At 47.3% G+C, this 61,971-nt stretch overlaps 1 long non-coding RNA gene across 1 annotated transcript; it reads left to right on the plus strand.

The window, feature by feature from the left end:
• The first annotated feature begins 2,095 nt into the window (after nt 1–2,095).
• Nucleotides 2,096–23,452, plus strand: LOC141264305 (uncharacterized). Its single transcript, XR_012319882.1, has 2 exons — nt 2,096–2,400; nt 23,107–23,452. It is a non-coding gene; the product is annotated as an uncharacterized lncRNA (long non-coding RNA).
• Nucleotides 23,453–61,971: the final 38,519 nt, after the last annotated feature.

Consider the following 61,971-nt stretch of genomic DNA (forward strand, 5'->3'; position numbering starts at 1 on the left):
TGGGGGAGATGTTCTATACACAGCACATGGTCAGCTGCTCCAGCAAAAATCCTTGGGTTTGGCCTACCTTCCTGTAATATGTATGGGGGTGTGAGGACACAGCTTCTAATCTTAATTAGCCAGACATCTACATTTGTTAGGCCAGGAGAAATACACTATTATGTTTATGTTGACTTTTGAATTTATGTGTTTTTCTTTCTTTGGGTGGAACAAGAAACATGGACTTTTATCATAAGTCTGAATGTTGACCTCTCTTAAATATGCTGATTAACCATTGTGGAGACCCTGTGGCTTCTTGACTCGCAGAGCAGAAGAGTATAAGTTATGCAAATTGATTAAATGCTCAAACAATGAGACATGAGCCCTGCACCTTCCTCCCTGACCTGTGAATGATGACCTGAGCCACAGATGTACATATAAACAGGGGTTACTATCGTGCTAAAGAGAGAATCAGAGAGACTCTTCAGGACAGCAGCTTGGTAGCATGGCACCATCCAGAAGGACACAGATTTGGATTCTGCATGAAGTCAGCCTATGGTAACATGGCCCTGGCTGGAAGGATGCAGATCTGCTCCATTGACCATCACTGACCCTAGGTAGACATTTGGGGAAACCAGGATTGTGACCCTCAGGTCACCTGGTCCCATGGATATGTTCTGAGACGCCAGGCTGGGACCATCTGGTCGCCTGTTCCGATGGAAACGTTTGTGAAAAAACAGGATTGTGACCCTCTGGTCACCTGGTCCCATGGATATGTTTGGGGTAGGTAGGTTAGGACCATCCATTCACATGGAACCGATATACAGTCGAAGAAATCCAGATTGGGACCCATAAGTCTTCTGGCTACGTACCTCAATGGACTGTCAGCTTCCTAAGCTTGCTGCTACCTCCTCTATGTGGTTGCCCACCCAAAGAGGGGTGTCACTGGCTGAGGTAATTGGCCCTGGAAGTCCCAAAGTCACACTTGCTCCATTCCCAGCGGGCCAGCGAAAGAGTGAGACTGTGTAATTTTGCACCATCTTGGGTATTTGCTGGGACTGTTCTATATGTTACTGTCTGTTTGGTGGTTCAATAAATATTGCCACACTGTTTAACCCTCATCCTGTGTTGTCTGAGTAGTATTATGCCCACGGAAGACCCCGTGTCTTCACAGGGGGTCATCAGTTAGATGTTTGCAGGACCCTTGTTTGGCCGACAGCTCCATCTCCCGACGTCCCCGTGCACATGTTCGCTTGTGTCGGCTGAGCAATCTTGTGTTTTAAACGGAGAAGGGACTAATTCAAGAAACCTCAGCCACCTCAGCACATTTGAGAACAAAAGAATTGTGATTTTTATTACAATTTCCTGTCCTTCTCCAAACCAGCATAACTTGTAGGTGGACAGTTGTTTGCACCTCATACACATTAGATATTCTTGCAGTCCTGACATTTTTGGATCTACAGACTTTAAAGATATTTTCATCATTTTATAAATAACCACTATCACCTTATCTATTGCCATTGTTGCTGAAGGCTTTTGTAAAGCTGAAACGCGTTGTATATTCTCTCCCATTAAGAGCGTCCCGCGTGTTTTACACAAAAGAAGCCAATAGATGGGTCTTTTCTGGGAATTGTACACTTGATCCTTTGCGCCATATATCTGAGCTCTTCATTCTAAGGGTTAAATAAGTTTTGGCTGTGCTCTGGTAGCAGCAAAGACCACATAGTGCGCTCCGGGGGAACACAAGTGCTAGACTGTGCTCTGGTGGCGAGAAAAAATCATGGCTTGTGTTTCAATGGCAGAAAATGCAAATCTGCCAATCTGTGTGCTCTGGTGGCACAAAAAACTTGACCTGCAGCTTCTGTGGGCCATAAACGCTGGACTTTGCTTGGCTTTTGTGGCCATTTCACATTTGCAGAGCCCCCTGCAATACTAGTACAGTAAAAAAAACTAATAAGTGACCTGATTTTAAAAACTGCACCCCTCAAGGACTAGGATATGACCCAACAGATGATTAAGAGAATATTAACAAGAAAAAATGAAAAGATCCAGGTTTATTTTTCTTTAAGATAAGCCCCCCTTAGCTCTAAGTGCAGTCACCTGACAGCAAGAGCCAATCAGCGCTCACTGAATGCTGCCTCCGATTCTGCAGGTTTCTGAGTATCCGCAGGTCGCAGATGAGCAGGAGGCGGCAGAAAGCCGCTGCTCCCCGGACATGATGCTGACGGAGCAGTAGAGTGGCATCTTCTCCTGTCAGCTCTCACTGGTAGAATGAAGCTCAGCCAAGTACAGGATTCCTGGGACGACCCCGGACCAACAGTGACGTCCTCCAGCAGTAAAGTATGAACCATCCTCAGCTCCTGTCCTTCCTGTAGCTCTGCTGGGATAACATCTTCTCTGTTGCCCTTCTTGCCTCCTCCTGTGAGTGTGAGCATGTTAACCCTTACCTCCCCTCCTGCATTCAGTACTTGTGTTGTGTTTCCTGTGTAGAAGGGTTAAGCCCTCAGACCTGCTCCCTTCATGCAGTACAGTATGTCTCATAAGGATTGCACTAGTGTATACCGAGCAGGCTCAGCTGCTGAGTCTGCTCCATACACCTGCACCCCCTCCATAATGAATATATATGTCATGGGGGTGTGAAGAGGTCAATTTCCCCAATTTATATTATTTGTTATCCTCTGCTGCCTTCTTGTGGAGAAATATAATATTGTACAGGTTCAAATAAGAGGAAAAATCTAGTCCTTTTTTTCTGCACCAGAATTTCATTTCTAGTAATAACATAAGTACCACAGAGAAGGCCCATGGGAGGTCGGCCTTGGAGGGTGAGAGAGGGAGATATGGACGACTCAAACTCGTTCCTCCACAGATCTATCTGCTCATCTTTACTTTGAATAAGATTTTGCATCAACTAATTTGGTCTTAAAAGTTAAGTTAAAAGTTTGGAATCGTGTTCAGTGAGACATTGATTAAAATCTTACTTTTCAAAGTAGGAGTACTCACTTATACTGAGGACCGTACATATACAGTAAACTGTGAAACGCTAAATAGCAACTCTTGAGTAGTGTTGAGCCACCCCCGTAGTGTTCGAGTTCGGTTCGGTTCGTCGAACACCCGTGTGTTCGCCGAACTGTTCGTCGAACTGTTCGTTGAACACCTTCGAACACCGTTAAAACCAATGGCAGGCAAACAAAAACACATAGAAACACATTGTGATGAAAGCCGGCCGGTGGGTGCAGCTCTCTGGCGCCCCCTTACCTCTCAGGTCAGTCAAGGTACTGCACCTAGAGAAAGTAGTGCCAGGAAGCTGCAACCAGCGCAGGGAACACGGTAGTGTGTTATCCCTTCAACGTCACTAAACCGTAACGTCACTACACAGCACAACTCGCTAGCGCCCTCTTAGCCTCAGGTCAGTCAAGGAACTGCACCTAGGATAAGCGGTCGCCAGGGAGACTGTCCTGTAACCTACTGGGTATCGGGGCCCTCTGTAGTGAGGGCGGTATATATATCTTCCTTGGCCGCGCCAGGAATATATATATCTGAACCTCCGACCGTCACTACCAGCCTTCCCCAATCCCCAGTTGGTATGCTGCCACCAGTCCCTATTTTAGATATACGCCCAGTCCGTGAATGGGCCTATATCGGGTCAGGAACCAACCCTGGGTAGCGTTTTTGGCTTGAGCCGAGCTCACACGGACGTGCGTTCGTTATGCAGAATAAAAGGCAGGCCCACAATTACTTGAGGTAATTGATTATAATAATACACTAGATACACGATATACAACTAAATATACACAGGTATAAGGTCAGGCTAAACTATACAACAATGGAATACAACACACAGAATCGCCACAGCATATCAGTTACCGGTTTCTTGATTTTCTTGTGACGCAGGGAGAGGATTCTGCGATCGCAGGCACGGTTCTTTGTTACAGGCTGAGGCCTACCACCGCATGGTCAAACTGCTCCTCCCCTTGGTGGCCTCAGCTGGTGCTCAGATGTTCAGCACACCACTCTTGGGTCAAGACTGACTTGTCTCTTGTCTGTCCTGCTATCTTACCTGCCCCGTCCCGCCCACTGCTGGTGAGGTCAGCTGGCTCAGTCTCCACCCTCAGGTCTAACTTCGATCAGAAGCCCAAATTCTATGGAACCCAATAACTTCTTCTGGGATGGTCTCATGATACCCCCAGGGGTTCCCATGGATTCGGGCCGCCGTAACCGACCTTTTGATATCAATTATGATACCATACGGTCCTCAGGAATGGCTCCGCGCTATATCTTGGCTTCCAGAGCACGTACAAACGTCTACCGCGGAGGCTTGTGTGCGCAATGGCTCCGGGACGCCGTGATATTTTTTTATTGGCCCATCCCACGCAACATGCGTGTACTATTCATGTTTCTATATCTTATGCCTCCATGCTTGTGACAGACAAAGAAACTAGTCCTATGGGACAAATGGTCAGGTACAGATAGACGAAGCACCCCCCCCTGCTGGCTGTGTTTCCTCTCGAAGTCTTTGAAGCTCCTAGCATTCAAGTGTTAAGTAGGCTTCTTATCTTACAGGAGCCTGGATGGGGGGAAACTATCTAGTTGACGTTTTAACAGAAGGTCCCAAGGGTGGGGGCTGCTGAAGTGTGGCCATCCCTGGATATGATTTATCATTACCAAGATGGCGGCTACAGGTTCATCACACCTCCCCCTATACGAGGGCGCGAGGGGGTAGCACATTCCTGTGTTCCCCCGTGCGTCCTTCTGCACCCTCCCCTTGCCGGGATAACCCGTCAGCGTTACCGTGGTCACGGCCTCTTCTGTGGCGAATGGAGAAGTGGTACTGCTGGAGAGCGAGGCTCCAGCGTAGCAACCTGCCATTCGACCCAGAGACCGTGTGTAACCAGCTGAGGGGGTTGTGGTCCGTCTCCACGGTGAAATGGCTCCCGTACAAGTAGGGCTGCAGACGCTGCAGGGCCCATACAATTGCCAGGCATTCTTTTTCCACCGTGGAGTAAGCCACCTCCCGGGGCAGTAGCTTCCTGCTCAGGTACAAGACAGGATGTTCCTGGCCTGTCGTGTTGACCTGACTTAGCACAGCACCGAGGCCAAAGTCACTGGCGTCGGTCTGTACCACAAACGGCCGGTCGAAGTCGGCAGCTTGCAGTACAGGGGAGCTACTTAGGGCGGCCTTGAGTGCCCCGAAAGCTGTCTCGCAGGCGACTGTCCAGTCGACTGCGACGGGCAGCTTCTTCTTGGTGAGGTCCGTCAGGGGCTTGGCCAGGGTGCTATAGTGTGGGACGAACCTCCTATAGTACCCGGCGGTCCCCAAGAAGGACATCACCTGCTTTTTGGTCCTAGGAGTGGGCCAGGATGCGATGGCATCCACTTTCCCCGGTTCTGGCTTCAGAACCCCCCCGCCTACCCGGTGACCCAGGTAGAGGACCTCACTCATGCCCAGCTGGCACTTTTCCGGCTTGATGGTCAAGCCTGCCCGGTGGATCCGACCGAGCACCTGCCGCAGGTGCTCTAGGTGATCCTCCCAAGTGGGACTGAAGACTGCAATATCGTCCAAGTACGCAGCCGCGTACCCTTCAAGTCCCTCAAGCAGCGTATTGACCATCCGCTGAAAAGTGGCAGGGGCATTCTTCATGCCGAATGGCATCACTGTGGACTCGTACAGTCCAAAAGGGGTGATAAAGGCAGAGCGTTCCCTTGCCGCGGGGGTCAGAGGAATCTGCCAGTACCCCCGGCTCAGATCCATGATGGTCAGGTACTTAGCCCCGGCCATCCGATCGAGCAGGTCATCGATGCGTGGTATGGGGAACGCATCGGTGGCCGTTACAGCGTTGAGCCCCCGGTAGTCCACGCAGAACCGTGTAGTTCGGTCCTTCTTTGGTACGAGGACTACAGGCGAGGCCCACGCGCTGCTGGATGCCTGGATCACCCCCAGCTTCAGCACCTCGTCTATCTCTTGGCGCATGTTTCCCTGCACCTCGAAAGAGACCCGATATGCTGAACGCCGGATCGGCGGGTGATCGCCAGTGTCCACGTCGTGGACAGCCATCTCAGTCCTTCCGGGCAGGCTGCTGAACAGCCCCCGGAAGGGGTGCAGGGTGGTCCCCAGCTGGGACCGTTGGTCCTCCGTGAGCTGGTGGCCAACCCCCACATCCTCGATGGACCCACCCGCCTTGGCTTGGGTGAGCAGATCCAGGAGGGTTTCTACCTCTCCTTCCTCGGGAAGGTTGCACACTGGGTGGGCAGTCGCTTCCCGCTCATGATGAGCCTTCATCATGTTCACGTGGAAGGCCTTCCTCCTTCCACGGGCGTGATCCAGGGTGACCAGATAGGTGACGGCATTGAGTTTCTGGTGCACGAAGTAGGGACCTTCCCAGGCTGCCTGAAGCTTGTTCTGTGGTACGGGGACCAGTACCCACACCTTTTGACCCACCTGGTAGGTCCTCTCACAAGCATTCTGGTCGTACCACCGCTTCTGGTCGGCCTGGGCCTGGGCCATATTGTCCTGCACCAGCTTTGCCAAGGCCATCATCCTGTCCCGGTGGCGCACGACATACTCGATGACCGACACCTCGGGGGTGGCCAAATCCCCTTCCCATGCTTCCTTCACCAGAGCCAGGGGGCCCCGTACCCGTCGCCCGTACAGGAGCTCAAAGGGGGAGAACCCCGTTGAGGCCTGCGGAACCTCCCGGTAAGCAAATAGGAGGTGTGGGAGGAAACGCTCCCAGTCTCTCCCGTGGGAGTCGACCAACATCTTAAGCATCTGCTTTAAGGTGCCATTGAACCGCTCACACAGGCCATTAGTCTGTGGGTGATACGGGCTGGCCACCAGATGTTGCACCTGCATTTGCTTACAGAGGGACTCCATCAGCCGCGACATGAACTGGGTCCCTCGGTCGGTGAGCATTTCTTGGGGGAAACCCACTCTGGAGAAGATCTCCAGTAAGGCGGTAGCCACCTTGTCGGCCCGAATGGACGACAAAGCTACCGCTTCCGGGTACCGGGTGGCATAGTCCACTACCGTGAGTATGAAGCATTTCCCGGAGTGGCTGGGAGTGGACAGAGGTCCAATAAGATCCACAGCGACCCTCGAGAAAGGCTCTTCGATGATTGGCAGAGTTACCAGTGGGGCTTTGGGGCGCGGCCCCGCCTTCCCCACCCTCTGACAGGTGTCACACGAACGGCAGTAGGCACCCACCGCGGCTCCCATCCCAGGCCAGTAGAAATGCTGAGCTATCCTGGCCTTGGTTTTAGCGATCCCTAGGTGTCCGGCCATCGGAATCTCGTGTGCGATCCGCAACAATTCCGCCCTGAACGGATAGGGTACCACTAACTGTCGGTCCCTGGGCCACGCCTCCGGTGAACCCTGCTGGACCGTTACCCGGTACAGCCGTCCCTGGTCCCAGACCACACGCTCGCAGTCTGACTCCATGGGAGGCTGTGCCGCCTGTTCCTTGAGAGCTTTCAGGCTGTCGTCTGCTTCCAACGCAGCCTGAAATTCCTGACTTGATGTGGCCAGAATCGACGAAACTGCCACATCCTCTGTCAGCCCCTCCGGGCATGTCACCTGGCCGCTGTCTGACCCGGCAGACACTTGGTCAGAAGTGGGGAAGCCGTCGGACCTCTGCAAGGCTCCTTGGGCTCCGGCGCTCCCACTCCTGGTGACAGCGGCTATGACCGCTGTGACCGTGGGTAGTGCCTGCTTCCCCTCTGTTTCTGACCAAGCCGCCCGATCAGGCAGGCTTCCTAGGCCTTTGGACATCTCGGATGTGGGGAACTCCTGCCCTGGGGTCTTACCTGGCGGCTCCTCTCTTGGGACACCCCCACCTCCCATGGCCTGTTCCTCCCCCTGCAGTGGGCCTATACTCAGCAGCCTGGATACCCCTGGGAGCCCTACACTGCCGGTAGCTGCCCCCCTCTCCATCCCTGAGCTTCCCTCTACAGAATCCTGCCCGCCCCCTCCCTCACCGGAGGACAAGAGGTCACGGCACGCCGGCTGAGCACCTCTGCGGGCATCCCCACACTCCCCACCTGCTTTCACTAACCCTGTTTGTGTTGTGTCTGTGCAGGTGTTACCCTCAGGTTTCACTCCCTCCTCCTCAGCAGGACACACACTACATACAACATGGTTGGCATTAGCAGCAGACAAATCAATACACTCTTGGGGGGCCGAACTTGGGGGTTCAGAGGGTACATACTGCGATACTAGACGCCCCAAGACGGTCCCTAATAAAACATTTGCGGGAATATTTGGCGTTACTCCCACCTCCCGCATCCCCCTTCCGGCACCCCAGTCCAAATACACCATGGCAACGGGAAGTGCCGGCTCCACGCCTCCAACCCCGGAGACGGAAAGAGTCTTTCCTGGTACCAAGTCCTGGGGGGACACCACCTCAGGCCGTACCAGTGTTCGTTCAGCGCCCGTGTCCCGCAGTCCCATGACCGCAGAACGGCCTATGGTGACGGGTTGGATGTTGTCCAGGGACCTACCACCACCCCCTCCCACACACAAAACATTGGGCGCTCTCTGGGACTGGGATGGGGTCTTTTGGCGCTGGGGACACTCAGCCCTAAAGTGTCCTGGTTTGTTGCATAGATGACAACGTCTTACGTCTGGTCCTTGCCTGGAGAGGGCAACAGGGGGATACACCCCTTGTGTTCTAGGGGCCGGGGAAACAGGGGCATGACTGGGCTTACCCCCTCTCCAGGTGCTGCTGGCAGACTTCTTCAGCTCAGGCGCCCTGTTATTGGCATACTCGTCTGCCAGGGCGGCTGTAGCAGAAGCCCCTGTTGGTTTTCGGTCACGGAGGAACTGTCGGAGGTCCTCTGGGCAGTTCCACAAGAACTGCTCCGTGACGAACAGTTCCTGGACCTCCTGGCGGGTAGTAAGCGCTAGACCCGAGGTCCAGTGCTCTGCGGCTCTCAACAGCGCCCGCATATGATCGGTCCAGGTGTCCTTGGGGCCACGCAGCAGGCTCCGGAACTTCTGGCGGTACGACTCGAGAGTGAGGTTGTACTGCCGGATCAGGGCCCGCTTGATGCAGTCGTAGTTCTGTACCTCCCCGGCAGGTAAGTCCCCCAAGGCATCCAGGGACTTACCCCTCAAACGGGGGGTCAGGTATCTGGCCCACTGATCCCGGGCCAGATGGTGCTGAAGACAGGTCCGTTCAAATGCCACCAGAAAGGAGTCCAGGTCCCCATCCTTCTCCAGTAGAGGGAAGTCCTCAGCTCGGACTTTGGACGACTTGGTCTCCTGATGGGTTGGTTGCTCTAGCGGAAGCCCCCGCTGGGCCAGGTCCAGTTGGTGCTGGCGCTCCGCAGCTCGCTCTGCACGCTCCGCAACCTCCCGGCGCTCTGCAGCTTCACGCTCCGCAGCCTCCCGGCGCTCTGCAGCTTCACGCTCCGCAGCCCGCTCCGCAGCCCGCTCCGCAGCCCGCTCTGCACGCTCCTCCTCCGCTGCCTTCTCTGATGCTGCCAGGAGGGTTTTGTAGACGGCATCGCCATGAGACTGGAGACTTGCCATAGCCGCTTGTAAAAGGGCTTGTGATCTGGACAGGCTGGGCTGGGTAGGTGGTGGGAAGCCCACTGCGGGACCGTATACTGGGGACTGGCTCCCTGAGGTGCCCGGGCTGGACTCCTCCTCGCCATGAGTAACAATGTCCTCCCCTCCTGCCACACGGACCGTAGCATTAGCCTCTTGCAGGGTCTTGCTCCTGGTGCCGTCTGCCATCTTGGTAACCGACACCGCTGCAACCCTGAGTTTGCACACACCTTGCTATACTTTTAGCCTGACCGTCTAACGTTGGGCTGACCTTAAGACTCCAGCAGTGGAAGTTACCACTGGCAGTCTTTAGTGCCTGGGAGTAGGGGTCCCACAACACTATTATTCTGCAATCCCACCGCTCTGCCACCAATGTGATGAAAGCCGGCCGGTGGGTGCAGCTCTCTGGCGCCCCCTTACCTCTCAGGTCAGTCAAGGTACTGCACCTAGAGAAAGTAGTGCCAGGAAGCTGCAACCAGCGCAGGGAACACGGTAGTGTGTTATCCCTTCAACGTCACTAAACCGTAACGTCACTACACAGCACAACTCGCTAGCGCCCTCTTAGCCTCAGGTCAGTCAAGGAACTGCACCTAGGATAAGCGGTCGCCAGGGAGACTGTCCTGTAACCTACTGGGTATCGGGGCCCTCTGTAGTGAGGGCGGTATATATATCTTCCTTGGCCGCGCCAGGAATATATATATCTGAACCTCCGACCGTCACTACCAGCCTTCCCCAATCCCCAGTTGGTATGCTGCCACCAGTCCCTATTTTAGATATACGCCCAGTCCGTGAATGGGCCTATATCGGGTCAGGAACCAACCCTGGGTAGCGTTTTTGGCTTGAGCCGAGCTCACACGGACGTGCGTTCGTTATGCAGAATAAAAGGCAGGCCCACAATTACTTGAGGTAATTGATTATAATAATACACTAGATACACGATATACAACTAAATATACACAGGTATAAGGTCAGGCTAAACTATACAACAATGGAATACAACACACAGAATCGCCACAGCATATCAGTTACCGGTTTCTTGATTTTCTTGTGACGCAGGGAGAGGATTCTGCGATCGCAGGCACGGTTCTTTGTTACAGGCTGAGGCCTACCACCGCATGGTCAAACTGCTCCTCCCCTTGGTGGCCTCAGCTGGTGCTCAGATGTTCAGCACACCACTCTTGGGTCAAGACTGACTTGTCTCTTGTCTGTCCTGCTATCTTACCTGCCCCGTCCCGCCCACTGCTGGTGAGGTCAGCTGGCTCAGTCTCCACCCTCAGGTCTAACTTCGATCAGAAGCCCAAATTCTATGGAACCCAATAACTTCTTCTGGGATGGTCTCATGATACCCCCAGGGGTTCCCATGGATTCGGGCCGCCGTAACCGACCTTTTGATATCAATTATGATACCATACGGTCCTCAGGAATGGCTCCGCGCTATATCTTGGCTTCCAGAGCACGTACAAACGTCTACCGCGGAGGCTTGTGTGCGCAATGGCTCCGGGACGCCGTGATATTTTTTTATTGGCCCATCCCACGCAACATGCGTGTACTATTCATGTTTCTATATCTTATGCCTCCATGCTTGTGACAGACAAAGAAACTAGTCCTATGGGACAAATGGTCAGGTACAGATAGACGAAGCACCCCCCCCTGCTGGCTGTGTTTCCTCTCGAAGTCTTTGAAGCTCCTAGCATTCAAGTGTTAAGTAGGCTTCTTATCTTACAGGAGCCTGGATGGGGGGAAACTATCTAGTTGACGTTTTAACAGAAGGTCCCAAGGGTGGGGGCTGCTGAAGTGTGGCCATCCCTGGATATGATTTATCATTACCAAGATGGCGGCTACAGGTTCATCACACACATAGAAAACACTTTCAAAGGTGTCCAAAAGCTGACAAACTGCTCAGAAGACACAACTAACACATGGAAAAGTGACAAGTACATATAGTCATGCGAAAAGAAAAGAGGTGGAGGAGTAAAAGGAGGGGGAGACACAGATATAGGCATGTCATGCCCTTCTAAAATCCAAAAAGTGAGAAGCCGACACGTTCAGTCCGCTCCTGCCCGTGCCACCTCCGTGTCGCCGGGTTTGTGCCAGAGCCTCGGTGAACCCTGATGGCCAGCCCCCCTCTCCCAATACTGGTGCCTGTCTGCTGGTGGGTCGAGCGAGCCCCCCTGTGGTGGAGGCAGCTCTAAGCTTTTTAATTTAAATTGTCTCTCTAATTTGAAAAAATGCACTTTAAATACATTTACAAGGATCTATTGGAGGGCAAGTCTCATGCCAGCAGCCGCGTAATTCCAGCTCCAGTAGCGTCCACTAAAGCTGCTGCAGTTAAAAAGCTTTTATAAGGATCGAGCTCGGCTGTCCACCGCAAGGCATCCTACTGCCAGTCCGAGCCCCTATGCCTTGGGGTGCCTCCTGATGCTCTTCACTGAGTATCCCGTGGTCCCGAAGCATTTCCTTTGAAAAAATGAAGTGTCCAAACTACAGGTGGTGTAGCTTGCTTAACAGCTGGGATAATCCGCTGACTAGCAGACCCTGCTACTAGGCACAAAGTATTTCCTGGGCTAGATGCAGTTAAAAATTTGTAATTAGATACTCTCGTTGGATGCTGAGAAAGCATTCCATAGAGTCTCCTGGCACGCCATATATGATTCTCTTAGAAAGCTTGGGGTAGGGGTCTAGGGGACCCTTTTATAGCCAAAATCACGGCCCTGTATCGCAATACGTCACCTAGGCTGAAGATAAATGGAACTGTAGCACCCTGAGGGCTCGGTTGCTACAGAGGTATTGCACCTCACCCAGAGGTGTGATATCTCACTCTCAGGTAAGGATGTAGTGTGGATCAGGACCCGACACCTGCATGCATTACACCACATTGCCGTGGGGCAGGGCGACCAATATGCCCCTGAGATGGGCATGACAGTCCCTGTCCCTGGCTGGAGTGGGGGGAGGGAACACTGAGGAAGGGGAACCCTGTAGTGCAGGAGCAGGGAGGAAGCAGTTCCTGGGTGCATTGAGAAGGGAGTATAAAAGGTGGGCACCATCTTAGTTCAGTGCAGAGAAGTCTGAGCAGAAGTGGCAGGGAGCAGGGGCTCTGCATGAGCTCTGCTCCGGAGGCGGGCCTAGTAACAGAGGCCCAGGCCTGGAAGAGGGAGAAGGAAGGAAGAGGAGCGGAGAAGGCTCCAGGAACGAGGAACGAAGGGATCTCAGGGGTGCGGACGGGCGAGTCGCCACCGCACGCCCGAATCCACCTGCGTGGAGGGGTCAGGCGAAAGGGGGAGACCGGTCCCCGAAACTAGTGGAGGCAGGAAACGACCCTCAGCTAGAAACAGGAGGCTGTGACATTTTATGTGGCGCAGCCCCTCGCTACACCCGCTAGGAAGGCACCACATAGGGTCAGGGAAACTGGCGCCAAGTTTACCAAGAGGAGGCCCGAGGCAGCCGGACAGAAAGGTTGGTAAGAAAGGCCAGACAAAGGACACACAAAGGGGGTCCTGTGAAGCACTCCAAAGTTATCTGGGAGTTGTCTGAGCCCCTCACCTGGTGAGCACAGTACGACGTGGGCAGCCGTTACCTGCAGACGTGGTCTGGATAATAAGAACTGTGAGTAAAGGCCCTGGACTGCATCACTGACTCTGTGTCGTTACTGCTGCTGCCCTGCACCATCACCCCCATCCTCCGCATACACTGCCCTGAGGCTATACTCCTCCCGTGGGGAGTTATGCTGCGCTCTGCTGCACCCACAACACCAGCCTCAGCGGTCTGCCCTGGAGCGGCGGTTCACTCTGACCGCAATCCACGGGTGGCGTAGTCGGACATTTAAACATCAAAACCACATAAATAGTTCCGCCACTGGTTTGACCGCCCTGAGCCACGGAACCGGGTTGCCGCCACGGAGACTACAACCACCAGCATCCACCAAAAAGGGTCCGGCTCCGGGTGTCCCAAGGCCCAGGGGGCGCGTCAGAACATTTTCATCACCTTTCACAATCACCAATGGGACAAGGCAGGGATGTTCTCTGTCCCCTCTCTTATACATCCTAGTGACGGAGCACCTGCTCTCATCAATTCGCCATAACCCCAATATTAGGTGGATTGAGATGTGAGGCACCGAGTACAAGTGCTCTCTATTTGCTGATGATGTCCTAGTATATATCACTCAATCACATATATCCATCCATGCTGTTATGGCTGAAATAGATCACTTTGTTACATGGTCAAATTTTAAAATCAATGCAGCGAAGTCTGAGGCCCTCGATGTCTCCCTCCCCAAATCCATATAGGATTCCATCCAGTCCAACTTTCCCTTTGCCTGGCCCTCACAGGGTATCAAATACTTAGGAATTCCTATTCATAGAGACCTCTCCCATCTATGTTATCTTAATTTTGGGCCCTTTATTGAACAACTCCATACAGACCACGGTTGGCAAGTTAGAACTGTAAGATTCACTACGTGAACCACTGGTGTTTTGTGGAAAAGCACATGTACACTGTGTTCCAAATTATTATGCAAAAAGTGTTTAGGAGTGATAAGGGAAGAATTTGTTTGTTTGTCAGTTAAACTCATTGATGGTGATGTGTGTCAGGGCTCTTTATATCACTGTAAGCAATTGCAGACACCTGTGCTAATTAGTTTGGCAGGTGTGTCCAATGAAAGGCAAGACTACTTAAGAAGGCTGTCTCACATTATTAAGCAGCCTACATTTTCTGCCAAAATGGGAAAGAAAAAGGATGTGTCGGCTGCTGAGAAGCAACAAATTGTGGAGTGTTTAGGTCAAGGCATGACTACAATCAACATTGTGCGATGATCAGGATGAAGTGTCTTGGCAATCAAGAAGTATGTAGCTGATTCACAGTACACACGTGTGCGTGCTGATAAGGGCAAATTGAGGACTCTTTCCTACAGGCAATTACGTCAGGTTGAAAGAGCAGCGGCAAAAAAGCCTTGTCATAGCAGCAGACAAGTTTTTGAAGCTGCTTGTGCCTCCAACGTCCCCCGAACAACAAGATGCAGGGTCCTTCAGAGGTTTGCAGCTGTGCATACGCCATCCTGTCGACCTCCTCTATCCACTTCACACAAGCAGAAATGGCTCCAGTGGGCCAAACATTACATGAAGACTGATTTCAAAACAGTTTTGTTCACGGATGAGTGCCGTGCAGCGCTCGATGGTCCAGATGGATGGAGTGGAGGATGGCTGGTTGATGGACACCCCACGCAAACACGGCTACAGCGCCAACAAGGAGGAGGTGGAGTAATGTTTTGGGCTGGAATCATGGGGAGAGAGATTGTCGGCCCCTTTAGGATCCCTGAAGGCGCTAAAGATGAACTCCATAATGTATGTGGATTTTCTCAAACAGCACTTCCTGCCATGGTTCAAGAAGAAGAACCGTGTATTTCACAGCAAGATCATTTTTCTGCATGATAATGCACCATCTCATGCTGCACATAAAACATCTGCATCTCTGGCTGATATGGGCATAAAAGGGGACAAACTTATGGTGTGACCCCCATGCTCCCCTGACCTCTACCCCATTCAGAACCTTTGGAGCATCATTAAAAGGAGTGTCTATGATGGCGGGAGGCAGTTCACATCTAAGCAACAGCTCTGGGAGGGTATTCTGTCCTCATGCAAAACAATTGAAGCAGAAACCATCCAAAACCTGACAAATTCAATGGACGAGAGAGTTCAGAAGCTCCTTTCGAACAAGGGGTCCTATGTAAAAATGTAACATCACCTAGAATAAAGTTTTGAGTTGAAAACTGTTTGATTTCAGTTTCTAACAACCTGCTAATGCTTATAATTTCAAAAATGACCATTTTTTTGGTCTTTATTAAAATGAAAAGGTTGATCGAAAAGTTTGGGGGATCTAAGAGTGTGGCAACCCAGTAGTCATGATTACTTCGAATTCTGACAATATGAGGGTCATGCTGCAGGTAGTGCAGCAAGAAGGCACTTATGTGTCTTGCGCATCTCGGAGCCCCAAAATTATTTTCCGGGCTAGATGCAGCTAAAAATTATTATTAATTTTAAATCTGGTGAAGCTTTAGTATAGATGGCCTAATAGGATCAGTGCTGCACACTGCTACAAAGCCCAAATTATTTTCCAGTCAAGATACAGATAAACATGATTAGTAATTTTAAATCTGGTGGAGCTTATTATAGATGGCCTAATAGAATCAGTGCTGCACACTGCTACAAAGCCCAAATTATTTTCCAGCCAAGATACAGATAAACATGATTAGTAATTTGAAAGCTTAAAATGGTTGGTAGGGTGATTTTAACCAATCATCAAGCTTTTACTCTCCCCAGGATGACACAGGGGTAGAAAAGTCGTTTCGGATCCATGATTTGTTCATCTTTATGAACGTGAGTCTGTCTACATTATCAGTGGAGAGCCGCGTGCGCTTATCTGTCAGCACACCGCCAGCAGCGCTGAACACACGTTCAGACAGAACGCTGGCTGCGGGGCATGACAAGATCTCCAAGGCGTAAGTGGCTAGCTCCGGCCATTTATCCAGATTGGAAGCCCAAAAAGAGCAAGGGTCCAGTGACACAGTCGTGGCTTCAATGTTTACTTGGAGATACTCCTGTACCATCGTCTCTAGGCGTTGACTATGTGTCAGACTTCTTGTCTCCTGTGGCCTTGCAAAGGATGGGCTAAAAAAGTGGTGAAATGATTCCGCAAAATTGATGTTACCAGCAGATACTGTGGTTCTGTTACGGTTTGAGTGCTGAACACTTGACGGTCCCACGGTTGGCAAGTTGGAACTGTGAGATTCACTACGTGCACCACTGGTATTTTGTGGAAAAGCACATGTAAGATTCTGCAACAGTCTCTGCTGATACTCCTGCATGCGTGCATCCCTTTCTATGGCAGGAATAATTTCTGCAAATTTACTTTTGTACCGGGGATCTAACAGTGTGGCAACCCAGTAGTCAGGATTATTTCTAATTCTCACAATTCGAGGGTCATGTTGCAGGTAGTGCAACAAGAAGGCACTCATGTGTGTTGTGCATCCAGGAGCACCAAGTCCCTGTTGTGTTGGTGGCGAGGTAACAATCATGCTTCCTTCCTCTGTCCTCTCCCCCCAACCTCGCACAACAGAAATGTGATCAAGGTCTCCCTCATCTGATGAGTCTTCCATCAGTTCATCCTCCACTTCTTCCTGGGCTCCTGCACCTTCATCACTAGTTTGGCTGCTACCATGCGCCCTGGTAAAACCATCTCCCCCACCCTCACATGCCTGCCGCCTTGGTGCTGCCGACCGTCTGGACCTTGCAGATGTTAGCCCTTCCGCATACAACTCCTCCTCCTCTACTTCCTCCACCTCCTCTTGTGCCACCACCTGACTCCGAATTCTGTTTAACATGTGATCCAGCATGTAAATCACCGGAATAGTCATGCTGATAATGGCATCGTCAGCACTAAACATCTTCGTCACCATTTCAAAACTGTGCAGAAGGGTGCATAGGTCCCTGATCTGAGACCACTCCTCCAGCGTGATTTGCCCCACCTCTGGATCTCGTTGGCCCAGGCTATACGTCAGAACGTATTGCACCAGGGCTTGTCGGTGCTGCCACAGTCACTGCAACATGTGCAGAGTTGAATTCCACCGGGTAGGCACATCGCATTTTAGCCGGTGAAGTGGCAGGCCCAACGACTTCTGTAGAGATGTAAGTCGCTGAGCTGCGGGATGCGAACGGCGAAAGTGAGCACACAGCGACCGTGCCCTCTGCAGAAGGCCATCTAGTCTGGGATAGTGGGCTAAAAATTGCTGGACAACCAGGTTCAACACGTGAGCCATACAAGGCACGTGTGTGACATTGCCCCGGCGAAGGGCCGCACCCAGGTTTGCAGCATTGTCGCACGCGGCCTTCCCTGGTTTCAGGTCCAGTGGAGACAACCATTCATGAAATTGGTTCTCCAGAGCTGACCACAACTCCTCAGCTGTGTGACTCACATTTCCCAGACATTTCAATGTAAAAACCGCCTGATGACGTTGAGCCCTACTGCCAGCATAGTAAGGAGGTGTGCAGGATCCCTTCTGCGCAGTTAGAAAGCTTGTGGCATGACCAGACAGGCTTTGGGTGCAGGTGGAAGACCGAGAGGAGGTTGAGGAGGCAGAAGCAGTGGAGGAACTTTGACATAAAGAGGATTGACGCACAACTCGTGGGGACGGCAAGACTTGGACAGCAGCCCCTTGTCCTGCTGTCACCATAGTTACCCAGTGCCCAGTCAGCGACATGTAACGCCCCTGTCCATGCCTACTCGTCCAAGTGTCTGTGGTGAAATGCACCCTGTCACACACAGAGTTTCTCAAAGAAGCGGTGATGTTGTGTGCGACATGCTGGTGGAGCGCAGGCACACCTTTCTTTGAGAAGTAGTGCCGACTGGGCATCTGGTACTGGGGCACTGCGACGGACATAAGGTCTCGAAAATCCTCTGTGTCCACCAGGCGGAAAGGCAGCATTTCTGTAGACAAGAACTTGCAGATGGTGAAATTCAACCTCTTAGCTTTCTCATGGCTAGGAGGAAATGGTCTTTTACTTGTCCACATCTGAGGGACCGAGGGCTGGCTATTGTGCTTAGACGGGGTTGATAAGGGTGTCCCCGGCAAACTGCCGGTCTGTGAGGAAGATGCAGGCGGACATGTTAGGTTGCCTTGATCCAAAGGTGGTGCTATCGATGTCGGACAGCGCTCAACACCAGCTGGTGTTACCACCTCCAAAGAAAATGATGACCTGCCAATCACGCTGGCTGTTGCGGGTAAAGAGGTGGCAGGTCTGCGCCCCAAAACAGGTGTGACTGCTGTCCCCCCAGTCACAGAGGATGAAGAGGCCGTGGATGCACAAGATATGGCAGACGGTGGTTGGACCGGCCGGCTAGGCCGCATTGTAGCACACTGAGCTTCCCACTGCAACTTATGCTTCATGTCCATGTGCCGGTTCATGCATGAAGTACTCAAACTATGTATTTTTTGGCCTCTACTTAGCTTTTGCTGACAAATGTTACAGATAACACGAGTTGGGTCATCTTTATTGATCTGAAAAAATGCCCAGGCTATGCAAGGCTTAGCACCCATGCGACCTGAAGAGCCACCACGACTTGTGGTGAGAGGCAGAGTTGTGTTTGAGGATGCAGTTGTTGACGTGCTTCCAGTACTACGTCTCTGTCCAGGAAGGCGCAACCTGACCTCGTCATCACTAGCATCTTCCTCCACCTCCTCTGCTGACCTCATCTCTTGGCTGACTGTGGGTTGACAGTAAGTGGGATCTCCAACCTCATCATCATCACCCTGTGCGTTATCACACCCGTCGTCCTCAGAGCCAACCTGTTCCTGCCCTGACAAAAAACTAAGGTTGTCGCTCCAATCAGGTATTTGAGTCTTATTATCGTCTTCCTCATTGTCTCCACCAACAGGAGTTACAGTTTGGGAATGAGGGTCTACATTATGGTCAGAACCTTCTGCGTTTGGTCCTGGATCCGACTCATAAAGATTCTGGGCATCAGTGCAGATCATTTCCTCGTCTGGATTCACAGAAGCGCTGGAGTCGACCTCTGATTCCCAGGCTATAGTATGAGTAAACAGCTCTGCAGACTCAACCATCTGTTCTACCTCATACTCAGACGGGCAGCTGGAGATTTGGGAGCTGTGAGGAAGCAAGTGCGATTGGGGTGACACCTTTGAGGACTGGAGTATTTGTGATGTTGAAGTTGATGTGGAGGAGAGCCCACTTAAAGGAGCACTTGATATCCGTTGAAGCACCTGCTGTTTTTGTGCCTCATCTGGAATTTGTAGCGATTGGCGTGGCCGTAAGAAAGGGATCTTATCACATTGTCCGCTAAAAGAAGTAGACATTTTAGTTTGGCTGGAAGATGGTCTTTCTTCTGCAGATGTTACTGTTGCTTTAACACCTACCCCACGGACACAACCTTTTTTCCCCTTCCCAACACGCCTATTCCCCTTTCCACCAGCAGCAGGCCTTTTTCCACTCATTTTGGTGGTTAACTAATTAACAACTCTGGAGTTGTTTGCACAAAAAAACAATGGATGGGAACCGAGCAGAGCTGAGTGGCCAAACTGTGGTATTAGGCCAAAACTATTGGCTGGGTTAGATGCAGAAAAAAATTGTATTCAATTTGCAACCTGATGGAGGTCAGTATAGATGGACTAATAGAGAAAGTCCCACACACTGCTAGAAGGCCAAATATTTTTTCAGAGCTAGATGCAGAAAAAAATATATTCAGTTTGCAACCTGATGGAGGTCTGTATAGATGGATTAATAGAACAAGTCCCACACACAGCTAGAAGCCCAATATTTTTTCAGAGGTAGATGCAGAAAAAAATATATTCAGTTTGCAACCTGATGGAGGTCAGTATAGATGGACTAATACAACAAGTCCCACACACAGCTAGAAGCCCAATATTTTTTCAGAGGTAGATGCAGAAAAAAATATATTCAGTTTGCAACCTGATGGAGGTCTGTATAGATGGATTAATAGAGCAAGTCCCACACACAGCTAGAAGCCCAATATTTTTTCAGAGGTAGATGCAGAAAAAAATATATTCAGTTTGCAACCTGATGGAGGTCAGTATAGATGGACTAATACAACAAGTCCCACACACAGCTAGAAGCCCAATATTTTTTCAGAGGTAGATGCAGAAAAAAATATATTCAGTTTGCAACCTGATGGAGGTCTGTATAGATGGATTAATAGAACAAGTCCCACACACAGCTAGAAGCCCAATATTTTTTCAGAGGTAGATGCAGAAAAAAATATATTCAGTTTGCAACCTGATGGAGGTCTGTATAGATGGATTAATAGAACAAGTCCCACACACAGCTAGAAGCCCAATATTTTTTCAGAGGTAGATGCAGAAAAAAATATATTCAGTTTGCAACCTGATGGAAGTCAGTATAGATGGACTAATACAACAAGTCCCACACACAGCTAGAAGCCCAATATTTTTTCAGAGGTAGATGCAGAAAAAAATATATTCAGTTTGCAACCTGATGGAGGTCTGTATAGATGGACTAATACAACAAGTCCCACACACAGCTAGAAGCCCAATATTTTTTCAGAGGTAGATGCAGAAAAAAATATATTCAGTTTGCAACCTGATGGAGGTCAGTATAGATGGACTAATACAACAAGTCCCACACACAGCTAGAAGCCCAATATTTTTTCAGAGGTAGATGCAGAAAAAAATATATTCAGTTTGCAACCTGATGGAGGTCTGTATAGATGGACTAATAGAATGATGCTATGCCCAAAAGATTTTACTTCACTAGGTGCAGTAAAAAAATTGGTATTCTATACACAGGTGGTATATCTTGCAACACAGATAGGCTACTCCACTGACTAACACACTCTGCAATAGGCCAAAAAGGATTAGCTTTGCTAGATTCAGCCAAATGCTGTGAAAAAAACTTGCACAGCACTGGCACAGACCTGCCTGGCAAAAACTGATAGGAACTGATGTAACCTAGTCCTGAAAAGGACTCCAATTACAATTAGTCTTTACTCCCACAATCTATCTATTTAAGAGCACAGACCTGCCTGATAAAAGTCGTAGGAAATGCTGTAACCTAGTCCTTAAAAGGACTGCAATCACAACTATTCCCTACTCCAAAGCTATCTGTAGATTTGTGCGAAAATTGGCTTGAAATTAACAAGGTATAGCGCACACAGCAACAGCGGTGCCGTCTAACACGCAGCTGCAGCAGTGAGAAAATGGTGGCGACGGGGAAAATGGCTTGGTCTTATAGGGCAAGGACATGTGACATACACTGCCAATGACACATGCCCTTGCTTGTGTGAAAAAAAGCACTTCGCTCCTTGTGTGCGCTGCTGATAGGCTGACAGATTGCACCTCCCCACTGTAAATGCGGGAAAGAGAAAAAAAAAATGGAGATCTTCATTGTTCCTGCAGAGATCCATCCCCTGCCCCTCCCCCCGCCCCGCTGTACACTCAAACTGCGTATTAACATTAATTTTCATCATTACTGAGAAAGAATCCAGTTATGATTTTGGTGCACGAACAGTTATCGAACATAACCTCGAACAGCCGAATTTTTCTCAAATTGTTCGTGTTCGCCAAACGGCTCGAACACCGCCCAAAACAGCTCGAATTTGAGATTGGCGAACAGTTCGATTAGAACAACGCTCATCTCTACTCTTGAGAAAGACCAAGGCTGTGGGTCAAACCGTTGAAAAATTCGCTAAGAAAATCGCTAAAACGTCTAATATACAGTATCTTATATCTTATTACATGGGCAAACTCCGAAATATATAATGAAGGATGTGCTGCAGGATATGTAGCTGGTGAACGCGAAGGTCTGTGTCTCATCCATCGATGTAAATGAATTTGATCTTACAATGTTATTCTTGGTACAGGCAAGGCAATCCCCGCAGGGATAACATCCCCACCTCTGCTTACTATTACCAAAAAAAACAAAAAAATTCCTTGTTTTGGCCACATAATGGTCCTTGCTAAATGGTCTCTTAAATTTTAACCACGTTTGTCCGTCATTAATGGAAATTCCGAGATCTCCTTTTGCAGAACAGGATCCCTCAGTAATACCGGCCAGTGTCTTTTTCAAATGTTTTTCAGTTTTTCATAGAGTACCATTCACAATTAAATTTTTACCATGTCTGGCTGTCATTAATGGAAATTCCGAGATCTCCTTTTTCAGAACAGGGTCCGTCAGTAATACCGGCCAGTGTTTTTTTAAATGTTTTTTATAGAGTACCATTCACAATTGAAGGTGGAGATGAACCTAGTCTTGGTATCAAATTAATTTACATCGGCGTTTGGACTCGGACCTTCGCGGTCACCAGCTACATATCCTGCAGCAAATCCTTTGAAAAACATTTTAAGAAAACACTGGCCGGTATTACGGCAAATCCTGTTCTGAAAAAGGAGATCTCCGAATTTCCATTCATGACGGTCAGACGTGATAAAAATTTAAGAGACCATTTAGTAAGCAGCCATTATGTGGCCAAAACGAGGAATTTTTTTGGTAATAGTAAGCAGAGGTGGGGATGTTATCCCTGCGGGGATTGTCTTGCCTGTACCAAGGATAACATTGTAAGATCAAATTCATTTACGGCGGATGGGACTCGGACCTTCGAGGTCACCAGCTAGATATCCTGCACTACATCCTTCATTATATATTACAGAGTTTAGCCATGTAATAAGATATATGTTGGGCTTATTTCCAGGGAGCTACGTGTACGTGTTCGGGAGCATGTTAGGGAGATTGCGATGACAGGGGAGGTGGAGGATCCTATGACTTTAAAAACCATACTGAAGCATTTCAGACTCTATCACAACTCTGACCCATGGGGATTCAAAATTAAAGGTATTGATAGAGTCCACTGTGGGATCACAGATGGGGATATAAAAAAGACACTTCCCCAGCTTGAGTTGAGATGGATTGTGGACTTGGGAACAATGTCCCCAAATGGGTTGAATGAGAAACTTAGTTTCTCACCTTTCCTGTGATCTCTACTTTTTAATCATTTTTATGGTGTGGTGTTAATATTTCTTCCTTTCCTTTTTTCTTTGATCATAGCAAAGAACCTGATTTATTGCCTTATATGCTGACCATGGAACCCAGGAACCATCTATCTGGAGAAAAAGATCTGAATATGTCTGCTCCCATTTCTATGAGGAACGCTGCGATTTTTCTACTGGAGAAAAATTTTTTCCTCTGTCCGAAACGATGAAAATCAATATCCGGATCGCGGTGCCACTAATTCCAACTGGACATGTTGCTATCTTCTCTGGCATAATTCTGATATGGACACTTTTTTATGATGATGCAGGAGATGTTTCTGACAAATGTTGGATGTCGATTTCCTTAGACCTCTGGAGGATGGCTCACTAAATAAAATAAATTTCCCCTTTCCCTTCCGCTTTCCCTTTCTCCTGTCTTTTGTAGAAATATTTAAATAGATGGAGATATGTTTTACCAGTATATGGAATGGGATAGGGGGATGGGGATATTTTTATAATGCTGTAATAGTATATTAGTTTTCTGTAATTGCTATACATTCTTTTTAGTTCCCACATTATCAAGGTTGTTTGGTGACCCTTTGGTGGAACGGATGCTCACAGGTATATATGGTGTCTGTGACATTGTACTTAGTGTATATGGGCTATTTATATGCATCAGTTAGATTTTCTTTCTTGCAGAATATATGTGACTAGCTATTGAACCCGTTCTATGCCAGGGTGGCGAGCATTTTTATTGGTATATTCTCCCCCACCCTGTTACGTGCCGCCCCCATCCTGTTACATGCCACCCCCATCCTGTTATATGCCGCCCCCATCCTGTTACGTGTAGCCCCCATCCAGTTACGTGCTGCCCCCATCCTGTTACGTGCAGCCCCCATCCTGTTAAGTGCAGCCTCCATCCTGCTATGTGCAGCCCACATCCTGTGGCCCCATCCCGCTATGTGCAGCCCACATCCTTATGGCGCCAGAACTCACAGTATGCATTCAGTGTCTACGCATACTGCAATGTCCAGAGCCATATACTTCTCTTACCTGTAATGGCTGGATGCGTTCTTCTGTCTGGAGCCAGACTGTGCAGGCGCGTCACGCATGTGCAGTCTATAGAGGCTTTGGACAGAAGGACACATCCCTGGTTATATTATAGATATCCCCCAATTATGTTAATATCCCCCATCCTGGTATATGGCACCACTCCATCCAGGTATGCATGGCACCCCTCATCCCTATCCTCGTATGCATGGCACCCCTGATCCCTATCCTGGTATGCATGGCACCCCTTTTCCTGGTATGCATGGCACCACTCATCCCCAATCCTGGTATGCATGGCACCCCTCATCCCTATCCTGGTATGCATGACACCCCTCATCCCCAATCCTGGTATGCATTGCACCCCTCATCCCCAATCCTGGTATGCATGGCACCCCTCATCCCTATCCTGGTATGCATTGCACCCCTCATCCCCTATCCTGGTATGCATGGCACCCCTCATTCCCTATCCTGGTATGCATGGCACTCCTCATCCTTATCCTGGTATGCATGGTACTCCTCATCCCCTATCCTGGTATGCATGGTACCCCTCATCCCCAATCCTCGTATGCATGATACCCCCTCGTTCCCAATCCTGGTATGCATAGTACCCCCTTATCCCCAATCCTGGTATGCATGGCCCCTCATACCCATCACGCTGCACACAAAAAAAACAAACACTTCTACTTAGCTTTCTTCCCTGTGCTCCAGCGCTGAGTCCCGTTCTGCCGGAGGCCGGGGGAGGAGTGTGGCGCCGGAGTACGCGTGTGCCCATACCGCGCTGTCCGGCACCATTTTGTTGAAATCACACTGCAAATGTGTCTTCAGTAAAATGGCACTGGATAGCGCGATGTGCGCATGCGCCGATTCCGATGCCACATTCCGCCTCCGGCCAAAACAGAGGAGTGACTACGCATACTGCAATCTCCGGCGCCATACACTCCTCTTACCTGTAACAGTTGGATGCGGTCTTCTGTCTGGAGCCAGACTGCGTAGGCGCATCACGCATGCGCAATCTATAGAGGCTTCGGACAGAGGGACGCTTGTAGCGTTATATTGTAGATTAGTTTGGTGTCACTTACCTAACTGGTCCATATATTGTGTGTCCCATTAACAGGGATCGATTTCTGTGTGACCGCTATAATAGGATATCTGATAATATGGCAGCTTACATGGGGACTTCGGGAAAATGGCGTCAGCAGGCGCATGCGCACCAGGCTCACGCACCCTTGCACTGGCAAAGGCCTCCGTCACTTCTGGTTTGCGTGTATGACGTCTAATGGGGTATTCTCCTGACGCAGACCAGAAAGGAGCAGCGGAACCAGTGTAATATTATTTTGTATATACACCTGATGTCTATATACATCATATAGGATATATCAGTGTAATATTATTCTGTATACAGTTGTGCTCAAAAGTTTACATACCCCAGAAGAATTTTTGCTTTCTTGGCCTAGTTTCAGAGATTATAAATGATAACAAAAAAACTTTTTCCCCACTTATGGTTATTGGTTGGGTAAAGCCATTTATTGTCAAACTACTGTGTTTTCTCTTTTTAAATCTTAATGACCACCAAAAACATCCAAATGACTGTGAACAAAAGTTCACATACCGTGGTGATTTTGGCCTGATAACATGCACAGAATTTGACACAAATGGGTTTGAATGGCTACTAAAGGTAACATCCTCACCTGTGACCTGTTTGCTTGTAATCAGTGTGTGTGCATAAAAGCTGAGTGAGTTTCTGGGAGCCAGACAGACTCTTGCATCTTTCATCCAGCCACTAACATTTCTGGGGGTCATGGGGAAAACAAAAGAATTGTCAATGGATCTACGGGAAAATGTAGTTGAACTGTATAACACAGGAAAGGGATACAAACAGGAATTGATAATGCCAGTCAGTAGCATTTAAACTGTGATTAACAAATGGAATATCAGGGGCTCTGTAAAAATCAAACCATAGTCAGGTAGACCAACAAAAATTATGGCTACAACTGCCAGGAAAATTGTTTGGGATTACAGGGTAATATGTGACTGGTACTGTATATGATACAATATGAAGATGTACTGGTATGATGATATACATACATCAGATGTCGTATAGGATAGTAACTGGTGGTATATATTATATTAAAACACCTCTCCAGTGTTTTTTTTTACAGTATTTCAGCACTGGAGTGGTGCTACTGTGTCACCCCAGGCCTGGATGCCACAAATATTAAAGGCTGTGTCTGGGAGCAGGATGGAGGTTCCCTGGTCAGGGACAATTAGCATACAGCACCTCCTGTCCCAGGCCGGTAGGGGGAGCTGGCTGCCCCTATAAAAGCTGGAACTGGGGGCAGGGTTAGAGAGAACTGGACGACCTAGCTCAGGACTGAGACTAGTCCCAGAGAAGGAGGGACAGTTCAGCTGTAGCCAAGGAGTCCGTGAGGCAGAGGAGAAGCTGCGAGCCAGGGACAGAGGCGACGAGAGCCGGTCCTGGCTGAGAGAACTACACTACCGGACATTGGGGTCCGAGGCTGTCAGGGTTGCAAGCCCGGCAGCAGAGAACCAACCCGCGAGGGATTTCAGGTCCCTTGGCCTAAGAAGCCTGGAGGCTCCGCCACACAGAGGGACCAGTACAGCACGGAGAAACAAAAGGTACCTAAGGCCCGAGTCGCAAGCCATACAGGCGAAGTACACGGCCAGCTCAGGGACGTGGGCTATTACACCATGAAAAGGGGGATAGTCAGCAAGAGCAGAGAGAGAACGGTAGGCCTTCACACTCACCCTGACCAGTGGGGCTCGCCCGAATGCTCTCAGTCACCCAGGCCCATTCCTACCCGGTACTCCTGTTGGGTCATTAGTAATACCTATAATAAAGACCCTGGACTGTTTGAAGCGGATTCTGAACTCTTATTATTGCGGCCTGCACTATCACCCCCAGCATTCACATACGCTGCCCTGAGGCTACACTCTTCCCGTGGGGAGTTATCCTATTCCTGTGCTGCACACCAACATCAGCCTCAGCGGTCTGCCTTGCAGCGGCGGTCATCCCTGACCGCAATCCACGGGTGGCGTAGTCGGACATTCATAACTCTACAAATAGACTGCCACAGCATTTGGTCTGACCACCCTGAGCCACGGGATCGGGTTGCCACTACTACCCCCAGCATCGCACAGAAGCCCGGTTCCGAGTGCCCCACAGCCCAGGGGGCGAGTCACTACTAATGTACGTTCCCTGACCCTAATGTTATACTCACCAGCTGACGTCTTCAGCTCTTCCAATCCCGAGTCACCATCTTGTGACCCCAACTTCTGACAGACCAGAGGTCAGAGGTAACAGTCACAAGCTCTCAATGTAAGTCTATAAGAGCAGGGGTTGGTCTCGGGCAGGGATCGATCCAGTGCAGGAGTCGATCCAGTGCAGGAGTTGGTCCCATGCAGGGGTCTGTATAGTCAGGTTTGCAGTGTTTCAGTCTGGGGCACTGTGTTATTTATGGTGGCAGTTTGAACATTCACACAGATCAGAAGCCGATGACCGCACACAGTGACAGCCCAAACCTGACCTGCATGAAGGTGCAAACTGCTATAATAAATCCCTCTGATCCTCAGCAGAGCGGCCATACATATGTTCAGTATCCAGACCTGGACATGTGAAGAGCTGAGCAGCGTCCGGCCACATAAATCTCCTGCCTCTATCACTTAACGGAGCCCAGACTTACCAGGATCCAGACATGTCTGACCTTCCATGCTGCTGCTCACAAGCTTCTCTTTGGCGGGAGGAGGAAGGTCAGCATGAGGTGAATAGTATCTGCTGTGCAGTGATGCAGTGGCCGGCGACCTCTGTACACATTTAAAGGCAAAGTGTCGGCCACAGTCTCTGAAGCAGCAAATGGCCGGGGGCCCTTAACAACTGCTTGGGGACCGGCCTGGGGGGCATGTGCCCCCCTGCTCCCCAGCCCAGTCTGCCTCTGTCCATCCATCCCTCATTCATCCCTCCCTCATCCATCCCTCCCTCATCCATCCCTCCCTCTTTCATCCCTCCCTCATCCATCCATCTCTCATCTCTCTCTCTTCCATCCCTTCCTCTCTCATCCATCCGTCATCCGTCCCTTACTCCCTCACCCATCCCTTACTCCCTCATCCATCCCTGATCCATCCATTCCTCATCCATCCCTCATCCATCTATCCATCCCCCTCACTCATCCATCATCCTTCCCTCCCTCATCCATCTATCATCCATCCCTCCCTCATCCACCCATCATCCTTTCCTCATCCACCCATCATCCTTCACTCCCTCATCCATCCATCATCCATCCCTCCCTCATCCATCCCTCCCTCATCCATCTATTCATCCCTCATCCATCTATCCATCTCTGCCTCATCCATCCCTCCCTCATCCATTTCACCCTCATCCATCTATTTATCCATCCCCCCTCCCTCATTCATGTCTCGCATCCATTTCACCCTCATCCATCCCTCATCCATCCCTCCCTCATCCATCCATGATCCATCCATCCCTCATCCATCCCTCCCTCTTTCATTCATCCCTCATCCATCCATCCCTCATCCATCCATGATCCATCCATCCCTCATTCATCCTTCCCTCATCCATCCCTTCCTCCCTCATCCATCCCTGATCATCCCTCAACCATCCATCCCACTCTCATCCATCTATCCATCCCCCCTCACTCATCCCCTTAACTCATCCGCCTCCCTCATCCATCCCTCCCTCATCCATCCAACCCTCATCCATCCCACCCTCATCCATCTATCCTTCCCTCCCTCATTCATCCATCATCCATCCCTCCTTCATCCATCATCCATCCCTCCCTCATCCATCATCCCTCCTTCATCCATCCCTCATCTATCCATCCCTCCCTCATCATCCCTTTCTCATTCATTCCTCATCCATCCCTCCCTCATCCATCCCTCTTTCATCCATTCCTCCCTTATTCATCCCTCCCTCATCCATCCCACCCTCATCCATCTATTCATCCCTCATCCATCCCTCCCTCATCCATCTCACCTCATCCATCTATCCATCCCTCCCTCATCCATCCATTCCTCATCCATCCATCCCTCACCCATCCATCCCTCAGAAACCTCTACCTCATCCATCCCACCCTTATCCATCCATCTATCCATCCATCCCTCTCTTATCCATCCCTCCCTCATCCATCCCACCCTCACATATCTATCCATCCATCCCTCCCTCTTTCATCCCTCATACCTCCATCATCCATCTCTCCCTCATCCATCCCACCCTCACCCATCTCACCCTCATCCATCCATCCCTCATCCCTCCCTCATCCATCCCATCCTCATCCCTCTCTCATCCCTCCCTCATCCATCCCCCCTCATCCACCTCACCCTTATCCCTCCCTCATCCATCCCTCCCTCATCCATCCACCCATCCCTGTTTCATCCATCCCTCCCTCTTTCATTCATCCCTCCCTTGTCCATCCTCCCCATCCATCCCTCCCTCATCCACCATTCATCCCTCCCTCTTTCATCCATCCCTCCCTCTTTCATCCATCCCTCCCTCTTTCATCCATCCCCACTCTTTCATCCATCCCTCCCTCTTTTATCCATTCCTCCCTCTTTCATCCATCCCTCCCTCTTTCATTCATCCCCCCTCTTTCATTCATCCCCACTCTTTCATTCATCCCTCGCTCATCCATCCATGCCTCTCTCATCCATCCATCCCTCATTCATCCATCTCTCCCTCATCCATCCGTCATCCATCCATCTCTACCTCATTCATCTCTCCCTCCCTGATTCATCCATCCCTCCCTGATCGATCCATCCATCCCTCCCTCCCTAATTGATCCATCCATCCCTCCCTACTCAATCAATATATCCCTCCCTCCCTGATCGATCCATCCGAGGGGCTCAGCTGTCAGTCAATGCTGAGGGCACAGTTACAGCCAGAGCTCTGTATACTCAGAGCTTACTGAAATTGGAATGCTGCAGAGAAGGGGGATAAAGTTAATTTTCTCTCTGTTGCATACGGCTAAGTGCAGGGGCCGGGCAAGTTAATAACACTATTAACCTGCAGATTAACCTCATATCTGCAAGTTAATAGTGTTTTTTTCTGGTGACATGTTCCCTTTAATACACAAAAATCTGTAATTTCTTGAATGCATTTTATTCCGATACATGTCACATGGGCGGCACACTTACACACAGATGATAAAAATGGACCGGGCCACACTTTCACGCGTACATGTGAAGGGGGTTTAAGATGTATTGTGAGGTTCTGCAGCAGTTGTAGTGTATTATGAGGTATATGCCTTAAAACATTCTCTCTCTCTCATTATTCTGGCATTTGGCAAATATTAAAAATTATGGTAATCCTAATTGACCTAAAACGGGAAAGGTTTATTCTGATTTCATGTGAGATATTGAAAAAAACATGCATATGTGTCTTTTCATACAGTAATGCAATCATAGTAATAATAATAATAATAATAATAGTGTATGTAAACTTCTGGTTTCAACTGTATGTAGATATGCACACATATACTTAGACTTGCACAAGCATATAACTATAGACTGAGGTTCTGCAGCAGCTGAGGTGTAATTTGAGATATATATGTAGATACATACACATATTTACACTCTTGCACACACACATCACTATAGACTTTTCACTTCACAGTATTCCTACGTCATGGGTGAAATGGGGACATGTGAAGCTCTCACCACTGTGGATGTGATGTAGGGGACATGTGACCCTCTATCACCACTGTGGATGTGGTGTGGAGTGGAGTGATTGTGCTGCTTTCAGAAGATGAGGACACAGAACACTGCTCTGTTATTTCCAATACTGAAGTGATGGCAGAGGTCAGCACAGGGGCAGATTACTGACAGCCAATGAGTGTGCAGTGAGTGGGCAGAGGGTGGTGCTGGACATTCAGGCCAGGCGGTGCCAGCTCTGGCCATGAGGTTAGATAGTAAAGCAAAGGGAGCTGCCAAGTTTGGTAGAGTCACAAAATTTATAGGGGTGTTGCATATTAAAATACAGCACAGATTAGCTTAATTTTTTTTTGAGATTTTGGGATCAGACAACCTCTTTAATACATCACCAGAACCAAGTTTTGAATATTTGAGGAGGAATTGGAGATTTTCTGATAAAAATAAAAAAATCAATTTGAACACACGCTTACTTAAACTGAGTTTTTGGAACAGAAACTCAACAAATCCTCCTCATAATCTCAAATCTCTAAGTTTCAAGGATTTTTAAGTTTTAACATAGCCATAAAGCATGTTATGAATTGCTACATGAGTACAAAGTCAGAACCTCTGTCATCATATGAGTGTGGCGCCAGAACCTCCATTATTACATGAATGCAGCACCAGAACCACCGTCAGAACATGAATGCAGTGCCAAAACCACCATCCGTACTTTAATGCAGCATCAGAAATACTGTCAGTACATGAATGCAGGGCAAGAAATACCTTCCGTACATGTATACAGGACCATGCTTAGTACAGCGATCAATGGCAATGTCAAGTCAGCACCATATACAATTGTATCGCATGAACCTACAACTCCCAGTATGTCCTTAACAATGGTAAGAAGATGCTGAGAGTTACTGAATAAATAATTGCCCATCATTGTGCTTCCTGCATAAAATATTCCCCCTCATTTCCCCTCTTCATAATATACCTACTCACAGTCCCTCTCCATAATATACCCCTCACACTGCCCCTCTCCAAAATATCACCCCAAAATGCTCCTTTCCATATCTCCCCCACACTGCCCCTCGCTATACTATGTACTCTTTCACAATCCACCAATTGTCCCATAATGTCCTCCATTGCCTCATAATGTCTCCCATTGCCTCATAATCTCCCCCATTGCCACATACTGTCCTTCATTGGCCCATTATATGCACTTGCAGTCAGGGTCGTTATAAAGGAATTACTACCCTTACTGATGCATGGACCCCTGTGAACAGAAGTAAAGAGGGGTGGCCCGGACCCAGTCTTGGGTGCACCCTCTTGTGCTTCTGCTCACCGAGCCCCAAGGTATAATAAAGTATAATAGTTCCTTATAAGTATATCAGCTGCACACATCTTGGCGCAGTGAGCCTTCTTGGAGCTCCACGGTCTTCAAAACTGAATGGCCATACAACTCCAAGGGAGTCCCTCTGCCTCTTCTGTGATGCGCTAGTGACAGCGCGTACATGATGATGTCATCGCGTACGCACCAGCATGTACGCGTGCCACTTGCCAGGATACCAGTCCAGAAGTGAAGCTGCAGGGGATCGCATGAGAGGTAAGTATGAAAAACTTTTTTTTATGTTTTAATAAAATGAATTAAATGGGCTTGGGGAGGAGCAAATGATGATGAATTGTGTGGGATGGGGGACAGTGAATGATGATGTATTGAGGTGGGGGAGCACAAAAAATGATTAATTGGGGGGTGGGGGATAGCAAATGATGAATTTAGAGTGGGGGATAGCAAATGATGAATTGAAGGTGGGGGTGGGGAGAGCAAATGATGACTTGAGGGTAGTGTTGAACGAACGTGCTTGAATAACGTGCTATCTGAGCATGCTTAGGTGTTATCTGAATATCTTCAGTGTGCTTAACTAATGTGTTTGACTCCGTGCAGCAGCATATTTTGTGGGGGTAAATAGACACAACACATGCGGGATTGCCTAACAAACAGGCAATCCCCGCATTTGTTGTTTCTGTCTACCGCCGCAAAACATGCAGGCGCAGGGAGTCAAACATATTAGCCGAGCACTGTACACTTACACTATATACAGAGCTCCTGTGTATAATGTCACCGGTGATCACTGTATTACCTGGATACTATACACTATATACAGATCTCTTGTGTATAATGTCACTTGTGATCCCTGTATTACCTGTACACTATATACAGAGCTTCTGTGTATAATGTCACCAGTGATCCCTGTATTACCTGTACACTTGACACTATATACAGAGTTCCTGTGTATAATGTCACTGGTGATCAGTGTGTTAAGAGTACATTTACACTATACAGTGTATACTATGTACAGAGCTCCTTTATATAATGGCACTTATGATAATATTAGTATTGTGTTTTTTTTATTAATGATTAGTATTGTAGTATTCGGTCACTATGTGGTGGTAATATATTGTCTGGTCATGGTGTGGTGGTATTTGTTTCTTGTTTGTGGTATTATTCGGTTACTATGTGATTGTAATATGTGATCTGGTCATGGTGTGGCAGCATTCATCCCTTTTAGATGGTATTATTGGTCACTATGTGGTGGTAATATGTGGTCTGGTCATGGTGTGGGGGTATTTGTTCCTTGTAAGCGATATCATTCGGTCACTATGTGGTGGTAATATGTGGTCTGGTTATGGTGTGGTGGTATTTGTCCCTTGTATGTGGTATTATTGGTCACTATGTGGTGGTAATATGTGATTTGGTCATGGTATGGCGGTATTTGTTCCTTGTACATGGTATTATTCAGTCACTATGTGGTGGTAATATGTGATCCGGCCATGGTGTGACAGTATTTGTCCCTTGTATGTGGTATTGTTGGTCATTTTAAAAAATGTATGTGACACATTCCTTTAAAGAAAAATAAATAAAAACATAAACTAAAAAGAGTATTGGATATTTTAAGAAATTTTTAATAGGTTAGAGTAGAGTAGGGCCCGGCCAAAAGAGTCTACCTTGTTGTGGTGGCAGGCTTAAAAAAATCTTTTGGCCAAAACAAAAGCTGATGGCTATGTATGTGATGTGGTGTTCGATGGGAACTGTTAATGTGTGATTGGTGAGGACGTGGTGCAGAAGTGGAGTTTTTCAAAGAGTTAGCGTTGAGACTGTGGAAGGTTTGCGGGGTGGAGGTGGAGCTGGGGTGGAGCCTGGGCGGAGTCTCAAGGGGGCCCAAAAATTTTGCCAGTATGGGGCCCTAAAATTCCTGATGGCAGCCCTGCTTGCAGTAAACCCTACCCTTAACACTCCCCACCCCCTCATCTAAAATGAAAGCACATCTCATCTTCAGCTCCTCCATGGAGCGCTTACTAGTACTCAACATCTCCGCTGCCTGCCGGCGCTGACAGATATGTAATGATGTCAGCAGTGTGGAAACCTCATCACGCTGCTGCACGTCGGGGCTGATACGCGCTCCTCTGCCCCAGTCCCGGCACCACAGTGTTCAAATATACTCGTATCTGAAAGATGTGAATTCATTTGAATATAGGAAGGGAACGATGTCTCCCAAACAGCTGCGCAAGCTGCAGAGAAATCTTTGGCGGGCCACATCCGACCCGTGTGCAGTATGTTGTGCAGGCCTGGCTTAGTGCTTGAGAAACTGCACAGCTCACAAATCTTTAGTCCTCGGTTTTGGCATCAGTTCCCATATACACATAAATCATGCATATGACTCTTGGCTAAGCTGCTCTGTTTAACATGTGTTAAGGGTGTTCTACAATAAATGCAGTGACCCATTTTACACCTTTTGTGAAACCTTAATACTGTATTTGTATTAGTGATCATGCCCATACTTAAGTAGCAAATAACAAAGACTAGCTTGACGTTTTCCCAGCTGCTATATACAGTATATACAAGGGCAGATTAATTTCCACAAGGTGCTAAGTTCTGTATTTATATCATTGTTTTCCAGTTATCTACAACTCTATTGTTTTACATACTAAAGATGAGAAGATGAGGAGATCTTTTGAAATTTGAATTCGCCAGCTCTGCCAAATTTCCCCATAAAATTCAATTCACTATGAATAAATTCATACGAATTACATAATTAAAAGCTTCTAATTGCCTGGAAAATATGTGTTGAACACTGTGAATTCCCCTTGGAGTCAGTTGAACATGTTTTGAGTTCTGTAGTGAAAATATAGCCTTTTTAATGTTCAAATGACTTCAACCTGTCTGGCTAGGAAAAAAAGGGATGGTTAGCAGAGGTAGCCAACAGTGTATTTCACAACACACTGTAAGTATCGGACACTGTATGCTACCTAAATTGTATATGCAGTCTAAAAATGATCTCTTTAGGGAGTTTGGGGTGTAGAAGCATGCATTGCTGTTGTTGACGGGTATTACCATAGGCGGATTATAATGAGGGCATTCTGGGCTACAGCCCAGGGCCCAAAGCTCCGGGGGGGAACCCTTGGCCAGATTGCCCTCATTATAATGTGTGTGCAGCAAATGTGGCGCACATATCCCGGTAGGCAGGGATGGGCTGGATGGCGAGGGGGCTGCGCAGGGCCCCTGTTTCTTCTTTTGGCTGGGCCAGCACTGCACCTGTAAACTTTCTTGTGTGCTGGCCCGGCCGCGTCACAGCTAGGAGACACAGCCCTGTGCGTGGCCATGTCTGATAACGTAACGTCAGGCAGTGCGCCCTGCACTGCTGCATCGGAGAGGAACTGGATGACGGGAGCCAAACAGAGGGATGATGAGTGACGTGTGTGTGAGCGGGTATGATTGTGTTTATCTATGTATACAGGCCACAATACATATTAATGAAATTAATCTTCATTTATTAAAAAAAATAATGATAACAGGCAATGGAAGAAAAAGTGCACAGTGCAAATGGCTATGTGAATAAAGGATGCGCAGCCGTGGAGACATAATTCATGGTAATATCAATATAACAATATATACATATATGTGTTTGTCCCCTCCATATTATTAAATCATGACCATGCTAACACACAATAATGCAGCACAAGCATACATATACCTGCATGTCACCCCTATCAAAAATAAAATGGCATTCCCTGCCAGGTTAGGAGTAATCCATAACTGTAGGAGTGAAGGAAGGCAACAGGCTCCAACAGCAACGTGACCACTTTGATGTTGGAGCCTGTTGCCTTTCTTCACCCCTACAGTTCTGGATTACCCCTAATCTATCTAACAGTAAGACATAAGCACTGATGTGCTGTTTAAACTAATGAGTAATTAATATTGTAAGGTAGTGTTCCCCATTACCATGCCCATAGGGCTAGGGTTATATCAGGGAATGCCATTATATTTTTGACAACACATCTTGGGGTTTTTTTTATCAGGATTTTGTGCTTTGCATGTTTTTTTGCAAAATAGAGCATGTCACTTCTCTCAGTGTTTTTTCAACAGTGTGAAACACATTATTTTTGTGATTTTACCATCTTGTCTTGGTCACTGAGATAGTAGTTTGTTTAGGAGAGTTTGATTAAATTAGTTATGTGCACAGTGTAAACATTGGCTGAGCCACATGTGAGATTGAACAATATCTGTGGCCCAGGGAGTTGTGAAATTGAACAATGCCTGTGCAACTGAATGGAAGACCATAGTGTGAAAGTAAACAGTGTCATACAAACTCAATGCACTGCCAGTCTCTTAGGTAAACTATTCCTGAACTATTCACCTCCCCCACTGTTATGCCAAAACTAGAATGAGAATTTTTTTTTTCACTGAACTTTATGTACATGCATAAAAGAGACAAAAGGACAGTGAAAAAAACGCTGAGAAATGCACCAAAAAACAAGCAAAAAAGCAAGAAAAATCCTGAACAACCTCCTGGCAAGAGATCAGGTTTTGCTGCAAAAAAAAATAACACTGAAAAAAACATGATGTGTGAACATAGCCTTACACAGGCTTTTTATCAAGTCATCCAAAAATTATCCCCTTTTGTCTGTAGACAAAACAGTTGCTCTGTTTTGAACATGAAGAAGTCATGGCTTGTTGTCATTAAGCTTTTTAAAAAAAAAAATAGCCCTATTTTGTTTCTTCAGGTTATAGAAACATGAAAGCTAGTTTCCTAGCATCAGTAGGTATTGTCTTGCAGTATAAAACGCAGCCATGAGGTATGTGGCTGGTTGGGCTGTGCAACTATTGTGGCAGGAGCAACACAACACAGAGTTAAGATGGGGCAGGGAAGGCGATGCTTGTCAGTTTAGTGCCAGCAAAGGTAACCCTGGCAGCAGCAGTATGAAATACAATGGGCAGCAAGTAGGTGTGTAGTTGTGCAGAGGGTGCAGCAGGAGCAACATGGTAGAGAGTTAAGATGGGGAAGGCAAGGAGATGCTTGGCAGTTTAGGGCTAGCAACAGCAGTCTTACTATCAGCAGTACTATGGTATAGATGACATGATGGACAGGGAGGGGGAAGCGCAGGGGGTAAACACTTGGGGAAGTGTTGATTCTGCAGGAGTGCATAGTGGTCACCTGGTCATACATGCAGTCGGCGACCCTCCACTGTGCACCAATTAGTGAACTCATATTTCCCTGGTAATATGCCAATTCCCCTAACTCAAAATATTTCTTAATAATCTTGGAGAAAGTTGATCATTTTTTTTCCAAAAAATTATATTTATGAAATTTAAAATTATTACGCCAAAATTCTTTAAACAATCTAGCTCTTTCTGACCTGCTCTGCGTATGGGGCCACACAAACATGGAAGTGTTGACTTTGAAGGGAATAGAAAGAGTTCTCCTGGTCAAAACACAGATTTTCCTGCTAATATGCCAATTCTGCCATCCCCCAAAATTTCTGAACTAATTATGAAAAAAATGTATTTATTTTTCTTAAATTTCACATATGAAATTAGTATTTTCTCGAGTATAAGCTGACCAGAATATAAGCCGAGGCACCTAATTTTACCACATAAAACTGGAAAAACTTATTGACTTGAGTATAAGAAGCCTAGGGTGGGAAATGCAACAGCTACTGGTAAATTTCCCCATCCTGGTAAGCATTGCCCACTCATCACCAATCCTGTTAAGCATGTCCCCTTCATCACCAATCCTGGCATGCATGGCTCCCTCATTCCCAATTCTGGTATGCATGGCCCCCTCATCTCCAAATCCTGATATGCATGGCCCCCTCATCCCCAATCCAGGTATGCATGGCCCCCCATCACTGAAAAAAATTAAACAATTCTACTAACATTTCTTCCCTCTGCTTCAGCGCTGCATTCTGTTCTGCCAGCAGCTGATCTCAACGTGCGAGCAGCACATGACATCACTGCCATGCGCCCTCACACTCTGATATCAGCTGCCAGGATATTCACTCCTCTCCACGCTGGGACTATGGGCGTGGAGAGGAGTGAATATTCATTCTCCTTAATAGCGCACACTGTCAATCACAGCTGCTGGCTTCCTGCTGTGACTCAGAGATTTTGCGTGCCCACTATTAAAGAGAATGAATATTCACTCCTGTCCATGCCCATGGGAGTGGGGAAGAGTGAATATTCATACTCTCTAATAGCGGGCACAGAGGATTGCTGAGCTGCTGCAGGAGCCAGCGGCTGTGATTGACAGTGTGCGTTATTAAAGAGAATGAATATTCACTCCTCTCCACTCCCATGGGGGTGTGGAGAGGAGTGAATATTTATTCTCTTTAGTAGCGGGCACATGTGAACGCTGCAGAACCCGACTACTGCCTGTGCTCCGCTCTTCCGCCTCCTCTCCCCCCACCCCACCATCCACAGCCAGAATGTAAGTAGTACCCTCACTTGAGTATAAGCCGAGGGGGGCTTTTTCACCATAAAAAATGTGCTGAAAAAGTTGATTTATATAAGAGTATATACGTTAAATACATTTGGTTGGATAATTTTCAGCAGTTTTGCCCTTTTTCACAGTCCAGTGTACTACCTGGAAAATTCAACCCAGATGCAATCACAATAATATTACATTTCACTCAATTTTAGAAAGCGAGTTAGTTGCATCGAAAAATCGATGCACGTAATATGATACATTTTGGTAAAAAAAATTAGCATTTTGTGCCCAAACCTGGCAGGGAAGGCTTTTCAGTACAATAAATAATGGTGGTTGAGTATCTTCCATTGAACCAGAGGGCAAAGAATTCTTTCTCAAACGGTAATCCAATCTAAGTAGATTGCCATCAATTGTGATGAACATGGACTCATGGGAGTACAATTTCCATGTAATTCAATGATTGAATGCATGTTTCTTGGGCATATAAAAGGAGAACTGATGTTGCAATGGGGCAATTGGCATATGTTAATGGAAAGCATTAGGTGTGGATGATGATGGGGCTGATGACAACCATAGGGCACTATTTTAAACTTACAAACCACCAAAATTAGTCCACAATGGCCATGAATTATCATCAAAAATAAACATTTTTATTAAAGAAACCGTACAAACAATTTAAAAGGAGGTGGAGCCATGCTAATTAGAACTGGCACTAAAGGATACTACCCTCATAATTCGATATTGAGGTGACTCAATGGACTCACAACTAAAGGGAGGGCCAGAAAAAAACACATGGATCAAATAGAAGTATAGTTTATCAGTTCACACACATCACATGCAGTGAATCCATGTGACGTGCCCCCTGGGCCGTGGGGTACTCAGTAGCCGGGCCGGTCGATGCTGGGGGATGTCACAGTGGCGGTGACCTGGTCCGTGACCCAGGGCGGTCAATAAAAGGGGTTTTAAAGAAAAGGGAATAGAGTTTCTATATATAATGTTCGTGACGCCACCTGTGGTATGCGGCTATATGGAGCCGCCGCTGCGGTGCAGATCCTCTGGAGCTGATGGTGACGCAGCAGAGTTGGGACAGCTCTCCACAGGCAGAGCTTAGCTCCAGGGCAGGAAATGGTGATGTTATAGATGTTGCTGTGCAGTGTAGTGCAGGAGATGGTCCACAACTTAATGGCGGTTTCCTCTTATCTTTACTTGCGGTGGTTAGGCAGACCGGGCACGGGTACTAACTGGTAGTAGAGGTCCGGGCGGCCTGGAAGCAAGTTGGGAATCCACCTCGCAAGGTGAAGTTGGAGGCCTTCTGTGGGGCCCCTGAGGGTTCAGTTACCATAGGGGTTCTGCACCTCGGAACGAGATGTGGTATCTTCTCTCCCAGGTAAGGATGGAGTACTACACAGGACCCCAACCACACACTCAGCACTGCACCACTCCAGTTCTGAAGGGGGCCTAAAGCACCATAGTGCTGCCCCGGGCCTGAATGGAGGAGTTGGGGGGAACCAAAGTTAGGGGGAGCCACGTGGTGAGTGAGAGTGGAGGAAGCATTTACCTAAGCACTTTACTAGAATTCTATATAACTGGAGGCCATTTTAATAACAAGGTCTTTGGTCGTGGGTCTTTGGGACGGCAAGTCGGCACTGTTAGAACCTTGCTCTTAGGTTTTTTCCTTTGCTGGTCACATGACCTTGTTGGCCTATTTAATCCTGCTCCGCCCTTCTGGCTTTGCTGGACTTCATTGTATAACTACTTTCTAGCTAGCCTGTGCTCTGTATCTTACTCTGTTAGTTTGCTTGGTCTACGGACCTCTGTGTTCTTTATATTTTGTTTGTTCGTCTGTCTGCTACTATTTCTGTTAGGAGGTGTCCCATTTTCCTCCCAGTCCTTAGTACTTGTAGGGATTCCTTCCCCACATCTATAGGTCTCCGTACAGACTAGCTTAGGACTTTAGCAGGTCTGATCGCAGGATCAGGTCCCCTGTTACATCATAGGGATTAAGCTGAGTTCTATCATAGGGACAGATCTCCTCTCTTTCCTTAGCTCTGGTAGCAGAACATAACAGTAAGTCCAGCCTACAAATTCTCTAAGGAAAGATTTTTCTGTTCCATCATGGTGTCGGTTCAGGATTTGGCTAAACGCCTGCAGGGACTCTCTCTGGAGGTGGCCGAGCTCCGTCAGCACGTGAGTAACTGTCCTGGAGCACATTTCTTGGAGCCTAAGGTATGTTTGCCGGATTTATTTTTTGGTGAACACCGAGAATTTTTTTCATTTAAAAATGCTTGCTTATTGTATTTTCGTTTGAGACCCAAGTCCTCTGGGGATGAATCCCAGCGCATAGGGTTCATAATGTCACTTTTGCGCAAAGAGCCTCAGGAGTGGGCCTTTTCTTTGCAACCTAGTGATACATGCTTCAGATCAGTGGATAGTTTTTTTTCTGCTTTGGGGCTATTATATGATGATCCTGACCGTGTCTCATCAGCTGAGACTGAGTTAAGACGTTTGAGACAGGGATCAGGTAATGTGGAAAAATATTGTACTCATTTCCGTCGTTGGTCTACTCAAACAGGGTGGAACGATTCTGCTCTGAAAAGTCTATTTCTTGCTGGGCTCAATGAAAGGGTTAAAGACCTGCTAATTGCTTATCCTACACCTGAAGATTTGCAACAGGCTATGCAATTAGCTATACGGGTGGATAGGAGACTGCGTGCAAGGGTTAATGAGAGCAAATCCTCTGCTATGTCAGTTTCTGGTAATGAGAATGTGTGCACTAACAGCGGAGATCCGATGGAGATTGGATCGGTGGCACCTCGCTCTCAACAAAAAGACCGTAGATTTTCTGAAGGCTTGTGTTTCTATTGCGGAAAATCTGGTCATTTGATTAAAGGCTGTGAGCTTCGTATGAAGACAGAAAAAAAAATGGTCAGTCATGCCCGTATTGCCTGTTTAAATTCCAGGGGTGTATTTTTAGCTGCTTCCACGATTGCTCAGGAAAAATTAATGGAATTTCGGGTGTTTGTTGATTGTGGGTCTACTCTGAATGTAATTGATGGGGGATTCTTGGGAAGACTCAATTTAAAACCCGAACCCTTATCATCCCCCATTGCTGTGGTTTCTGTGGATGGTTCCCCTTTGAAGAATATTACTCTCAAGGTCTGTGAATTTCCTCTCACTATTAATGGTGTTCACCATGAGAAATTGGATTTGGTAGTTTTGAATAACTTGCCTTCTCCAGTAATATTGGGATTGCCCTGGTTAAAATTTCACAATCCTGTACTGGATTGGTCTACCAGTGAAATTAAATCCTGGAGCCATAAATGTTATGACAAGTGTTGTAACGGGCGTATTGCAGCTTTGGATAGGGGAGAATTGCCTGTTCCTATTCAGGATTTTTGGAGAGTTTTTTCTGAGAAGGAATCGCAGGTTTTGCCTCCCCATAGAGACTATGATTGTTCTATTGAATTTGTCCCTGGAGCGACTCTTCCTAAAAGTGGTTTATTTAACCTTACTATTCCTGAGAGGAAGGCTTTGGAGGAATACATACAGACAAGTTTGGCCGCCGGTCACATTAGGCCCTCTAAGTCTCCTGTGGCGGTTGGATTTTTTTTTGTAAAAAAAAAGGACGGCGGTTTACGTCCTTGTCTGGATTTTCGTGAGATTAACAAAATTACTGTACGCAATCCTTACCCACTGCCATTGATTCCTGATCTGTTTAACCAGTTAATGGGGGCCAAGTGGTTCTCTAAAATTGACCTTAAGGGGGCATACAATCTGTTGCGCATGAAGGAGGGTGACGAATGGAAGACTGCTTTTAACACTCCTGGGGGTCATTTTGAGAATCTGGTTATGCCTTTTGGTCTTACTAATGCTCCTGCATTTTTTCAGAATCTTATTAATGACATCCTTAGACCTTTGATCGGCAAAAATGTGGTTGTGTATTTGGATGACATTTTGATTTATTCGCCGGATCTGGAGTCTCATTGGCGGAGCGTACGTGAGGTATTGCAGTTATTAATGGACAATTCGCTTTTTGCTAAGCTGGAGAAATGTGAGTTCGCTGTACAGAGAATTAGTTTTTTGGGTTACATTATCTCCAGCGAAGGTTTTGAGATGGACCCGGTTAAAGTTCAAGCTGTACAGGAATGGCCTAGGCCTATTGGTTTGAAATCGATACAGAGGTTTTTAGGTTTCGCCAATTATTACAAAAAATTCATAAAAAAATTTTCTAGTATTGTCAAACCTCTGACCGATCTCACCAGGAAAGGTGCTGATGCGGTTCAGTGGTCTTCTGAGGCCATTGAAGCTTTTGTGTATCTCAAGGAGAGGTTCACCTCTGCTCCCATCCTTATGCAGCCTGATGTGACTAAGCCGTTTTTGGTTGAGGTTGATGCTTCCTCTGTGGGGGTTGGCGCAGTATTGTCTCAGGATAACAGGGATGGATTACATCCCTGTGCCTTTTTTTCAAAAAAATTTTCGGAGACTGAACTGAATTACGATATTGGTAATCGGGAATTATTGGCTATTAAACTCGCATTTGAACACTGGCGCCACTTCTTGGAAGGTGCGGAATTTCCCGTTCAGGTTCTTACGGATCATAAAAATCTGATATATCTTGATGCTGCCAAGCGCCTGAATGCCCGTCAGGCTAGGTGGGCACTGTTTTTCTCGCGGTTTAATTTCTCCGTTACTTACATCCCTGGTACTAAGAATGTTAAGGCGGATGCCTTGTCTCGCAGTTTTTCTCCCATAGTCGGTGCTGAGAAAGAGGAAAACATTTTACAAGAAGGTGTTGTGATAGCTGCTTTGGACTCCGTTTTGGAAGATGAGATTCTTAAAGCACAGGAGAATGCCCCATCTAACACTCCTCATGGGAGGTTGTTTGTGCCTGGGACCTTTAGGAGAGATTTGTTTGTTGAGTGTCACGAATCTCGGTTGGCAGGTCATCCCGGAATCTCTGAGACCAAGAGACTGGTGGGTCGCAGTTTTTGGTGGCCTGGATGGCAGAAGGAAGTCATTAAGTGGGTGCGTCAATGTACTATATGTGCTAGATCTAAGTCCTCACATACTCCTGCTGCGGGGTTGCTTTGTCCTTTGGAGGTTCCCAGTGCTCCTTGGACACATTTGGCTATGGACTTTATAACTGACCTTCCCCCCTCTGAGGGTTTTACTGTCATCTGGGTGGTCGTGGACCGTTTTAGCAAGATGTGTCACTTGGTTCCCTTCATCAAACTGCCCTGCGCTAAAACTCTCGCTAAGGCCTTTGTCAAGGAAATTGTCAGACTTCATGGCGTTCCTACTGACATTGTTTCTGATAGGGGTCCTCAGTTCGTGGCTCGTTTTTGGCGTGCCTTTTGTGACAGGTTGGGAGTTCATTTGTCGTTCTCGTCCGGATATCATCCTGAATCTAATGGCCAGACAGAAAGGAAAAACCAGGATGTTGAGCAGTTCTTGCGTTGTTTTTTGGCAGACAATCAAGAGGGGTGGTCTGAGTTTCTGCCACTGGCTGAATTTGCTCTGAACAATCATACATCTTCTTCTGCTGGTTGTTCGCCTTTTTTTTGTTGTTCTGGGAGACATCCGTCGTTTGGGTCGTTCTCCAAGTTGGGATCTGCCGTGCCTGAGGAGGAGAATTTTTCCGGTGATTTGGAGAGAGTTTGGACGGATGTGCGTGGTAATCTTCAGGAGGCCAACAGAAAATCTAAAGACTACTTTGATAGGAAACGACAGGAGGTTTTGTTCGCTGTTGGTGACATGGTTTGGTTGTCCTCTAGGAATCTGCGGTTGAGGATTCCTTCTAAGAAATTGGGTCCCAAGTTTGTAGGGCCCTTTAAGGTGCTTCAGGTTGTCAACCAATCTGCTGTTAGGTTGGAGGTTCCTACCTCCTGGAGAATTAATCCGGTATTTCATGTCTCTCTGTTGAAAAAAGCTGTTGTATCGGATTGTGACGCCTCTGCCTCTGTTCCTCCGGTGGTGGAGGACGGGGAATATGAAATTTCTCGCATCCTTAACTCTAGACGGTATAGAGGTAGTTTGCAGTATCTTGTGGCCTGGAAAGGTTTCGGACCCGAGGATAACTCTTGGGTGAGGTCGGATGATGTTTCCGCGTCCAGACTTATCAGAGCGTTTCACAGGAGATTTCCTGATAAGCCTGGTCCTAGGGGATCCGGAGGATCCTCTTAGAAGGGAGGGTACTGTTAGAACCTTGCTCTTAGGTTTTTTCCTTTGCTGGTCACATGACCTTGTTGGCCTATTTAATCCTGCTCCGCCCTTCTGGCTTTGCTGGACTTCATTATATAACTACTTTCTAGCTAGCCTGTGCTCTGTATCTTACTCTGTTAGTTTGCTTGGTCTACGGACCTCTGTGTTCTTTATATTTTGTTTGTTCGTCTGTCTGCTACTATTTCTGTTAGGAGGTGTCCCATTTTCCTCCCAGTCCTTAGTACTTGTAGGGATTCCTTCCCCACATCTATAGGTCTCCGTACAGACTAGCTTAGGACTTTAGCAGGTCTGATCGCAGGATCAGGTCCCCTGTTACATCGTAGGGATTAAGCTGAGTTCTATCATAGGGACAGATCTCCTCTCTTTCCTTAGCTCTGGTAGCAGAACATAACAGGCACAAGGCTGCAGCCGGCTCAGGGTCCACGGTCCCCAGTCTCAGGCCTCGATACGGGGGGTCGGGGCACAGTTATAACCGGCTCTGTCCCCAGTCAGGGTCCAAGCAAGAAGGTCCAGGAGGGGAGCAGAGGAGATAGGCTCCACGGATGAAAGGATCTCAGGGTGTGCGGACGGAGCAGAGTCACCACCTGCATACCTTATTCTGGCCCAGCCAGAGAGACCCTGCCGCAAGAGGGGGTACCGGTCCCCGATTATCTGACTTTGCACTTTACTTCTCTGTCGGAAAAGTCCGGAGGCTTATGTGGATCCCAGGGGGATACGGATGGAGCGGAGTCGCCAGCTGTATGCCCTAATCTGAGTTTATCCAGAGGGACCTGGCCTTACGCCACGCTCTCACCACAAGTCACCAAAAAGGGCACCCAGTCGGTCTGGGAACTACACGTTACCCACAAAGGACATCGCAGTACCTGTACGGGACTCAGTGGGGGACACAAGGCGGGAGAAGTTGAACAAGAGAGGAACACACTAGAGCGGGGTCCTGACAAGTGCCCCTGAACTAGCTGGAGAGTGCTGAACCCCACCCTGGCGGCCGCAGCTCGCCGTGTGACAGAAGAGAGGAGCTCTGAGCTGACTAAACACCAAAGTGAGTAAAGACTTGGATGACTTCAAGTACCGCCTTATCTCTGTTCTTTCCTCCGCTGCTCTGCACCCGCCAACGCTCTACTCTACACCCTCTCTACACTGCCCTGAGGCCCCGCTCCACCTGTGGGGAGTCATACCAACTAAGCTGCCTAGACACCGGCCTCAGAGGACTGTTGCAGCGCTGGTGATCCTCACCAGACACCACGGGTGGCGTCACGAACATTCCCCTATCCCATATAACTTTCCCCCTTCTTTTAGGAGTGACCCCAGGGTACGGGCCCGGGAGCCGACTGCCGTGACATCCCCCAAGATCAGGCAACAACAAGGCCCGGGCGCCAAGTCGTCCCCATCCCCTGGGCGCGTCACTTCCCTTTGCGCTAATGTCTTTGGCCCTGCTTATAGCTGTGCTGTGGCCCTCTTCCCTGAGTAAAATGTCTTTGTGCTCACCCATATGGCAGGCAGCTCGGGCCTTCCTGGAGTGTCACTCCCGCGTGGCGGTGCTGAGCCTCTGGGCGTCTGATGGGGCCAGGAGACCTGCAGTCTTCTGCCCTCCGGTTTCTGCTGCTGGGCTTTCAGTGCCCCACAACCTCGGACTCCGGTGTCCGGTTCTTCTACGCTCCTCTCTGGGGTGAACTGCCATGCAGCTCGACTCCCCAGGTCTTTCCTCTTCGCTGTCCTATATTCAGCTCCTCTCACTAACTCTAACTAACCCCGCCTCCAGATTCCAGTAACTAAGGGGAGGAGCTCCCCTTCCTGGTCTGAAGTATACCTGATTAGGGGACCCTTCCTTGCTTCCAGGCATGGCATCACCCTCTGTGAGAGAGGCAATGCCACTGTGGCAACCGGACTCCTGGGGTGCCACACATGTACCAAGCTGCACCTGGAGAGATCCACCAAGGGACCTATTAATCACACTATAGGTACTATGACACTATTTTTGATCCCCGTGGGGGGGGGTGATAGTCAAAGTGCTCAGTCCTACGCATAGATCAATCCCAGTCAAACCGGTAACTGGTTCACACATGGAATGTGTATGGTGAAAGTGAGAACATCCCATAGAGCCATCAAAATAATGAATCGCATCAAGCAGGATAAGAGTGTACATGTTATAGATACCAATATGGAAATATCTTACCTATGTGTACTGTGGTCGGACCTCGTGCCCCTACGCACATTTCAGTGTGCAAGACACCTTCTTCAAGGGGAGTGTTGTATGTATTTACTCATAAGAATATGATATAATATTAATGTCCTAATAGGGATGGGGAAACCATTGAACAATGTCAATTTTCCCCTCACTCATGACAGCACTATGGAGAGTGGGCTCCGCTCATATTACTGGATGGGTCACAGGAAGCCAAGAGCACAAAATAAAAAGGCAGCTCCCACTTCCTCCTTTAATGTGGTTTCCTGTCCTCTGGATGTAGGAGCCTTGAGCACACGGCTGGAGCAGCCGGGAATCATGGAACACCATGGTGTATTCTATAGCAATCTCTAGTGGACCCAGTCGGGCACTGAAATGCTGACACCAGACCCGGGAGGATCTACATTGAATGGTTGGTGTCTGGCCTAGTGCCTTGTGTTTTAGTAGCCCTGGGGCCTTGTAATTGTCACATGTCTTGGCCTGGGCGTGTATGGTGCAGTCTGCTTGTGTATTGAGCCTGCTGCCTCATGGCTTGTGTATTGAGCCTGCTGCCTCATGGCTTGTGTATTGAGCCTGCTGCTTCATGGCTTGTGTGTTGAGCCTGCTGCCTCATGGCTTGTGTATTGAGCCTTCGCCCTCATGGCTTGTGCAGTGAGCCTGCTGCCTCTGATCGGGCTTCAGGGCTTGTGCATTGAACCTGCTGCCTCTGATCTGGCTTCAGGGCTTGTGCATTGAACCTGCTGCCTCTGATCTGACTTCAGGGCTTGTGCATTGAACCTGCTGCCTCTGATCTGGCTTCAGGGCTTGTGCATTGAACCTGCTGCTTCTGATCTGGCTTCAAGGCTTGTGCATTGAACCCACTGCCTCTGATCTGGCTTAAGGGCTCGTGCATTGAGCCCACTGCCTCTGGACTTGCTTCATGGCTTGTGCATTGAACCTGCTGCCTTTGATCCGGCTTCAGGGCTTGTGCATTGAACCTGCTGCCTCGGGTCTGGCTTCATGGCTTGTGTATTGAACCTGCTGCCTTGGGTCTGGCTTCATGGCTTGTGTATTGAACCTGCTGCCTCTGGTCTGGCTTCATGCCCTCTGTATTGAGCCTGCTGCCCCATGTCTGGCCTAAGGTCTTGTGGGTTGGGTCTGCCGATTTGGGCAGGGCCTCATCTTGCGTGTGGGGCTGGTCGCTTGGACTAAGACCATCTGTTATGGTGCCATGCCACCTCATATCTGATGACCTGCCTGAAAGTTTTTGGGCCACTTCATATTTGTGGAATAACCTGTCACCTTAGTTCTAGGATTTTCCTTGGCAGTCTCTGGCTCATGGCGTGACTAGATGGGGTCTTTGGTGGAGTATGACTTTCAGTGGAATGTACAACTCTGATAGCCATGGCTTTTGCCTGGCTTGCCAGCCGACTTGGGGCTTGTAAGTCTGTTTTCACTACTGTCTCAAAGCTTCACTACCCTTTTTCTAGCAATACTTCTGATATCGGTAAGGATGGCTTCCGGATGATGCAATCAGTCTGTGAGGGGCCTTAATAAAATACAGTCCTGGAGTAGCGGGCCAGTTAAACCCTTTTACTTGGATAAGCTTATTTAACTGGTCTGCATTTAACATCTAGATCCCAGTTATGTACTTGTTGAAATTTATCACGGTTGTGATAAGTCAAATGAAATCATTGTAAATCCATTTTTTTTGCCTGGAGTCATAACTTGGACTGGTTGGCATCTAAGTTGGTTTGAGGTTATCCTTCTAGTGGGATTTGTAACTTGGGAATGGCTAAGCTGAACAAGTCCAGTCGATCCTCCCAGTCTGAGGTCATAAGATAGACTGCTAAGACAGTTCAGTCCACCCTCCTGGTTGGAGGTGGAAGATGGACATGCCTGCACTAAGATGGGGTTAGGAGTGACGGAACTTCAGGCGTCACTTCCGGTGAGGGGAACACGACCTGATATGGAGCAGTGTATCCCCGGGGACCAAAGCCGGTACAAAATCTCCAGACAGGAGGCACGGCCAACTATGGTGCATTGTATCCCCGGGTAGAACTATCCCTGAGGATATTCCAGAGGGGGAACACGGCCAACTATGGCGCAGTGTATCCCCTGGGTAGAAATATCCCTAAGGACATTTTGGAGGGGGAAAACAGCCTGGCATGACATGGTGTATCCCCAAAGCCCCGCGGTGTATCCCGTTACAGGAAGATAAAAACGGATACACCAATTGCTCCAAATCTACCCTTCTGGTATGGAGTGGTAAAATGAACTTGATTGTGCCAAGTGGAGCTGCACTATACCCGTACACCCTGCTAATGGAGGTGTGAGTGGGACTCACCGGTATAGGTCTGATAAACCATCAATATCCCAGTCCATCCTTTTAATAAATGGCATTTCATGACAGACATTGTTATACCGGATCTGGTAAAATATCTCAAAACCAGTGTATCCTCCCAGTTGAACTTGGAAAATTGACTCATTGGAAATTAAGTCGATGAAGCCTTTATACCCAATAAGTATTTTGGGAATGAAATCATAAAACTGGTAGATTCAACTAAGTGCTGAGTTGGTGAAATATCCAGTCAATATGCTCTTTGGAGTAATGAAACGGAAACTCTGTAATAAATCTATAAGGGGAGGAATCGATGGATGAGTCAATATGTCCCCTTACATGTGAGACTTCTGTGGTGAAGCAGGAACACCATCGCTAGTTAAGATGAATTACTTCACACGGATGTAAGGCCGTTCTGATTATTATTCAAGCACAGGATGATAGGTCCATAAGGTACATGATTGACGGGACGGGGTTCTAATACCTTGGTTTAAAACCATCTGAGATTTGACAAATACCATAGGAGGTCTATATCTATCTGACTGAGTCGCTTCCTCAGGGAACATATAAAAAAAAAAAAAGGTATCAGAGGTGATGGTTATTACTGGGCTTTGTTAGGTTTTTTGCTAAAAAAACAAACCTATTTTCCATTTGAACTGTTTACAGCTAACGATCTTCACGGTTCGGTTCAATTGTATTAGCATCCATTTAAGTTGTAGAATTGATACCATTATAGAGAATAGGATAAATCCTATCATCCCTATAATAACAGTGGATAGTGGCTTCTCATTATATGGAATCGTTCAGATCTTTTTTGTTTTGCCTGTTCTGGTTGTATCAGCTCTTAGTATGTGGTTAGGATGCGGTAACCAGAAATTCTCCAAGATAAGAATCTCGAACTATAGATGTCCGCATCGGCTTAAATACATTTCTTTGGAGAACTTAATGTTACACCCTAAAAAACATGGGGGAGGCGGGGTGTTAGTCAGATTATAATAAAGTACTAAATACTCCTGCTGGTTTCTGGAACCCCTTTGGCATTCTGGAATGCTCAATCTATACTTGATAGCATAGAGTTAAGTCGATATTAAGCCATCAGCGCATCATTAATACTAGAAGGCTGTCTTATGGTTCAGATCTGGCTTTAGGGGAGGGGGCCTTCAATAGAAAAGGTAAACAGTATTGGGGTAGAAACCCCAGTCAAGACCTTGTTAAGGTTACCAGGGTCCTGGAATTACTTAAACTTTGGCTTTCATCAACATGCTAAGTCTTGGTACCAGGTTCTATATACTTCAGTTGTTGGTTAAGTGTTTTAATGAGTATAGAATATCTAATTAAACTCCAAGGAAGATAACCAACAATATATACAAGTGAAGTCTATAAATATAGACCCTCGCTATTAAAGGAAAAAAGGGAAAAGCTGTTGTAAACAGTAAAATAATTCTTTTTTTTTACTCTTATTGGCGCTTTTTTGCTGGAGCTCCAAATTGATGGTCATGATCTTGATTGAATGATATCTAAAACCTACACAATCTTCCTTCCTGAATCACTATCCATTGTATTAGGATATTCTTGGGATCTTTCTTCAGGTGTAAGATGCTACAGGGGTGCTCCTTCCCTATTAAAGAATTCCTTTACCATCATCTCTCCATGGTGCTGTCATGGGTGAGGGGAAAAATGATAATTACTTACCGGTAATTTGATTTTCCTGAAACCCATGACAGCACCCTAATTTTCCCTCCCTCTGGCTTATGGCTGATGGTGGTTCTCAATCTTCTCTTCTCACAAAGTAGAATGGGCTTTAGTGAATGTATAAATAATAACAAGAATAATGATTATATTTTGGGTGACTCCTACTTAACTTCCTGGAAACGACATTGAAGGAGGAAGTGGGAGTTGTCTTTTTATTTTGTGCTCTTGGCTTCCTGTCCAGTAATAGGGGCGGAGCCCACTCTCCTTGGTGCTGTCATGGGTTTCAGGAAAATCAAATTACCATTAAGTAATTATAATTTTTTCAGTTTGAGTTAGACCACCCAATAAATAGCTGAAATAGAAGAAAAACATAATGTTATACATTATGAGCCACATTAGAGGAAACATATAAAAGGAAATAGGAATTAAGCCATCTAAACTGGCACTGTCTAAGGCTTAGGGTATACCAACCATATAATACAGAGAATTCTTTTTGTACCCCTTGCATATGGTTATAACTCAGGACTTCTATCCCAATCCGCAAGTAGGGGACCACTAAAATAGATACTAACCAATGCATTATGTTCATCGGTAGTCGAAGAAATAATTACTGATAAAATATAATGAAATCACAATGTGTTTTGCCAAATAACTGTCCCTGGTCTCCTATATTTATTAGTTTGTTATTTTTATATGTATTTATACCACAGAGACAAAAATAGCATAGAAGTTATCAGTGACTAAAATGGCAGCTTTAAGTTATCCATATTATCAATGTTTGTCCTAATGTTATGGTGTATGACTTTGAAGAGTGTGGAAAAGCAGGCGCTAATGCTTACAGTTTGGGTGGCACTTAAACATATGTGTTGTTACATTTCTCAGTAATACAGAATCACATATAAAGTCTAAGAATCAATATTGAATAACTGATTTAAACTAACCTTTTCACCACCCTTTGAGTTTGCACAACACTTGTGCTTGTTTTTGGTGTGGCCCTTGTGTTTCGTAATTAATTCTTTTGCTTGGCAGGTTGATTTATCTAAAACTTTGCTTGGCAAATAAAAGAGGTATAAGATAAATAGGAAGAAATGCAGTTCTTCTACAGTTTATTTTTCAGGTCAGGTTTCCATCTTAATTTTATTGTTTTAGCCTTATTCATTACAGAAAACATATACCGTACATGTTATATATCTTTTAAAGGTTGTAATCATATATGACTTCTTGGTTCATATAGTCAATTGAAATAAATAAATTATGCATTTATACTAGGTCACATTAGGAGTTGAGGGGAGCTAGGTCTTGGCGAAGAACCAAAATGAAATATTGGATAGTGTCTTGAATTTTTTTTATCTCATAACCTAATAGTACTTATTAATCCGTAGAATCGAATTGTATTAACTATAACGGAGCTAACCAAAATCAGCTCTTGCTGTAGAGGGTTTGGCCCAGCCTTGGATTACTTGATCACCCATTGATATTTCATTTCCTTTCTAGTTGGCAATTTGATGTTTCAGAAGACTCATTCTCAGCAATCACCTGAATACTTTGAGACGCTCTTAAAGGCTATTTTCACAGTGTGTAATTTTTAACCCCTTTACCCACGAAGGCTGTTTGCACGTTAATGACCAGGCCAATTTTTACAATTCTGACCAGTGTCACTTTATGAGGTAATAACTCTGAAATGCTTCAACGGATCCCACTGATTCTGAGATTGTTTTTTCGTGACATATTGTACTTCATGATAGTGGTAAAATGTATTTGATATGGTTGGCGTTTATTTCTCAAAAAATTGGAAGTTTGGCGAAAATTTCGCAATTTTCAAACTTTTCTTTTTCATGCCCTTAAATCAGAGAGATATGTCACACAAAATAGTTATTAAATAACATTTCCCACATGTCTACTTCACATCAGCACAATTTTGGAACCACATTTTTTTTAGGAAGCTATAAGGTTTAAAAGTTGACCAGCAATTTCTAATTTTTCCACCAAAATTTAGAAAACCATTTTTTTAGAGACCACATCACATTTGAAGTGACTTTGTGGGGTCTTTATGACAGAAAATAACCAAAGTGACCCCATTCTAAAAACTGCACCCCTGAAGGTGCTCAAAAACACATTCAATAAGTTTATTAACCCTTCAGATGTTTCACAGGAATTTTTGGAATGTGGAAGAAAGCAATGAACATTTAACTTTTTTTCACAAAAATTTTACTTAGACCCACATTTTTTTTAATTTTTACAAGGGTAATAGGAACAAATGGACCCCAAAATTTGTTGTGCAATTTCTCCTGAGCACGTCGATACTCAGTATGTGGGGGAAAACCACTGTTTGGGCTCACAACATGACTCGCAAGGGAAGGAGTGCCATTTGACCTTTTGAACATAACATTTTGGAAACTAGACCTCTCATGGAACTTATCTAGATGTGTGGTGAGCACCTTAAACCCCCAGGTGCTTCACAGAAAATGCCATAAAAATAACATTTTCACATTTCAAATTTCCACAAAAAAGTTTTTCAGCCCCAAAATTTGCGTTTTCATAAGGGTAACAGGAGAAATTGCAGCACACTATATGTTGTGCAATTTCTCCTGAGTAAGCCGCTAACCGAAAACTACTGTTTGGGTGCATGGCAGGGCTCGGAAGGGAAAGAGTGCCATTTGATTTTTTGAATGTAAAATTTGCTTGAATAATTAGCGGACGCCATGTCGCGTTTGTAGAGCTTCCGATGTTCCGAAACAGTGGAAACCCTCCACAAGTGACAGTATTTTGGAAACTAGACCCCTCAGGTAACTTATCTAGATGTGTGGTGAGCACTTTGAATTCCCAAGTGCTTCAAAGAAGTTTATAATGGAAAATAAAAAAATCCCATTGTACCACAAAAAATTTTTTTTAGCCCCAAATATTTTATTTTCAAAGGGGTAACTGGAGAAAATGGACCGCAAAATGTGTTGTGCAATTTCTTCTGAGCGCGCAGATACCCCATATGTGGGGGAAAACTATTATTTGGGCGCACGGCAGGGCTCAGAAAGGAAGGAGTGACATTTTGGAACGCAGACTTTGATGGAGTAGTCTGTCGATGTCATATCGTGTTTGGAGAGCCTGTGATGTGCATATGTGTCTGACGCGCCCCTGGGCCTGTGTCGCGCTGCGTTGTGCACGCGGGAGCTTACCCGGAGCCGGATCTGTTGAGGGTTGTAGTCTCGTGGCGGTGACCCGGTCCGTGCCCAGGGTGTCAAACTAAGTGGCAGTCTATGGCAGTAGATGTTAACTTGGATGTCGACTACGCCACCCGTTGAGTGCGGCTTTGCAGCCGCCGCTGCAGAACAGTCCGCTGAGGCCGGTGGTATGGGTGCAGCGATGATGTTATAACCCCCAACGGGAGGGGTATGGCCTCAAGGCAGCAGGTGATGATGATGGGGGTTGGGACGGTGCAGTAAGAAGAGTCAGAGTCAGGAGATGCAGTTTCAGGGTTTTTACTCACGGGTGTTCTCTCAGTCACTCTGGCCTTGAGTGACCACCCGAGCCGTGCTGCGTCCACCAGGTCCTGGACTCGGCTAACCCCCAGGCAGTTCCGGAGCGTGGTCCTGAGCTCCCTTCTCTCTCTCTGTCTCTGGCCGTTCCCACCAGGGATCCACCTTTGGCCGGCTCCCTCGGGTCTCTTGGTGGTCAAACCTCCTCTGGGTTCCCTGACCCTATACTTGGTGTGCCTTTCTGGTGGATTTGGTGAGGGTCGTGGCAAATCTTGACCACGACCTCCGGTTCCTGGCTGAGGATAAGTGGCCTCCACCAGTTCGGGTTCCGGTACCCGTGTCCGCCAACCCTTCACCCCTTTTTGGTCTGATTCTGGGTTCTTAGGGTTCCCTCTGGTCTTCCACTCTGGGCCTTTCTTTCTCCTCTCTCCTCTGCAGGCTTGGCTCTGGAGCTGGGCCCAGCCGGAGCCACAGCTCCCTGTCAGCCCTCCTGGCTGAGCTCTTCTGCTCTGCTCCTCCTCAGGCTGAACTCGACCAAAGACCCTATTCTAAGATGGTGCCCACCATATATACTCCCTCTATGTGTGAGCCCAGGTGACTAGCACCCAATGAGCTCCTAGCTTTACCCAGAGTACTCCCCCTATCTGCCCCTACACTACTGGGATGTTCCACCCCCCTCCCACTCCAGCCAGGGACAGACGCTGTCGTACCTGCACATTTACTTGGTGGGAGTACCGTAGTTCTGTCCCCCGGAAATGGGATGTATGTAGTGCATGCAGCCTACTGAGCTCAGTCCCACACTCCATCCTTACCCGGGAGTGGAATACCACACCTCTGGGTCGAGGTGCAATACCCCTGTAGCAGCCAAGTCCTCAGGGTGCTACATGTCACCCTGGCCTGGATGCCACAAATATAATAAAGCTGTGTCTGAGAGCAAGGGGGAGGTCCTCTAGTCAAGGACCATTAGCATGCAGCACCTCCTGTCCCAGGCCAGTAGGGGGAGCAGGCTGCCCCTATAAAAGCTGGAACTGGGGGCAGGGTTAGGGAGAACTGGACAACCTGTCTCTGGATAGAGAAGTGTCCCAGAGCAGGGACAGACAGTTGTGTTGCAGCCTAAGAGGACGTGTGGCAGTAGGAGGGCCACGAGCCAGAGACAAGAGGCGAAGTGCGCCTGTCCTGGCAGATGGAGAGACTAATCTACCAGACTTTGGTGTCTGAGGCTGTGAGGATTCCACGTCCTACAGCAGATAACTAGTCCGCAGGGGACTGTATGTTCCTTGGCCTAAGAAGCCCGGAGGCTCCGCCACAGCAGAAGGGACCAGCAAAGCCGTACCAGGCCGGGAGTAGAAAGGGACCCAAGTTGCAAGCCATATGGGCGAGAGGACACGGTGAGCTCGGGAACGTGGGCTGTTACACTACAAGGAGGGAAATAGACAGAAGGAGCACAGAGAGCACGGTAGGCCTACACCCTCACCCTGACCAGGGCCAGCCTCCCACTTGCTCTCAGACATCCAGGCCCACTCCTAGCCGGGCCTGTTTCTGGGTCATATTACCTGTTCTAATAAAGACCCTGAACTGTTTAAGAGGCCTCCGTTTCCTGGCTATCGCGGTCGGAATCATCCCCTCCATCATCCATTATATATTCTGCCCTGGGGCCATACTCCTCCCGTGGGGAGTTGAACTATTCAGTGCTGCACATTTATATCAGCCCCAGCGGTCTGCACTGCAGCGGCGGTTAGCCCTGACCGCAATCCACGGGTGGCGTAGTCGGACATTACCTACAGCACATAGCAGACTACCACTGGTCTGACCACCCTGAGCCACGGAACCGATTTACCACTACTACTCCCAGCATTGCCCTGAAGTCCGGTTCCGAGTGCCCCACAGCCCAGGGGGCGAGTCACATAAACAGTGGAAAACCCCCACAAGTGACCCCATTTTGGAACCTAGACTCCTCAAAGAATTTATTTAGATGTGTGGTGAGCACCTTGAACACACAGGTGTTCACAGAATTTTACAACGTGGATCTGTAAAAATGAAAAAAAACATATCTTTCACACAAAAATGTTGTTTTAGCCTCAATTTTTTTCATTTTCACTAGGATAGCAGGAGAAAATGGACCCCAAAATTTGTTGTGCAATTTTTCGCATGTACGCTGATACCCCATGTGGTTGAAAACTACATTTGATGCACGGTGCAAAGCTCAGAAGGAAGAAGCACCATATTGGAGTTCAGATTTTGCTGGACTGGTTTGAGGGTGCCATCTCACATTTGCAGGGCCCCTAAGGTGCCAGAACAGCAGAACCTCATAAGAGACCCCATTTTACAAACTACACCTCTCAATGAATTAATTTAGGGGTGCCATGAGCATATTGACACCACAGGTGGATCACAGAATTGTATACTATTGGGCACTGAAGAAAAAAATAATTACATTTTTACCACCAAAATTTTTTTTTAGCCTCAGATTTTACATTTTTACACCGGGAAATGGGTAAAAATGGCACCAACATTTGTCACACAATTTCTGCTTAATGTAGAAATACCCCATATGTGGCTGTACAGTACTGCTTAGCCATACGTCGAGGCTCAGGAGGGATGGAGCGCTATTTGCCTCGTGGAGCACAGATTTTCTTAGAATAGTTTGCGGACTCCATATACAGAGCCCCTAAGTGCTAGAAGAGCAGAATCCCCCCTCAAAAGACCTCATTTTGGAAATATACCCCTTTGGAAATTTACAGTTGTGCTCAAAAGTTTACATACCCCAGCAGAATTTTTCCTTTCTTGGCCTTGTTTCCATTTGTTAATCACAGTTTGAACGCTGCTGACTGGCATTATCAATTCCTTGGATATTTTTTTTGTATCCCTTTCCTGTGCTATACAGTTCAACTACCCTTTCCCATAGATTCGATGACAATTATTTTGCTTTCCCCATGACTCACAATCTAGAAACGTCAGTGGCTGTATGAAAGATGCAAGAGTCTGTCTGTACCCCTGAAACTCACTCAGCTTTTATGCACACACACTGATTACAAGCAAACAGGTCACAGGTGAGGATGTTATCTTTAGTAGCCACTCAAACCCATTTTTGTCAAATTCTGTGCATGGTATCAGGCCAAAATCACCAGGGTATTTGAACTTTTGATCAGGGTCATTTGGATGTTTTTGGTTGTCATTAAGATTTAAAAACAGGAAACACAGTAGTTTGACAATAAATGTCTTCACCCAACCAATAACCATGAGTGAAGAAATTTTTTTTTCGTTATCATTCATATTCTCTGAAACAAGGACAAGAAAGGAAAAATTCTGCCAGGGTATGTAAACTTTTGAGCATAACTGTATCAACAGGTGTAGTGACAATTTTGACTCCATGGGTGTTTTCCAGAAACAAGCAGCAGTAGATGTTGCTGAGTGAAAATTGCAAATTTCCATTGTAGTGTCCAGTACGTTGTAGTGACCAGTACGTTATGCCCAGCTCATGGTTCTGGAGACCTGCACCCATAAATTAGACGGACTCTCATCGCTACAGAAATACCAAACATATGGACGTTAACTGCAGTTTAGGCACACTTTGGGGCTCAAAAGGGAGGTGAGCATTTGTATTTGGGAGCACAGAATTTGCTGAATTTCCTTGGGCAAGGGCCATTTTGCTTTTCCAGAGACTTTGAGCTACTAGTAACGTGGAAGCCCCTTATATTTCCGGTAACAGATGACGGACCTGAGTGGGGACTTGCTTTTTTTGTGGATTTAGTCAAAGCTTTTATTGTGATCCAAAATGTTATGTGTTACGCTCGCGCCCGGACTGACTGGCGTGAGCGTGATTAGTGATCCCACTGTACCATGAACCGAGGAGTGCCTGGAGGGGCGTAACTAAGTATCAACCCGATCCGACCAAGGTCGCACGGCGGCTTAGTCAACTCCGTGGACCAAGGAGGAACCGAGCAGAGGGACCAGGTGCGACTCCAAGTCAGACCCCGGTCACAGTTGTTGACCCACACCGGGGAATGCAGGAATAGGCAGGTTAGACTGGCATACAGGCAGGTGGGTATTGGCAAGTACGGCTGGTATGCAGACAGGTGGGTACTGGCAAATATGGCTGGTATGCAGACAGGTGGGCACTAGCAAGCACGGCTGATATGCAGACAGGAAGATACTGGCAAGCACGGCTGGAGTGCAGACCGGGAGGTACTAGCAGGTTTGAGCGCAGGCTGGATAGGGTCCAGTACAGACTGGGAGACAGATACAGAGCCGCAGATGCGGTAGAAAACCAGAGTAAAGTGAAACCGCCGGAACGGAGGACAAGACAGAGCAGAGAGGAATTGCTGGTGCAGTGAGCAAGCAGAGCGGAGCGAAAAAAGCAGGTGCGGTGGGCAAGGCAGAGCAGAGCGGAACCGCCGGAGCAGTGGGAAAGGCAGAGCAGAGAGAAGCCGCCGGAGCGGTGGGCAAGTCAGAGCGGAGAGAAACCGCCGGAGCGATGGGTAAGGCAGAGCAGAAGGAAGCCGCCGGAGCGGTGGGCAAGTCAGAGCAGAGAGAAACCACCGGAGTGGTGGGTAAGGCAGAGCAGAGGGAAGCCGCCGGAGCGGTGGGCAAGTCAGAGCAGAGAGAAACCGCCGGAGTGGTGGGTAAGGCGGAGCAGAGGGAAACCGCCAGAGCGGTGGGCAAGTCAGAGCAGAGAGAAACCGCCGGAGCGGTGGGTAAGGCAGAGCAGAGGGAAACCGCTGGAGCGGTGGGCAAGGCAGAGAGGACAGGGCTCTGTTCACATGGAACAGACTAGAAAATGCAGGAAGATACGGAGGAAGGGAAAAGGGACAAGCAGAACCAGATACACACAAGGTACTTCCTAGCGTGTGGACACAAAACTCACAAACACAAGTACAGAGACAACGAGTTGGAGTTAGCTGCAGGTTCAGATACTGCAGGAAAAGGGAAGGTACGGACATAGAGAAAAACAGATAACAGACTAGGATACAGTTCAGACAGGAACTGCTACTGCAATGAGATACAAGAACGAGCCTGGGAATACAGCCCCCAGAGTGGCAGAAACAGACTAGAGTCACAGGTAACAGGCCTGGGAATACAGCCCCCAGAGTAGCGGAAACAGACTAGAAGTCAGAGATAACAGGTCTGGGAATGCAGCCCCCAGAGTGGCGTAAACAGACTAGAAGTCAGAGATAACAGGACAGGACCTGGCAATACAGTTGCAAAGACAAACTGAGTGAAGGTGTTGCTCAGGCACTTCCTACTGGGTGGAGGGGGTTTAAATATCCAGTGACCCACAGCTATAGGCTGGAGACGCATTAGGGGAGCACCCACAGCAGCTACAAGAATCAGGAAGTAACCGGGTCACCACCCTAAGCAGTCAGTCAAGAGAAATGCACATAGCATGAACTGGAGCAGGGATTGCAGACTGGACTGACAGGTAAGATTGCGGTCTTGCATAGTGGGAGGTGGTGCACCTTGCAAGCACGCCGCCAGGGATGTAACATTATGTAAAATGTTCCCATTTATCCTGTGCTCTACGCTGAGCACTGATATCAGGGTTTCCATTTAAATCTTTGAGTGACGTAATTCAGATGAAACTCCCGAGGGATTTATTCACTATAATGAGGCAGCAAAGTTACTCTGGACTCCGTCTGGCCTCTGTTCAACAGTGTCCTTTTTTTCAGAGGTTCACAAAACTGTGGCAAACGGCACTTTTATACACGTTTAAGAAAAAGACGGGCACTGTGGGATCACAGGCCAGACAGAGTCCACAGTGTCTCCATCTGCCTCATTATAGGAAAATTCTGCCAGGGTTCTGTCTGAATCACGTATTTCAGAGATTTACACAGAAATCCTGGTGTAAGTACTCAGCGCAGAGCGCAGGATAAATGTGAGCCGAGCCATACTGCGATCTTTAGGAGGCAGAATGAACAAATCAGGAGCAAGTGAAGATAGGGTTTTATATATTTTTTATGCCGTTCCTCGTGCGTGTCTAAGTGACTAGACGACTTTATTCTTCGGGTCGGTGCGACTACAGCAATACCAGATTTATATTGGGTTTTTATGTTTGGCTACTGTCACACACTAAAAAAAGGTTGTTTTTTTTCGCAAAAACTAACTTTTTCATTGCCATATTTTGAGAGCTATAATTTTTCCATATTTCGACCGACAAAGTCATGCAAGGGCTTGTTTTTTGTGGGACAAGTGTTGACGTTGTTATTGGTACTATTTTCAGACACATGACATTTTTTGATCGCTTTCTATTCCGATTTTTGGGAGGAAGAATAAACAAAAACCAACAATTCAGGAATTGTTTTTTGGCGTTTTTTTTTATGCCGTTTCGTGTGTGATAAAATTGATAAGTCAGCTGTATTCTTCGGGTCAGAACGTTTACAGAGATACTAAATTTACAGGTGCTTCTCACAAAATTATAATATCATCAAAAATTTTATTTATTTCAGTTCTTCCATACAAAAAGTGAAACTCATATATTATATAGAGTCATTAAAAACAGAGTGATCGATTTCAAGTGTTTATTTCTGTTAATGTTGATGATTATGGATTACAGCCAATGAAAACACAAAAGTCATTATCTCCGTAAATTAGAATACTTTATAACACCAGCTTGAAAAATGTTTTTAAAATCCGAAATGTTGGCCTACTGAACTTTATGTTCAGTAAATACACTCAATACTTGGTTGGGGCTCCTTTTACATCAATTGCTGCATCATTGCAGCGTGGCATGGAGGCGATCAGCCTGTGGCACTGCTGAGGTGTTATGGAAGCCCAGGTTGATTTGATAGCAGCCTTCTGCTCGTCTGCATTATTGGGTGTGGTGTCTCTCATCTTCCTCTTGACAATACCCCATAGATTCTTCATGGGGTTAAAGTCAGGCGAGTTTGTGGGCCAATCAAGCACAGTGATACTGTTGTTTTTAAACCAGGTATTGGTACTTTTGGCAGTGTGGACAGGTGCCAAGTCCTGCTGGAGAATGAAATTTCCATCTCCAAAAAGCTTGTCGGCAGAGGGAAGCATGAAGTGCTCTAAAATTTCTTGGTTGACGGCTGCGCTGACTTTGGTCTTGATAAAACACAGTGGACCTACACCACCAGATGATATGGCTCCCCAAACGATCACTGATTCTGGAAACTTCACTCTAGACCTCAAGGAGCTTGGATTGTGTGCCTCTCCACTCTTCCTCCAGACTCTGGGACCTTGATTTCCAAAACGAAATGCAAAATTTACTTTCATCTGAAAGCAACACCTTGGATCACTGAGCAATAATCCAGGTCTTTTTCTCCTTGGCCCAGGTAAGACGCTTCTGGTGTTGTCTATTGGTCATAAGTGGCTTGACACAAGGAATGTGCCAATTGTAGCCCATGTCCTGGATATGTTTGTGTGTGGTGGCTCTTGAAGCAATGACTCCAGCAAGCAGTCCACTCCTTGTGAATCTCCCCAAAATTTTTGAATGGCCTTTTCTTAACAATCCTTTCAAGGCTGCGGTTATCCTGGTTGCTTGTGCACCTTTTTCTACCACACTTTTTCCTTCCACTCAACTTTCCATTGATATGGAGTGTGGAGTGTGTCAATGACTGCC

The sequence above is a fragment of the Phyllobates terribilis genome, unplaced genomic scaffold (genome assembly GCF_046119375.1).
Source record: "Phyllobates terribilis strain yellow unplaced genomic scaffold, ASM4611937v1 Scaffold_4__5_contigs__length_816908805, whole genome shotgun sequence".
Classification (NCBI taxonomy): domain Eukaryota; kingdom Metazoa; phylum Chordata; class Amphibia; order Anura; family Dendrobatidae; genus Phyllobates; species Phyllobates terribilis.